This window comes from Anopheles funestus, unplaced genomic scaffold (assembly GCF_943734845.2).
Source record: "Anopheles funestus unplaced genomic scaffold, idAnoFuneDA-416_04 scaffold_13_ctg1, whole genome shotgun sequence".
NCBI classification, from domain to species: domain Eukaryota; kingdom Metazoa; phylum Arthropoda; class Insecta; order Diptera; family Culicidae; genus Anopheles; species Anopheles funestus.
Genome location: NW_026045353.1, coordinates 539052 through 605466, shown reverse-complemented (window position 1 = coordinate 605466; position 66415 = coordinate 539052). Strand labels below are relative to the sequence as shown.

General features: G+C 46.8%; 2 long non-coding RNA genes across 2 annotated transcripts; both read left to right on the top strand.

Annotated features, from left to right (window-relative positions):
• Window positions 1–18285: 18285 nt before the first annotated feature.
• LOC125774501 (uncharacterized) lies at window positions 18286–62081 on the top strand. The gene is made up of 3 exons (XR_007420979.1): window positions 18286–18533; window positions 19696–21823; window positions 60421–62081. It is a non-coding gene; the product is annotated as an uncharacterized LOC125774501 (long non-coding RNA).
• LOC125774508 (uncharacterized) lies at window positions 31797–49879 on the top strand. The gene is made up of 3 exons (XR_007420986.1): window positions 31797–32114; window positions 48467–48620; window positions 49769–49879. It is a non-coding gene; the product is annotated as an uncharacterized LOC125774508 (long non-coding RNA).
• Window positions 62082–66415: the final 4334 nt, after the last annotated feature.

Below are 66415 nucleotides of genomic sequence, written 5' to 3'. Positions count from 1 at the left end.
AATGTGTCTTGGCTAAGGTGTCTTGGCTAAGGTTTCTTGGCAAATGTGTCTTGGCTAATGTGTCTTGGCTAAGGTGTCTTGGCTAATGTGTCTTGGCTAAGGTGTCTTGGCTAAGGTGTCTTGGCTAAAGTGTCTTGGCTAAGGTGTCTTGGCTAATGTGTCTTGGCTAAGGTGTCTTGGCTAAGGTTTCTTGGCAAATGTGTCTTGGCTAAGGTGTCTTGGCTAAGGTGTCTTGGCTAATGTGTCTTGGCTAAGGTGTCTTGGCTAATGTGTCTTGGCTAAGGTGTCTTGGCTAATGTGTCTCGGCTAAAGTGTCTTGGCTAAGGTGTCTTGGCTAATGTGTCTTGGCTAAGGTGTCTTGGCTAAGGTGTCTTGGCTAATGTGTCTCGGCTAATGTGTCTTGGCTAATGTGTCTTGGCTAATGTGTCTTGGCTAAGGTGTCTTGGCTAATGTGTCTTGGCTAAGGTGTCTTGGCTAATGTGTCTTTTCTGATGTGTCTTGGCTAAGGTGTCTTGGCTAAGGTGTCTTGGCTAATGTGTCTTGGCTAATGTTTCTTTTCTAAGGTGTCTTGGCTAAGGTGTCGTGGCTAAAGTGTCTTGGCTAAGGTGTCTTGGCTAATGTGTCTTGGCTAAGGTGTCTTGGCTAAGGTGTCTTGGCTAAGGTGTCTTGGCTAAGGTGTCTTGGCTAATGTGTCTCGGCTAATGTGTTTTGGCTAAGGTGTTTTGGCTAAGGTGTCTTGGCTAATGTGTCTTGGCTAAGGTGTTTTGGCTAAGGTGTCTTGGCTATGTTGTGTACTCGTTAGTGGCATTTATTCAACTGGCTGTACGCACATTACGGGTGACCGTATGATGCGTGTGCAACGTTACCAATACTTACATACTAATTACAATCTTAACCTAGTTTATACTTATGAACTAATTTCTTAACTCTACATTCTCCCCGCTAAACTGTTGTTCTTATTTGGGATATTTTTTCCTAGGTTGTCCCTTTAGTCGCTCAGATCTTCGAATGAGCGGTGAGGAAGATTCGCTTCTGGCTCGTTTTCTACTCGGTTTTGGTTCTAGTTTTACTTTATCTAATATTTCCTTTTCTTCTTCATATTTTGTTGTTTGCGGTTGCGCCAAGGCTATTGGTTCGTAATTAGAATTCTTTTTCAATTGGTTGATGTGTACCATTCTAATATTTCCATTAATGTTTACCAAATATCGTAAAATACAAAGTTTTTTGTAAAAAGTAACCGGAATCCATATAAATAATTCCTTAAAATGAATTCTATATAGGGCTTTTTCTCCTTCTTTAAATTCTAGCGTCTTTGTCATATACGACGTATTAAATACGTTAGGTTTACTAAATTGCTTTTTCATTGGTGATTTTTTAAGAGGTGTCGCTCCCGTTTTAGGTTTCATTGAATTCATTATAGTGGTGGGTACATAACTATATATTCGTGAGGCTGGTGTGACTTTTGTTACAGTACACGGTGTGTTCCTATAATTTGTTAAAAGTTTATTGATTTTCCTAGTTAGGGATAGATGTTTTACTTTCTTATTAATCATAAATTTTTTGATGACTTCCTTTACTGTTCTAACAGCTCTTTCCGCTAACCCGTTTGATTGTGGGTGGTATGGGGGTGATTTCGATACCTTTATACCTCTCACGTTTAGAAAATTTTCAAAAGCAACCGAATTAAAGGGTGGACCATTATTGGTCACGATTTCCTGAGGCAATCAAAAACATGCAAAAAAGTTTTATAGGTTTTCGATGATATCGGACGCCCGCGAAAGATTTAATAGTCTAACGTCTATATTTTTTGAAAAAGCATCTACTATTATGAGTAAGGTACGGCTTTCTATATAAAAAAGATCCAAATGTACCCTTTGGAAAGGCCCTTCTACGCTTGGCCATTTAGTTACTACCACTTCTTTTGGCACTATTTGACGTAACTGGCATACTTTGCACGATTTTACAAATTCTGTTAAATCCTTGTCCATGGTTTTCCACCACACGTGCTGCCGTGCGTTCATTTTCATTTTTACTATACCCTCATGATTTTGGTGTAAGTTTTTTAGCGTCAGACTTTTAAGGCTTTCCGGTACTACTATCCTATCGTTAAAACATAAAATTCCGTCTTCTAATCCAAAATGCGTTTTGAGTTTAAAGAATGGTTTTAAACTATACTCCGGTTCATGCGTCCAGCCGCCTTTTAATCTTTCATGTAATGTTTTAATCAAAGGGTCTTCCTGCTGATTGCAACGTATTCTAACATCATTTAATGGCCCACTTTCTTGAACCGCCTTTATTCCTAACTGAATATTTTCAACACCTGGTGCTTTCACTAGCGGAAGCCTTGACATAGCATCTGCGTTGCTCATCATTGTACCTGGTCTTGTTCAATAACATAATCGTAATTTAAAAGGGTCAAGGCCCATCTTTGTAAACGAGCCATTGCGATCGAAGAAGTTCCTCTGGTTGGGTTGAAAATTTCTTTAACTCCGCTATTATCGGTTACTAACTTAAACTTGAACCCAAATATATATTTATGAAATTTGTTTACCCCGAACATTACGGCTAACGCTTCCTTATGTACGTGAGCATAATTTTTTTGCGCTTCGGTAAGTGTAGCTGAGGCAAAAGCGATAGGCTTTTCTATTTTGTTTATGACGTGAGACAACACCGCTCCCACTCCATATGGACTAGCGTCCACAGCTAACTTTATTGGTTTACTGGGGTCATAAGGTTCTAAGACTTTATGATTTATTAACATTTGTTTTGTTTCTTGAAAAACTTCCTCACATTTATTATCCCAATTAAATTTTGTATTCTTTTTTAGTAACGCATGTAACGGATAAAGTTGAGCTAAAAAGTTGGGTAGGATTCTACGGTAGAAATTTAATAATCCCAAAAATGCTTGTAGTTCATTTACGTTTCTCGGGCTTGCCACTTCCGCTATCGCCTTAACCTTATCTAGATTTGGTTTTATGCCGCTTGCCAAGATATTGTATCCGAGGTAATCAATACTAGATTTAAAAAATGTGTCTAATGTGTGCTAATGTGTCTTGGCTAATGTGTCTTGGCTAATGTGTCTTGGCCAATGTGTCTTGGCTAAGGTGTCTTGGCTAAGGTGTCTCGGCTAATGTGTCTTGGCTAATGTGTCTTGGTTAATGTGTCTTGGCTAAGGTGTCTTGGCTATGGTGTCTTGGCAAATGTGTCTTGGCTAATGTGTCTTGGCTAATGTGTCTCGGCTAATGTGTCTCGGCTAATGTGTCTCGGCTAAGGTGTCTTGGCTAAGGTGTCTTGGCTAAGGTGTCTTGGCTAAGGTGTCTTGGCTAAGGTGTCTTGGCTAATGTGTCTTGGCTAATGTGTCTCGGCTAAGGTGTCTTGGCTAAGGTGTCTTGGCTAAGGTGTCTTGGCTAATGTGTCTCGGCTAAGGTGTCTTGGCTAAGGTGTGTTGGCTATGGTATCTTGGCTAATGTGTCTCGGCTAATGTGTCTCGGCTAAGCTGTCTTGGCTAAGGTTTCTTGGCTAAGGTGTCTTGGCTAAGGTGTCTTGGCTAAGGTGTCTTGGCTAAGGTGTCTTGGCTAATGTGTCTCGGCTAATGTGTCTCGGCTAAGGTGTCTTGGCTAAGGTTTCTTGGCTAAGGTGTCTCGGCTAATGTGTCTTGGCTAATGTGTCTTGGCTAATGTGTCTTGGCTAAGGTGTCTTGGCTATGGTGTCTTGGCAAATGTGTCTTGGCTAATGTGTCTTGGCTAATGTGTCTCGGCTAATGTGTCTCGGCTAAGGTGTCTCGGCTAAGGTGTCTTGGCTAATGTGTCTTGGCTAAGGTGTCTTGGCTAAGGTGTCTTGGCTAATGTGTCTTGGCTAAGGTGTCTTGGCTAAGGTGTCTTGGCTAAGGTGTCTTGGCTAAGGTGTCTTGGCTAAGGTGTCTTGGCTAAGGTGTCTTGGCTAATGTGTCTCGGCTAATGTGTTTTGGCTAAGGTGTTTTGGCTAAGGTGTCTTGGCTAATGTGTCTTGGCTAAGGTGTCTTGGCTAAGGTGTCTTGGCTAAGGTGTCTTAGCTATGGTGTCTTGGCTGATGTGTCTTGGCTAATGTGTTTTGGCTAATGTGTCTTGGCTAATGTGTCTTGGCTAAGGTGTCTTGGCTAATGTGTCTCGGCTAATGTGTCTCGGCTAATGTGGCTCGGCTAATGTGTCTTGGCTAATGTGTCTTGGCTAAGGTGTCTTGGCTAAGGTGTCTTGGCCAATGTGTCTTGGCTAAGGTGTCTTGGCTAATGTGTCTTGGCTAATGTGTCTTGGCTAAGTTGTCTTGGCTAAGGTGTCTTGGCTAATATGTCTTGGCTAATGTGTCTTGGCTAATGTGTCTTGGATAAGGTTTCTTGGCTAATGTGTCTTGGCTAATGTGTCTCGGCTAATGTGTCTCGGCTAATGTGTCTCGGCTAATGTGTCTTGGATAAGGTGTCTTGGCTAATGTGTCTTGGCTAAGGTGTCTTGGCTAAGGTGTCTTGGCTAAGGTGACCTGGCTAAGGTGACCTGACTCAGGTGTCTTGGCTAAGGTGTCTTGGCTAATGTGTCTTGGCTAATGTGTCTTGGCTAACGTGTCTCGGCTAATGTGTCTCGGCTAATGTGGCTCGGCTAATGTGTCTTGGCTAATGTGTCTTGGCTAAGGCGTCTTGGCTAAGGTGTCTTGGCCAATGTGTCTTGGCTAAGGTGTCTTGGCTAATGTGTCTTGGCTAATGTATCTTGGCTAATGTGTCTTGGCTAAGTTGTCTTGGCTAAGGTGTCTTGGCTAATATGTCTTGGCTAATGTGTTTTGGCTAATGTGTCTTGGCTAAGGTTTCTTGGCTAATGTGTCTTGGCTAATGTGTCTCGGCTAATGTGTCTCGGCTAATGTGTCTCGGCTAATGTGTCTTGGATAAGGTGTCTTGGCTAATGTGTCTTGGCTAAGGTGTCTTGGCTAAGGTGTCTTGGCTAAGGTGACCTGGCTAAGGTGACCTGACTCAGGTGTCTTGGCTAAGGTGTCTTGGCTAATGTGTCTTGGCTAATGTGTCTTGGCTAACGTGTCTCGGCTAATGTGTCTCGGCTAATGTGGCTCGGCTAATGTGTCTTGGCTAATGTGTCTTGGCTAAGGCGTCTTGGCTAAGGTGTCTTGGCCAATGTGTCTTGGCTAAGGTGTCTTGGCTAATGTGTCTTGGCTAATGTGTCTTGGCTAAGTTGTCTTGGCTAAGGTGTCTTGGCTAATGTGTCTTGGCTAATGTGTCTTGGCTAATGTGTCTTGACTAATGTGTCTTGGCTAAGGTGTCTTGGCTAATGTGTCTTGGCTAATGTGTCTTGGCTAAGGTGTCTTGGCTAATGTGTCTTGGCTAAAGTGACTTGGCTAATGTGTCTTGGCTAAGGTGTCTTGGCTAAGGTGTCTTGGCTAATGTGTCTCGGCTAAGGTGTCTTGGCTAAGGTGCCTTAGCTAAGGTGTCTCGGCTAATGTGTCTTGGCTAAGGTGTCTTGGCTAAGGAGTCTTGGCTAATGTGTTTCGGCTAAGGTGTCTTTGCTAATGTGTCTTGGCTAAGGTGTCTCGGCTTATTTGTTTTGGCTAATGTGTCTTGGCTAATGTGTCTTGGCTAAGGTGTCTTGGCTAAGGTGTCTTATCTAAGGTGTCTTGGCTAAGGTGTCTTGGCTAAGGTGTCTTGGCTAAGGTGTCTTGGCTAAGGTGTCTCGGCCAATGTGTCTCGGCTAATGTGTCTTGGCTTATGTGTCTTGGCTAATGTGTTTTGGTTAAGGTGTCTTGGCTAAGGTGTCTTGGCTAAGGTGTCTTGGCTAAGGTGTCTTGGCTAACATGTCTTGGCTAATGTGTCTTGGCTAATGTGTTTTGGCTAAGGTGTCTTGGCTAAGATGTCTTGGCTAAGGTGTCTTGGCTAAGGTGTCTTGGCTAATGTGTCTTGGCTAATGTGTCTTGGCTAAGGTGTCTTGGCTAATGTGTCTTGGCTAAGGTGTCTTGGCTAATGTGTCTTGGCTAAGGTGTCTTGGCTAAGGTGTCTTGGCTAATGTGTCTTGGCTAAGGTGTCTTGGCTAAGGTGTCTTGGCTAAGGTGTCTTGGCTAACGTGTCTTGGCTAATGTGTCTTGGCTAATGTGTTTTGGCTAAGGTGTCTTGGCTAAGATGTCTTGGCTAAGGTGTCTTGGCTAAGGTGTCTTGGCTAATGTGTTTTGGCTAAGGTGTCTTGGCTAAGGTGTCTTGGCTAATGTGTCTTGGCTAAGGTGTCTTGGCTAATGTGTCTTGGCTAAGGTGTCTTGGCTAAGGTGTCTTGGCTAATGTGTCTTGGCTAATGTGTCTTGGCTAAGGTGTCTTGGCTAAGGTGTCTTGGCTAATGTGTCTTGGCTAAGGTGTCTTGGCTAAGGTGTCTTGGCTAATGTGTCTTGGCTAATGTGTCTTGGCTAAGGTGTCTTGGATAAGGTGTCTTGGCTAAGGTGTCTTGGGTAAGGTGTCTTGGCCAATGTGTCTCGGCTAATGTGTCTTGGCTTATGTGTCTTGGCTAATGTGTTTTGGCTAAGGTGTCTTGGCTAAGGTGTCTTGGCTAAGGTGTCTTGGCTAAGGTGTCTTGGCTAACATGTCTTGGCTAATGTGTCTTGGCTAATGTGTTTTGGCTAAGGTGTCTTGGCTAAGATGTCTTGGCTAAGGTGTCTTGGCTAAGGTGTCTTGGCTAATGTGTCTTGGCTAATGTGTCTTGGCTAAGGTGTCTTGGCTAATGTGTCTTGGCTAAGGTGTCTTGGCTAATGTGTCTTGGCTAAGGTGTCTTGGCTAAGGTGTCTTGGCTAATGTGTCTTGGCTAATGTGTCTTGGCTAATGTGTTTTGGCTAAGGTGTCTTGGCTAAGATGTCTTGGCTAAGGTGTCTTGGCTAAGGTGTCTTGGCTAATGTGTTTTGGCTAAGGTGTCTTGGCTAAGGTGTCTTGGCTAATGTGTCTTGGCTAAGGTGTCTTGGCTAATGTGTCTTGGCTAAGGTGTCTTGGCTAAGGTGTCTTGGCTAATGTGTCTTGGCTAATGTGTCTTGGCTAAGGTGTCTTGGCTAAGGTGTCTTGGCTAATGTGTTTTGGCTAAGGTGTCTTGGCTAAGATGTCTTGGCTAATGTGTCTTGGCTAATGTGTCTTGGCTAAGGTGTCTTGGCTAAGGTGTCTTGGCTAATGTGTCTTGGCTAATGTGTCTTGGCTAAGGTGTCTTGGATAAGGTGTCTTGGCTAAGGTGTCTTGGGTAAGGTGTCTTGGCTAATGTGTCTTGGCTAAGGTGTCTTGGCTAAGGTGTCTTGGCTAATGTGTCTTGGCTAATGTGTCTTGGCTAATGTGTCTTGGCTAATGTGTCTTGGCTAAGGTGTCTTGGCTAATGTGTCTTGGCTAATGTTTCTTGGCTAATGTGTCTTGGCTAAGGTGTCTTCGCTAATGTGTCTTGGCTAATGTGTCTTGGCTAATGTGTCTTGGCTAACATGTCTTGGCTAATGTGTCTTGGCTAATGTGTTTTGGCTAAGGTGTCTTGGCTAAGATGTCTTGGCTAAGGTGTCTTGGCTAAGGTGTCTTGGCTAATGTGTCTTGGCTAATGTGTCTTGGCTAAGGTGTCTTGGCTAATGTGTCTTGGCTAAGGTGTCTTGGCTAAGGTGTCTTGGCTAAGGTGTCTTGGCTAACATGTCTTGGCTAATGTGTCTTGGCTAATGTGTTTTGGCTAAGGTGTCTTGGCTAAGATGTCTTGGCTAAGGTGTCTTGGCTAAGGTGTCTTGGCTAATGTGTCTTGGCTAATGTGTCTTGGCTAAGGTGTCTTGGCTAATGTGTCTTGGCTAAGGTGTCTTGGCTAATGTGTCTTGGCTAAGGTGTCTTGGCTAAGGTGTCTTGGCTAATGTGTCTTGGCTAAGGTGTCTTGGCTAAGGTGTCTTGGCTAAGGTGTCTTGGCTAACGTGTCTTGGCTAATGTGTCTTGGCTAATGTGTTTTGGCTAAGGTGTCTTGGCTAAGATGTCTTGGCTAAGGTGTCTTGGCTAAGGTGTCTTGGCTAATGTGTTTTGGCTAAGGTGTCTTGGCTAAGGTGTCTTGGCTAATGTGTCTTGGCTAAGGTGTCTTGGCTAATGTGTCTTGGCTAAGGTGTCTTGGCTAAGGTGTCTTGGCTAATGTGTCTTGGCTAATGTGTCTTGGCTAAGGTGTCTTGGCTAAGGTGTCTTGGCTAATGTGTCTTGGCTAATGTGTCTTGGCTAAGGTGTCTTGGATAAGGTGTCTTGGCTAAGGTGTCTTGGGTAAGGTGTCTTGGCTAATGTGTCTTGGCTAAGGTGTCTTGGCTAAGGTGTCTTGGCTAATGTGTCTTGGCTAATGTGTCTTGGCTAATGTGTCTTGGCTAATGTGTCTTGGCTAAGGTGTCTTGGCTAATGTGTCTTGGCTAATGTTTCTTGGCTAATGTGTCTTGGCTAAGGTGTCTTCGCTAATGTGTCTTGGCTAATGTGTCTTGGCTAATGTGTCTTGGCTAACGTCTCTCGGCTAATGTGTCTTTTTCTAATGTGTCTTGGCTAAGGTGTCTTGGCTAAGGTGTCTTGGCTAATGTGTCTTGGCTAATGTGTCTCGGCTAATGTGTTTTGGCTAAGGTGTCTTGGCTTATGTGTCTTGGCTAATGTGTCTTGAATAATGTGTCGCTGCTAATGTGTCTCGGCTAATGTGTCTCGGCTAAGGTGTCTTGGCTAAGGTGTCTCGGCTAAGGTGTCTTAGCTAAGGTGTCTTGGCTAATGTGTCTTGGCTAATGTGTCTCTGCTAATGTGTCTCGGCTTATGTGTCTTGGCTAATGTGTCTCGGCTAAAGTGTCTTGGCTAAGGTGTCTTGGCTAATGTGTTTTGGCTAATGTGTCTTGGCTAAGGTGTCTTGGCTAATGTGTCTTGGCTAAGGTGTCTCGGCTAATGTGTCTTGGCTAAGGTGTCTTGGCTAAGGTGTCTTGGCTAATGTGTCTTGGCTAAGGTGTCTTGGCTAAGGTGTCTTGGCTAAGGTGTCTTGGCTAAAGTGTCTTGGCTAAGGTGTCTTGGCTAATGTGTCTTGGCTAAGGTGTCTTGGCTAAGGTGTCTTGGCTAAGGTGTCTTGGCTAATGTGTCTTGGCTAATGTGTCTCGGCTAATGTGTCTTGGCTAAGGTGTCTTGGCTAAGGTGTCTTGGCTAATGTGTCTCGGCTAATGTGTCTTGGCTAAGGTGTCTTGGCTAAGGTGTCTTGGCTAAGGTGTCTTGGCTAAGGTGTCTTGGCTAATGTGTCTTGGCTAAGGTGTCTTGGCTAATGTGTCTTGGCTAAGGTGTCTTGGCTAATGTGTCTCGGCTAAAGTGTCTTGGCTAAGGTGTCTTGGCTAATGTGTCTTGGCTAAGGTGTCTTGGCTAAGGTGTCTTGGCTAATGTGTCTCGGCTAATGTGTCTTGGCTAATGTGTCTTGGCTAAGGTGTCTTGGCTAAGGTGTCTTGGCTATTGTGTCTTGGCTAAGGTGTCTTGGCTTAGGTGTCTTGGCTAAGGTGTCTTGGCTAAGGTGTCTTGGCTAAGGTGTCTTGGCTAATGTGTCTTGGCTAATGTGTCTCGGCTAAGGTGTCTTGGCTAATGTGTCTTGGCTAAGGTGTCTTGGCTTAGGTGTCTTGGCTAAGGTGTCTTGGCTAAGGTGTCTTGGCTAAGGTGTCTTGGCTAAGGTGTCTTGGCTAATGTGTCTTGGCTAATGTGTCTTGGCTAAGGTGTCTTGGCTAAGGTGTCTTGGCTAAGGTGTCTCGGCTAATGTGTCTTGGCTAAGGTGTCTTGGCTAAGGTGTCTTGGCTAAGGTGTCTTGGCTAAGGTGTCTTGGCTAACGTGTCTCTGCTAATGTGTCTCGGCTTATGTGTCTTGGCTAATGTGTCTCGGCTAAAGTGTCTTGGCTTATGTGTCTCGGCTAATGTGTCTTGGCTAATGTGTCTTGGCTAAGGTGTCTTGGCTAATGTGTCTTGGCTAAGGTGTCTCGGCTAAGGTGTCTTGGCTAAGGTGTCTTGGCTAAGGTGTCTTGGCTAAGGTGTCTTGGCTAATGTGTCTTGGCTAAGGTGTCTTGGCTAAGGTGTCTTGGCTAAGGTGTCTTGGCTAATGTGTCTTTACTAAGGTGTCTTGGCTAAGGTGTCTTGGCTAAGGTGTCTTGGCTAAGGTGTCTTGGCTAATGTGTCTCGGCTAAAGTGTCTTGGCTTATGTGTCTCGGCTAAGGTGTCTTGGCTAAGGTGTCTTGGCTAATGTGTCTTGGCTAATGTGTCTCGGCTAAGGTGTCTTGGCTAATGTGTCTCGGCTAAGGTGTCTTGGCTAAGGTGTCTTGGCTAATGTGTCTTGGCTAAGGTGTCTTGGCTAAGGTGTCTTGGCTAAGGTGTCTTGGCTAACGTGTCTCTGCTAATGTGTCTCGGCTTATGTGTCTTGGCTAATGTGTCTCGGCTAAAGTGTCTTGGCTAAGGTGTCTTGGCTAATGTGTCTCGGTTAATGTGTCTTGGCTAATGTGTCTTGGCTAAGGTGTCTTGGCTAAGGTGTCTTGGCTAAGGTGTCTTGGCTAAGGTGTCTTGGCTAAGGTGTCTTGGCTAAGGTGTCTTGGCTAATGTGTCTTGGCTAATGTGTCTCGGCTAATGTGTCTTGGCTAAGGTGTCTTGGCTAATGTGTCTTGGCTAATGTGTCTTGGCTAAGGTGTCTTGGCTAATGTGTCTTGGCTAATGTGTCTTGGCTAAGGTGTCTTGGCTAAGGTGTCTTGGCTAACGTGTCTCTGCTAATGTGTCTCGGCTTATGTGTCTTGGCTAATGTGTCTCGGCTAAAGTGTCTTGGCTAAGGTGTCTTGGCTAATGTGTCTCGGTTAATGTGTCTTGGCTAAGGTGTCTTGGCTAAGGTGTCTTGGCTAATGTGTCTTGGCTAAGGTGTCTTGGCTAAGGTGTCTTGGCTAAGGTGTCTTGGCTAAGGTGTCTTGGCTAATGTGTCTTGGCTAATGTGTCTCGGCTAATGTGTCTTGGCTAATGTGTCTCGGCTAATGTGTCTCGGCTAAAGTGTCTTGGCTAAGGTGTCTTGGCTAATGTGTCTCGGTTAATGTGTCTTGGCTAATGTGTCTTGGCTAAGGTGTCTTGGCTAATGTGTCTTGGCTAATGTGTCTCGGCTAAAGTGTCTTGGCTAAGGTGTCTTGGCTAATGTGTCTCGGTTAATGTGTCTTGGCTAATGTGTCTTGGCTAAGGTGTCTTGGCTAAGGTGTCTTGGCTAAGGTGTCTTGGCTAAGGTGTCTTGGCTAAGGTGTCTTGGCTAAGGTGTCTTGGCTAATGTGTCTTGGCTAATGTGTCTCGGCTAATGTGTCTTGGCTAAGGTGTCTTGGCTAATGTGTCTTGGCTAATGTGTCTTGGCTAAGGTGTCTTGGCTAATGTGTCTTGGCTAAGGTGTCTTGGCTAAGGTGTCTTGGCTAAGGTGTCTTGGCTAACGTGTCTCTGCTAATGTGTCTCGGCTTATGTGTCTTGGCTAATGTGTCTCGGCTAAAGTGTCTTGGCTAAGGTGTCTTGGCTAATGTGTCTCGGTTAATGTGTCTTGGCTAAGGTGTCTTGGCTAAGGTGTCTTGGCTAAGGTGTCTTGGCTAATGTGTCTTGGCTAAGGTGTCTTGGCTAAGGTGTCTTGGCTAAGGTGTCTTGGCTAAGGTGTCTTGGCTAATGTGTCTTGGCTAATGTGTCTCGGCTAATGTGTCTTGGCTAATGTGTCTCGGCTAATGTGTCTCGGCTAAAGTGTCTTGGCTAATGTGTCTCGGTTAATGTGTCTTGGCTAATGTGTCTTGGCTAAGGTGTCTTGGCTAAGGTGTCTTGGCTAAGGTGTCTTGGCTAAGGTGTCTTGGCTAAGGTGTCTTGGCTAAGGTGTCTTGGCTAAGGTGTCTTGGCTAAGGTGTCTTGGCTAAGGTGTCTTGGCTAAGGTGTCTTGGCTAAGGTGTCTTGGCTAAGGTGTCTTGGCTAATGTGTCTTGGCTAAGGTGTCTTGGCTAATGTGTCTTGGCTAATGTGTCTCGGCTAATGTGTCTTGGCTAAGGTGTCTTGGCTAATGTGTCTTGGCTAATGTGTCTTGGCTAATGTGTCTCGGCTAAAGTGTCTTGGCTAAGGTGTCTTGGCTAATGTGTCTCGGTTAATGTGTCTTGGCTAAGGTGTCTTGGCTAAGGTGTCTTGGCTAAGGTGTCTTGGCTAATGTGTCTTGGCTAAGGTGTCTTGGCTAAGGTGTCTTGGCTAAGGTGTCTTGGCTAAGGTGTCTTGGCTAATGTGTCTTGGCTAATGTGTCTCGGCTAATGTGTCTTGGCTAATGTGTCTCGGCTAATGTGTCTCAGCTAAAGTGTCTTGGCTAATGTGTCTCGGTTAATGTGTCTTGGCTAATGTGTCTTGGCTAAGGTGTCTTGGCTAAGGTGTCTTGGCTAAGGTGTCTTGGCTAAGGTGTCTTGGCTAAGGTGTCTTGGCTAAGGTGTCTTGGCTAAGGTGTCTTGGCTAAGGTGTCTTGGCTAACGTGTCTCTGCTAATGTGTCTCGGCTTATGTGTCTTGGCTAATGTGTCTCGGCTAAAGTGTCTTGGCTAAGGTGTCTTGGCTAATGTGTCTCGGTTAATGTGTCTTGGCTAATGTGTCTTGGCTAAGGTGTCTTGGCTAAGGTGTCTTGGCTAAGGTGTCTTGGCTAAGGTGTCTTGGCTAAGGTGTCTTGGCTAAGGTGTCTTGGCTAATGTGTCTTGGCTAACGTGTCTCTGCTAATGTGTCTTGGCTAAGGTGTCTTGGCTAATGTGTCTCGGCTAAAGTGTCTTGGCTAAGGTGTCTTGGCTAATGTGTCTCGGTTAATGTGTCTTGGCTAAGGTGTCTTGGCTAAGGTGTCTTGGCTAATGTGTCTTGGCTAAGGTGTCTTGGCTAAGGTGTCTTGGCTAAGGTGTCTTGGCTAAGGTGTCTTGGCTAATGTGTCTTGGCTAAAGTGTCTTGGCTAAGGTGTCTTGGCTAATGTGTCTCGGCTAATGTGTCTCGGCTAAAGTGTCTTGGCTAAGGTGTCTTGGCTAATGTGTCTCGGTTAATGTGTCTTGGCTAATGTGTCTTGGCTAAGGTGTCTTGGCTAAGGTGTCTTGGCTAAGGTGTCTTGGCTAAGGTGTCTTGGCTAAGGTGTCTTGGCTAATGTGTTTTGGCTAATGTGTCTTGGCTAAGGTGTCTTGGCTAATGTGTCTTGGCTAAGGTGTCTTGGCTAATGTGTCTTCGCTAAGGTGTCTTGGCTAATGTGTCTTCGCTAAGGTGTCTTGGCTAATGTGTCTTGGCTAATGTGTCTTGGCTAAGGTGTCTTGGCTAATGTGTCTTGGCTAATGTGTCTTGGCTAAGGTGTCTTGGCTAAGGTGTCTTGGCTAAGGTGTCTTGGCTAAGGTGTCTTGGCTAAGGTGTCTTGGCTAATGTGTCTCGGCTAATGTGTCTTGGCTAATGTGTCTTGGCTAAGGTGTCTTGGCTAATGTGTCTTGGCTAAGGTGTCTCGGCTAATGTGTCTTGGCTAAAGTGTCTTGGTTAAGGTGTCTTGGCTTATGTGTCTTGGCTAAGGTGTCTTGGCTAAGGTGTCTTGGCTAAGGTGTCTTGGCTAAGGTGTCTTGGCTAAGGTGTCTTGGCTAAGGTGTCTTGGCTAAGGTGTCTTGGCTAACGTGTCTCTGCTAATGTGTCTCGGCTTATGTGTCTTGGCTAAGGTGTCTCGGCTAATGTGTCTTGGCTAAGGTGTCTTGGCTAAGGTGTCTTGGCTAATGTGTCTTGGCTAATGTGTCTTGGCTAAGGTGTCTTGGCTAAGGTGTCTTGGCTAAGGTGTCTTGGCTAATGTGTCTTGGCTAAGGTGTCTTGGCTAAGGTGTCTTGGCTAAGGTGTCTTGGCTAAGGTGTCTTGGCTAAGGTGTCTTGGCTAATGTGTCTCGGTTAATGTGTCTTGGCTAATGTGTCTTGGCTAAGGTGTCTTGGCTAAGGTGTCTTGGCTAAGGTGTCTTGGCTAAGGTGTCTTGGCTAATGTGTCTTGGCTAATGTGTCTTGGCTAATGTGTCTCGGCTAATGTGTCTTGGCTAAGGTGTCTTGGCTAATGTGTCTTGGCTAATGTGTCTTGGCTAAGGTGTCTTGGCTAAGGTGTCTTGGCTAATGTGTCTTGGCTAATGTGTCTTGGCTAAGGTGTCTTGGATAAGGTGTCTTGGCTAAGGTGTCTTGGGTAAGGTGTCTTGGCTAATGTGTCTTGGCTAAGGTGTCTTGGCTAAGGTGTCTTGGCTAATGTGTCTTGGCTAATGTGTCTTGGCTAATGTGTCTTGGCTAATGTGTCTTGGCTAAGGTGTCTTGGCTAATGTGTCTTGGCTAATGTGTCTTGGCTAATGTGTCTTGGCTAATGTGTCTTGGCTAAGGTGTCTTGGCTAAGGTGTCTCGGCTAATGTGTCTTGGCTAAGGTGTCTTGGCTAAGGTGTCTTAGCTAAGGTGTCTTGGCTAAGGTGTCTTGGCTAATGTGTCTTGGCTAAGGTGTCTTGGCTAAGGTGTCTTGGCTAATGTGTCTTGGCTAAGGTGTCTTGGCTAATGTGTCTTGGCTAATGTGTCTTGGCTAAGGTGTCTTGGCTAAGGTGTCTTGGCTAAGGTGTCTTGGCTAAGGTGTCTTGGCTAATGTGTCTTGGCTAATGTGTCTTGGCTAAGGTGTCTTGGCTAAGGTGTCTTGGCTAAGGTGTCTTGGCTAAGGTGTCTTGGCTAATGTGTCTTGGCTAATGTGTCTTGGCTAAGGTGTCTTGGCTTATGTGTCTTGGCTAATGTGTCACGGCTAAAGTGTCTTGGCTAAGGTGTCTTGGCTAAGGTGTCTTGGCTAAGGTGTCTTGGCTAAGGTGTCTTGGCTAAGGTGTCTTGGCTAAGGTGTCTTGGCTAATGTGTCTTGGCTAAGGTGTCTCTGCTAATGTGTCTCGGCTTATGTGTCTTGGCTAATGTGTCTCGGCTAAAGTGTCTTGGCTAAGGTGTCTTGGCTAATGTGTCTCGGTTAATGTGTCTTGGCTAATGTGTCTTGGCTAAGGTGTCTTGGCTAAGGTGTCTTGGCTAAGGTGTCTTGGCTAATGTGTCTTGGCTAATGTGTCTTGGCTAATGTGTCTCGGCTAATGTGTCTTGGCTAAGGTGTCTTGGCTAATGTGTCTTGGCTAATGTGTCTTGGCTAAGGTGTCTTGGCTAAGGTGTCTTGGCTAATGTGTCTTGGCTAATGTGTCTTGGCTAAGGTGTCTTGGCTAAGGTGTCTTGGCTAAGGTGTCTTGGCTAAGGTGTCTTGGCTAATGTGTCTTGGCTAATGTGTCTTGGCTAAGGTGTCTTGGATAAGGTGTCTTGGCTAAGGTGTCTTGGGTAAGGTGTCTTGGCTAATGTGTCTTGGCTAAGGTGTCTTGGCTAAGGTGTCTTGGCTAATGTGTCTTGGCTAATGTGTCTTGGCTAATGTGTCTTGGCTAATGTGTCTTGGCTAAGGTGTCTTGGCTAATGTGTCTTGGCTAATGTGTCTTGGCTAATGTGTCTTGGCTAATGTGTCTTGGCTAAGGTGTCTTGGCTAAGGTGTCTCGGCTAATGTGTCTTGGCTAAGGTGTCTTGGCTAAGGTGTCTTAGCTAAGGTGTCTTGGCTAATGTGTCTTGGCTAAGGTGTCTTGGCTAAGGTGTCTTGGCTAATGTGTCTTGGCTAAGGTGTCTTGGCTAAGGTGTCTTGGCTAATGTGTCTTGGCTAAGGTGTCTTGGCTAATGTGTCTTGGCTAATGTGTCTTGGCTAAGGTGTCTTGGCTAAGGTGTCTTGGCTAATGTGTCTTGGCTAATGTGTCTTGGCTAAGGTGTCTTGGCTAATGTGTCTTGGCTAAGGTGTCTTGGCTAAGGTGTCTTGGCTAAGGTGTCTTGGCTAAGGTGTCTTGGCTAAGGTGTCTTGGCTAAGGTGTCTTGGCTAATGTGTCTTGGCTAAGGTGTCTTGGCTAATGTGTCTTGGCTAATGTGTCTTGGCTAAGGTGTCTTGGCTAATGTGTCTTGGCTAATGTGTCTTGGCTAAGGTGTCTTGGCTAAGGTGTCTCGGCTAATGTGTCTTGGCTAATGTGTCTTGGCTAAGGTGTCTTGGCTAAGGTGTCTTGGCTAAGGTGTCTTGGCTAAGGTGTCTTGGCTAATGTGTCTTGGCTAAGGTGTCTTGGCTAAGGTGTCTTGGCTAAGGTGTCTTGGCTAAGGTGTCTTGGCTAAGGTGTCTTGGCTAAGGTGTCTTGGCTAAGGTGTCTTGGCTAAGGTGTCTTGGCTAATGTGTCTCGGCTAATGTGTCTTGGTTAATGTGTCTTGGCTAAGGTGTCTTGGCTAAGGTGTCTTGGCTAAGGTGTCTTGGCTAATGTGTCTTGGCTAAGGTGTCTTGGCTAATGTGTCTTGGCTAAGGTGTCTCGGCTAATGTGTCTTGGCTAAGGTGTCTTGGCTAAGGTGTCTTGGCTAAGGTGTCTTGGCTAAGGTGTCTTGGCTAAGGTGTCTTGGCTAAGGTGTCTTGGCTAATGTGTCTTGGCTAATGTGTCTTGGCTAAGGTGTCTTGGCTAAGGTGTCTTGGCTAAGGTGTCTTGGCTAAGGTGTCTTGGCTAATGTGTCTTGGCTAAGGTGTCTTGGCTAAGGTGTCTTGGCTAAGGTGTCTTGGCTAAGGTGTCTTGGCTAATGTGTCTCAGCTAATGTGTCTCGGCTAATGTGTCTTGGCTAATGTGCCTTGGCTAAGGTGTTTTGGCTAAGGTGTCTTGGCTAATGTTTCTTGGCTAATGTGTCTTGGCTAATGTGTCTTGGCTAATGTGTCTTGGCTAATGTGTCTTGGCTAAAGTGTCTTGGCTAATGTGTCTTGGCTAATGTGTCTCGGCTAATGTGTCTTGGCTAATGTGTCTTGGCTAAGGTGTCTTGGCTAAGGTGTCTTGGCTAATGTGTCTTGGCTAAGGTGTCTTGGCTAATGTGTCTTGGCTAAGGTGTCTTGGCTAAGGTATCTTGGCTAATGTGTCTTGGCTAAGGTGTCTTGGCTAAGGTGTCTTGGCTAAGGTGTCTCGGCTAATGTGTCTTGGCTAAGGTGTCTTGGCTAAGGTGTCTTGGCTAATGTGTCTTGGCTAAGGTGTCTTGGCTAAGGTGTCTTGGCTAAGGTGTCTCGGCTAATGTGTCTTGGCTAAGGTGTCTTGGCTAATGTGTCTTGGCTAAGGTGTCTCGGCTAATGTGTCTTGGCTAATGTGTCTCGGCTAATGTGTCTTGGCTAATGTGTCTTGGCTAAGGTGTCTTGGCTAAGGTGTCTTGGCTAAGGTGTCTTGGCTAATGTGTCTTGGCTAAGGTGTCTTGGCTAAGGTGTCTTGGCTTAGGTGTCTTGGCTAATGTGTCTTGGCTAATGTGTCTTGGCTAAGGTGTCTCGGCTAATGTGTCTTGGCTAACGTGTCTTGGCTAAGGTGTCTTGGCTAAGGTGTCTTGGCTAATGTGTCTTGGCTAATGTGTCTTGGCTAAGGTGTCTTGGCTAAGGTATCTTGGCTAAGGTGTCTTGGCTAATGTGTCTTGGCTAAAGTGTCTTGGCTAAGGTGGCTTGGCTAATGTGTCTCGGCTAAGGTGTCTTGGCTAAGGTGTCTTGGCTAAGGTGTCTTGGCTAAGGTGTCTTGGCTAATGTGTCTCGGCTAAGGTGTCTTGGCTAAAGTGTCTTGGCTAATGTGTCTTGGCTAAGGTGTCTTGACTAAGGTGTCTTGGCTAAGGTGTCTTGGCTAAGGTGTCTTGGCTAAGGTGTCTCGGCTAAGGTGTCTTGGCTAAGGTGTCTAAGCTAAGGTGTCTTGGCTAATGTGTTTTGGCTAAGGTGTCTTGGCTAATGTGTCTTGGCTAAGGTGTCTAAGCTAAGGTGTCTTGGCTAATGTGTTTTGGCTAAGGTGTCTTGGCTAATGTGTCTTGGCTAATGTGTCTTGGCTAATGTGTCTTGGCTAAGGTGTCTAAGCTAAGGTGTCTTGGCTAAGGTGTCTTGGCTAATGTGTCTCGGCTAATGTGTCTCGGCTAAGGTGTCTTGGCTAAGGTGTCTAAGCTAAGGTGTCTTGGCTAATGTGTTTTGGCTAAGGTGTCTTGGCTAATGTGTCTTGGCTAATGTGTCTTGGCTAATGTGTCTTGGCTAAGGTGTCTAAGCTAAGGTGTCTTGGCTAAGGTGTCTTGGCTAATGTGTCTTGGCTAAGGTGTCTAAGCTAAGGTGTCTTGGTTTATGTGTTTTTTCTACGGTGTCTTGGCTTATGTGTTTTGGCTAAGGTGTCTTGGCTAATGTGTCTTGGCTAAGGTGTCATTTCTAAGGTGTCTTGGCTAAGGTGTCTTGGCTAATGTGTCTTGGCTAAGGTGTCTTGGCTAAGGTATCTTGGCTAAGGTGTCTTGGCTAATGTGTCTCGGCTAATGTGTCTCGGCTAAGGTGTCTTGGCTAAGGTGTCTAAGCTAAGGTGTCTTGGCTAATGTGTTTTGGCTAAGGTGTCTTGGCTAATGTGTCTTGGCTAATGTGTCTTGGCTAATGTGTCTTGGCTAAGGTGTCTAAGCTAAGGTGTCTTGGCTAAGGTGTCTTGGCTAATGTGTCTTGGCTAAGGTGTCTAAGCTAAGGTGTCTTGGCTAATGTGTCTCGGCTAAGGTGTCTTGGCTAAGGTGTCTTGGCTAAGGTGTCTTGGCTAAGGTGTCTTGGCTAATGTGTCTCGGCTAAGGTGTCTTGGCTAAAGTGTCTTGGCTAATGTGTCTTGGCTAAGGTGTCTTGGCTAAGGTGTCTTGGCTAAGGTGTCTTGGCTAAGGTGTCTTGGCTAAGGTGTCTCGGCTAAGGTGTCTTGGCTAAGGTGTCTAAGCTAAGGTGTCTTGGCTAATGTGTTTTGGCTAAGGTGTCTTGGCTAATGTGTCTTGGCTAAGGAGTCTTGGCTAATGTGTCTTGGCTAAGGTGTCTAAGCTAAGGTGTCTTGGCTAAGGTGTCTTGGCTATGGTGTCTTGGCTAATGTGTCTCGGCTAATGTGTCTCGGCTAAGGTGTCTTGGCTAAGGTGTCTAAGCTAAGGTGTCTTGGCTAATGTGTTTTGGCTAAGGTGTCTTGGCTAATGTGTCTTGGCTAATGTGTCTTGGCTAATGTGTCTTGGCTAAGGTGTCTAAGCTAAGGTGTCTTGGCTAAGGTGTCTTGGCTAATGTGTCTCGGCTAATGTGTCTCGGCTAAGGTGTCTTGGCTAAGGTGTCTAAGCTAAGGTGTCTTGGCTAATGTGTTTTGGCTAAGGTGTCTTGGCTAATGTGTCTTGGCTAATGTGTCTTGGCTGATGTGTCTTGGCTAAGGTGTCTAAGCTAAGGTGTCTTGGCTAAGGTGTCTTGGCTAATGTGTCTTGGCTAAGGTGTCTAAGCTAAGGTGTCTTGGTTTATGTGTTTTTTCTACGGTGTCTTGGCTTATGTGTTTTGGCTAAGGTGTCTTGGCTAATGTGTCTTGGCTAAGGTGTCTTGGCTAAGGTGTCTTGGCTAAGGTGTCTTGGCTAATGTGTCTTGGCTAAGGTGTCTTGGCTAAGGTATCTTGGCTAAGGTGTCTTGGCTAATGTGTCTCGGCTAATGTGTCTCGGCTAAGGTGTCTTGGCTAAGGTGTCTAAGCTAAGGTGTCTTGGCTAATGTGTTTTGGCTAAGGTGTCTTGGCTAATGTGTCTTGGCTAATGTGTCTTGGCTAATGTGTCTTGGCTAAATTGTCTAAGCTAAGGTGTCTTGGCTAAGGTGTCTTGGCTAATGTGTCTTGGCTAAGGTGTCTAAGCTAAGGTGTCTTGGTTTATGTGTTTTTTCTACGGTGTCTTGGCTAAGGTGTCTTGGCTAAGGTGTCTTGGCTAATGTGTCTTGGCTAAGGTGTCTAAGCTAAGGTGTCTTGGTTAATGTGTTTTTTCTACGGTGTCTTGGCTTATGTGTTTTGGCTAAGGTGTCTTGGCTAATGTGTCTTGGCTAAGGTGTCTTGGCTAAGGTATCTTGGCTAAGCTGTCTTGGCTAATGTGTCTCGGCTAAGGTGTCTTGGCTAAGGTGTCTTGGCTAATGTGTCTTGGCTAAGGTGTCTTGGCTAAGGTGTCTTGGCTAAGGTGTCTTGGCTAAGGAGTCTTGGCTAATGTGTCTTGGCTAATGTGTCTTGGCTAAGGTGTCTTGGCAATGGTGTCTTGGCTAAGGTGTCTTGGCTAAGGTGTCTTGGCTAATGTGTCTTGGCTAAGGTGTCTTGGCTAAGGTGTCTTGGCTAAGGTGTCTTGGCTAAGGAGTCTTGGCTAAGGTGTCTTGGCTAAGGTGTCTTGGCTAAGGTGTCTTGGCTAAGGTGTCTTGGCTAAGGTGTCTTGGCTAAGGTGTCTCGGCTAAGGTGTCTTGGCTAATGTGTCTTGGCTAAGGTGTCTTGGCTAATGTGTCTCGGCTAAGGTGTCTTGGCTAATGTGTCTTGGCTAAGGTGTCTTGGCTAAGGTGTCTTGGCTAAGGTGTCTCGGCTAAAGTGTCTTGGCTAAGGTGTCTTGGCTAAGGTGTTTTGCCTTATGTGTCTTGGCTAAGGTGTCTTGGCTAAGGTGTCTTGGCTAATGTGTCTTGGCTAATGTGTCTTGGCTAATGTGTCTTGGCTAAGGTGTCTAAGCTAAGGTGTCTTGGCTAAGGTGTCTTGGCTAATGTGTCTTGGCTAATGTGTCTCGGCTAAGGTGTCTTGGCTAAGGTGTCTTGGCTAATGTGTCTCGGCTAAGGTGTCTTGGCTAAGGTGTCTTGGCTAATGTGTCTCGGCTAATGTGTCTTGGCTAAGGTGTTTTGCCTTATGTGTCTTGGCTAAGGTGTCTTGGCTAAGGTGTCTTGGCTAAGGTGTCTTGGCTAAGGTGTCTTGGCTAATGTGTCTCGGCTAAGGTGTCTTGGCTAATGTGTCTTGGCTAAGGTGTCTTGGCTAAGGTGTCTTGGCTAAGGTGTCTTGGCTAAGGTGTCTTGGCTAATGTGTCTCGGCTAAGGTGTCTTGGCTAAGGTGTCTTGGCTAAGGTGTCTTGGCTAATGTGTCTTGGCTAAGGTGTCTAAGCTAAGGTGTCTTGGTTTATGTGTTTTTTCTACGGTGTCTTGGCTTATGTGTCTTGGCTAAGGTGTCTTGGCTAAGGTGTCTTGGCTAATGTGTCTTGGCTAAAGTGTCTTGGCTAAGGTGTCTTGGCTAATGTGTCTCGGCTAAGGTGTCTTGGCTAAGGTGTCTTGGCTAATGTGTCTTGGCTAATGTGTCTCGGCTAATGCGTCTCGGCTATGGTGTCTTGGCTAATGTGTCTTGGCTAATGTGTCTTGGCTAAGGTGTCTAAGCTAAGGTGTCTCGGCTAATGTGTCTTGGCTAATGTGTCTTGGCTAAGGTGTCTTGGCTAATGTGTCTTGGCTAAGGTGTCTTGGCTAATGTTTCTTGGCTAAGGTGTCTTGGCTAATGTGTCTTGGCTAATGTGTCTTGGCTAATGTGTCTTGGCTAAGGTGTCTTGGCTAATGTGTCTTGGCTAAGGTGTCTTGGCTTATGTGTCTTGGCTAATGTGTCTTGGCTAAGGTGTCTTGGCTAAGGTGTCTTGGCTAATGTGTCTTGGCTAATATGTCTTGGCTAAGGTGTCTTGGCTAATGTGTCTTGGCTAAGGTGTCTTGGCTAAGGTGACCTGGCTAAGGTGACCTGACTCAGGTGTCTTGGCTAAGGTGTCTTGGCTAATGTGTCTTGGCTAATGTGTCTTGGCTAACGTGTCTCGGCTAATGTGTCTCGGCTAATGTGGCTCGGCTAATGTGTCTTGGCTAATGTGTCTTGGCTAAGGCGTCTTGGCTAAGGTGTCTTGGCCAATGTGTCTTGGCTAAGGTGTCTTGGCTAATGTGTCTTGGCTAATGTGTCTTGGCTAAGTTGTCTTGGCTAAGGTGTCTTGGCTAATGTGTCTTGGCTAATGTGTCTTGGCTAATGTGTCTTGACTAATGTGTCTTGGCTAAGGTGTCTTGGCTAATGTGTCTTGGCTAATGTGTCTTGGCTAAGGTGTCTTGGCTAATGTGTCTTGGCTAAAGTGACTTGGCTAATGTGTCTTGGCTAAGGTGTCTTGGCTAAGGTGTCTTGGCTAATGTGTCTCGGCTAAGGTGTCTTGGCTAAGGTGCCTTGGCTAAGGTGTCTCGGCTAATGTGTCTTGGCTAAGGTGTCTTGGCTAAGGAGTCTTGGCTAATGTGTTTCGGCTAAGGTGTCTTTGCTAATGTGTCTTGGCTAAGGTGTCTCGGCTTATTTGTCTTGGCTAATGTGTCTTGGCTAATGTGTCTTGGCTAAGGTGTCTTGGCTAAGGTGTCTTATCTAAGGTGTCTTGGCTAAGGTGTCTTGGCTAAGGTGTCTTGGCTAAGGTGTCTTGGCTAAGGTGTCTCGGCCAATGTGTCTCGGCTAATGTGTCTTGGCTTATGTGTCTTGGCTAATGTGTTTTGGCTAAGGTGTCTTGGCTAAGGTGTCTTGGCTAAGGTGTCTTGGCTAACATGTCTTGGCTAATGTGTCTTGGCTAATGTGTTTTGGCTAAGGTGTCTTGGCTAAGATGTCTTGGCTAAGGTGTCTTGGCTAAGGTGTCTTGGCTAATGTGTCTTGGCTAATGTGTCTTGGCTAAGGTGTCTTGGCTAATGTGTCTTGGCTAAGGTGTCTTGGCTAATGTGTCTTGGCTAAGGTGTCTTGGCTAAGGTGTCTTGGCTAATGTGTCTTGGCTAAGGTGTCTTGGCTAAGGTGTCTTGGCTAAGGTGTCTTGGCTAACGTGTCTTGGCTAATGTGTCTTGGCTAATGTGTTTTGGCTAAGGTGTCTTGGCTAAGATGTCTTGGCTAAGGTGTCTTGGCTAAGGTGTCTTGGCTAATGTGTTTTGGCTAAGGTGTCTTGGCTAAGGTGTCTTGGCTAATGTGTCTTGGCTAAGGTGTCTTGGCTAATGTGTCTTGGCTAAGGTGTCTTGGCTAAGGTGTCTTGGCTAATGTGTCTTGGCTAATGTGTCTTGGCTAAGGTGTCTTGGCTAAGGTGTCTTGGCTAATGTGTCTTGGCTAATGTGTCTTGGCTAAGGTGTCTTGGATAAGGTGTCTTGGCTAATGTGTCTTGGCTAATGTGTCTTGGCTAATGTGTCTTGGCTAATGTGTCTTGGCTAAGGTGTCTTGGCTAATGTGTCTTGGCTAATGTTTCTTGGCTAATGTGTCTTGGCTAATGTGTCTTGGCTAAGGTGTCTTGGCTAATGTGTCTTGGCTAATGTTTCTTGGCTAATGTGTCTTGGCTAAGGTGTCTTCGCTAATGTGTCTTGGCTAATGTGTCTTGGCTAATGTGTCTTGGCTAACATGTCTTGGCTAATGTGTCTTGGCTAATGTGTTTTGGCTAAGGTGTCTTGGCTAAGATGTCTTGGCTAAGGTGTCTTGGCTAAGGTGTCTTGGCTAAGGTGTCTTGGCTAACGTGTCTTGGCTAATGTGTCTTGGCTAATGTGTTTTGGCTAAGGTGTCTTGGCTAAGATGTCTTGGCTAAGGTGTCTTGGCTAAGGTGTCTTGGCTAAGGTGTCTCGGCTAAGGTGTCTTGGCTAAGGTGTCTTGGCTAATGTGTCTTGGCTAATGTTTCTTGGCTAATGTGTCTTGGCTAAGGTGTCTTCGCTAATGTGTCTTGGCTAATGTGTCTTGGCTAATGTGTCTTGGCTAAGGTGTCTTGGCTAAGGTGTCTTATCTAAGGTGTCTTGGCTAAGGTGTCTTGGCTAAGGTGTCTTGGGTAAGGTGTCTTGGCTAATGTGTCTTGGCTAAGGTGTCTTGGCTAAGGTGTCTTGGCTAATGTGTCTTGGCTAATGTGTCTTGGCTAATGTGTCTTGGCTAATGTGTCTTGGCTAAGGTGTCTTGGCTAATGTGTCTTGGCTAATGTTTCTTGGCTAATGTGTCTTGGCTAAGGTGTCTTCGCTAATGTGTCTTGGCTAATGTGTCTTGGCTAATGTGTCTTGGCTAACATGTCTTGGCTAATGTGTCTTGGCTAATGTGTTTTGGCTAAGGTGTCTTGGCTAAGATGTCTTGGCTAAGGTGTCTTGGCTAAGGTGTCTTGGCTAATGTGTCTTGGCTAATGTGTCTTGGCTAAGGTGTCTTGGCTAATGTGTCTTGGCTAAGGTGTCTTGGCTAAGGTGTCTTGGCTAAGGTGTCTTGGCTAACATGTCTTGGCTAATGTGTCTTGGCTAATGTGTTTTGGCTAAGGTGTCTTGGCTAAGGTGTCTTGGCTAAGGTGTCTTGGCTAAGGTGTCTTGGCTAATGTGTCTTGGCTAATGTGTCTTGGCTAAGGTGTCTTGGCTAATGTGTCTTGGCTAAGGTGTCTTGGCTAATGTGTCTTGGCTAAGGTGTCTTGGCTAAGGTGTCTTGGCTAATGTGTCTTGGCTAAGGTGTCTTGGCTAAGGTGTCTTGGCTAAGGTGTCTTGGCTAACGTGTCTTGGCTAATGTGTCTTGGCTAATGTGTTTTGGCTAAGGTGTCTTGGCTAAGATGTCTTGGCTAAGGTGTCTTGGCTAAGGTGTCTTGGCTAATGTGTTTTGGCTAAGGTGTCTTGGCTAAGGTGTCTTGGCTAATGTGTCTTGGCTAAGGTGTCTTGGCTAATGTGTCTTGGCTAAGGTGTCTTGGCTAAGGTGTCTTGGCTAATGTGTCTTGGCTAATGTGTCTTGGCTAAGGTGTCTTGGCTAAGGTGTCTTGGCTAATGTGTCTTGGCTAATGTGTCTTGGCTAAGGTGTCTTGGATAAGGTGTCTTGGCTAAGGTGTCTTGGGTAAGGTGTCTTGGCTAATGTGTCTTGGCTAAGGTGTCTTGGCTAAGGTGTCTTGGCTAATGTGTCTTGGCTAATGTGTCTTGGCTAATGTGTCTTGGCTAATGTGTCTTGGCTAAGGTGTCTTGGCTAATGTGTCTTGGCTAATGTTTCTTGGCTAATGTGTCTTGGCTAAGGTGTCTTCGCTAATGTGTCTTGGCTAATGTGTCTTGGCTAATGTGTCTTGGCTAACGTGTCTCGGCTAATGTGTCTTTTTCTAATGTGTCTTGGCTAAGGTGTCTTGGCTAAGGTGTCTTGGCTAATGTGTCTTGGCTAATGTGTCTCGGCTAATGTGTTTTGGCTAAGGTGTCTTGGCTTATGTGTCTTGGCTAATGTGTCTTGAATAATGTGTCGCTGCTAATGTGTCTCGGCTAATGTGTCTCGGCTAAGGTGTCTTGGCTAAGGTGTCTCGGCTAAGGTGTCTTGGCTAAGGTGTCTTGGCTAATGTGTCTTGGCTAATGTGTCTCTGCTAATGTGTCTCGGCTTATGTGTCTTGGCTAATGTGTCTCGGCTAAAGTGTCTTGGCTAAGGTGTCTTGGCTAATGTGTCTTGGCTAATGTGTCTTGGCTAAGGTGTCTTGGCTAATGTGTCTTGGCTAAGGTGTCTCGGCTAATGTGTCTTGGCTAAGGTGTCTTGGCTAAGGTGTCTTGGCTAATGTGTCTTGGCTAAGGTGTCTTGGCTAAGGTGTCTTGGCTAAGGTGTCTTGGCTAAGGTGTCTTGGCTAATGTGTCTTGGCTAAGGTGTCTTGGCTAAGGTGTCTTGGCTAAGGTGTCTTGGCTAACGTGTCTCTGCTAATGTGTCTCGGCTTATGTGTCTTGGCTAATGTGTCTCGGCTAAAGTGTCTTGGCTAAGGTGTCTTGGCTAATGTGTCTCGGTTAATGTGTCTTGGCTAATGTGTCTTGGCTAAGGTGTCTTGGCTAAGGTGTCTTGGCTAAGGTGTCTTGGCTAAGGTGTCTTGGCTAAGGTGTCTTGGCTAAGGTGTCTTGGCTAAGGTGTCTTGGCTAATGTGTCTTGGCTAATGTGTCTTGGCTAAGGTGTCTTGGCTAACGTGTCTCTGCTAATGTGTCTCGGCTTATGTGTCTTGGCTAATGTGTCTCGGCTAAAGTGTCTTGGCTAAGGTGTCTTGGCTAATGTGTCTCGGTTAATGTGTCTTGGCTAATGTGTCTTGGCTAAGGTGTCTTGGCTAAGGTGTCTTGGCTAAGGTGTCTTGGCTAATGTGTCTTGGCTAATGTGTCTCGGCTAATGTGTCTTGGCTAAGGTGTCTTGGCTAATGTGTCTTGGCTAATGTGTCTTGGCTAAGGTGTCTTGGCTAATGTGTCTTGGCTAAGGTGTCTTGGCTAAGGTGTCTTGGCTAAGGTGTCTTGGCTAACGTGTCTCTGCTAATGTGTCTCGGCTTATGTGTCTTGGCTAATGTGTCTCGGCTAAAGTGTCTTGGCTAAGGTGTCTTGGCTAATGTGTCTCGGTTAATGTGTCTTGGCTAAGGTGTCTTGGCTAAGGTGTCTTGGCTAATGTGTCTTGGCTAAGGTGTCTTGGCTAAGGTGTCTTGGCTAAGGTGTCTTGGCTAAGGTGTCTTGGCTAATGTGTCTTGGCTAATGTGTCTCGGCTAATGTGTCTTGGCTAATGTGTCTCGGCTAATGTGTCTCGGCTAAAGTGTCTTGGCTAAGGTGTCTTGGCTAATGTGTCTCGGTTAATGTGTCTTGGCTAATGTGTCTTGGCTAAGGTGTCTTGGCTAATGTGTCTTGGCTAATGTGTCTCGGCTAAAGTGTCTTGGCTAAGGTGTCTTGGCTAATGTGTCTCGGTTAATGTGTCTTGGCTAATGTGTCTTGGCTAAGGTGTCTTGGCTAAGGTGTCTTGGCTAAGGTGTCTTGGCTAAGGTGTCTTGGCTAAGGTGTCTTGGCTAAGGTGTCTTGGCTAATGTGTCTTGGCTAATGTGTCTCGGCTAATGTGTCTTGGCTAAGGTGTCTTGGCTAATGTGTCTTGGCTAATGTGTCTTGGCTAAGGTGTCTTGGCTAATGTGTCTCGGTTAATGTGTCTTGGCTAAGGTGTCTTGGCTAAGGTGTCTTGGCTAATGTGTCTTGGCTAAGGTGTCTTGGCTAAGGTGTCTTGGCTAAGGTGTCTTGGCTAAGGTGTCTTGGCTAACGTGTCTCTGCTAATGTGTCTCGGCTTATGTGTCTTGGCTAATGTGTCTCGGCTAAAGTGTCTTGGCTAAGGTGTCTTGGCTAATGTGTCTCGGTTAATGTGTCTTGGCTAAGGTGTCTTGGCTAAGGTGTCTTGGCTAAGGTGTCTTGGCTAATGTGTCTTGGCTAAGGTGTCTTGGCTAAGGTGTCTTGGCTAATGTGTCTCGGCTAATGTGTCTTGGCTAAGGTGTCTTGGCTAATGTGTCTTGGCTAATGTGTCTTGGCTAAGGTGTCTTGGCTAATGTGTCTTGGCTAAGGTGTCTTGGCTAAGGTGTCTTGGCTAAGGTGTCTTGGCTAACGTGTCTCTGCTAATGTGTCTCGGCTTATGTGTCTTGGCTAATGTGTCTCGGCTAAAGTGTCTTGGCTAAGGTGTCTTGGCTAATGTGTCTCGGTTAATGTGTCTTGGCTAAGGTGTCTTGGCTAAGGTGTCTTGGCTAAGGTGTCTTGGCTAATGTGTCTTGGCTAAGGTGTCTTGGCTAAGGTGTCTTGGCTAATGTGTCTCGGCTAATGTGTCTTGGCTAAGGTGTCTTGGCTAATGTGTCTTGGCTAATGTGTCTTGGCTAAGGTGTCTTGGCTAATGTGTCTTGGCTAAGGTGTCTTGGCTAATGTGTCTCGGTTAATGTGTCTTGGCTAAGGTGTCTTGGCTAAGGTGTCTTGGCTAATGTGTCTTGGCTAAGGTGTCTTGGCTAAGGTGTCTTGGCTAAGGTGTCTTGGCTAAGGTGTCTTGGCTAACGTGTCTCTGCTAATGTGTCTCGGCTTATGTGTCTTGGCTAATGTGTCTCGGCTAAAGTGTCTTGGCTAAGGTGTCTTGGCTAATGTGTCTCGGTTAATGTGTCTTGGCTAAGGTGTCTTGGCTAAGGTGTCTTGGCTAAGGTGTCTCGGCTAATGTGTTTTGGCTAAGGTGTCTTGGCTAAGGTGTCTTGGCTAATGTGTCTCGGCTAATGTGTCTTGGCTAAGGTGTCTTGGCTAATGTGTCTTGGCTAATGTGTCTTGGCTAAGGTGTCTTGGCTAATGTGTCTTGGCTAAGGTGTCTTGGCTAAGGTGTCTTGGCTAAGGTGTCTTGGCTAACGTGTCTCTGCTAATGTGTCTCGGCTTATGTGTCTTGGCTAATGTGTCTCGGCTAAAGTGTCTTGGCTAATGTGTCTCGGTTAATGTGTCTTGGCTAAGGTGTCTTGGCTAAGGTGTCTTGGCTAATGTGTCTTGGCTAAGGTGTCTTGGCTAAGGTGTCTTGGCTAAGGTGTCTTGGCTAAGGTGTCTTGGCTAAGGTGTCTTGGCTAAGGTGTCTTGGCTAAGGTGTCTTGGCTTAGGTGTCTTGGCTAAAGTGTCTTGGCTAAGGTGTCTTGGCTAATGTGTCTCGGCTAAGGTGTCTCGGCTAAAGTGTCTTGGCTAAGGTGTCTTGGCTAATGTGTCTCGGTTAATGTGTCTTGGCTAATGTGTCTTGGCTAAGGTGTCTTGGCTAAGGTGTCTTGGCTAAGGTGTCTTGGCTAAGGTGTCTTGGCTAAGGTGTCTTGGCTAATGTGTTTTGGCTAATGTGTCTTGGCTAAAGTGTCTTGGCTAATGTGTCTTGGCTAAGGTGTCTTGGCTAATGTGTCTTCGCTAAGGTGTCTTGGCTAATGTGTCTTCGCTAAGGTGTCTTGGCTAATGTGTCTTGGCTAATGTGTCTTGGCTAAGGTGTCTTGGCTAATGTGTCTTGGCTAATGTGTCTTGGCTAAGGTGTCTTGGCTAAGGTGTCTTGGCTAAGGTGTCTTGGCTAATGTGTCTTGGCTAAGGTGTCTTGGCTAAGGTGTCTTGGCTAAGGTGTCTTGGCTAACGTGTCTCTGCTAATGTGTCTCGGCTTATGTGTCTTGGCTAAGGTGTCTTGGCTAAGGTGTCTTGGCTAAGGTGTCTTGGCTAAGGTGTCTTGGCTAATGTGTTTTGGCTAATGTGTCTTGGCTAAGGTGTCTTGGCTAATGTGTCTTGGCTAATGTGTCTTGGCTAAGGTGTCTTGGCTAATGTGTCTTCGCTAAGGTGTCTTGGCTAATGTGTCTTCGCTAAGGTGTCTTGGCTAATGTGTCTTGGCTAATGTGTCTTGGCTAAGGTGTCTTGGCTAATGTGTCTTGGCTAATGTGTCTTGGCTAAGGTGTCTTGGCTAAGGTGTCTTGGCTAAGGTGTCTTGGCTAATGTGTCTTGGCTAAGGTGTCTTGGCTAAGGTGTCTTGGCTAAGGTGTCTTGGCTAAGGTGTCTTGGCTAAGGTGTCTTGGCTAAGGTGTCTTGGCTAAGGTGTCTTGGCTAAGGTGTCTTGGCTAATGTGTCTTGGCTAATGTGTCTTGGCTAAGGTGTCTTGGCTAAGGTGTCTTGGCTAAGGTGTCTTGGCTAAGGTGTCTTGGCTAAGGTGTCTTGGCTAATGTGTCTTGGCTAATGTGTTTTGGCTAAGGTGTCTTGGATAAGGTGTCTTGGCTAAGGTGTCTTGGGTAAGGTGTCTTGGCTAATGTGTCTTGGCTAAGGTGTCTTGGCTAATGTGTCTTGGCTAATGTGTCTTGACTAATGTGTCTTGGCTAAGGTGTCTTGGCTAATGTGTCTTGGCTAATGTGTCTTGGCTAAGGTGTCTCGGCTAATGTGTCTTGGCTAAGGTGTCTTGGCTAAGGTGTCTAAGCTAAGGTGTCTTGGCTAAGGTGTCTTGGCTAATGTGTCTCGGCTAATGTGTCTCGGCTAAGGTGTCTTGGCTAATGTGTCTTGGCTAATGTGTCTTGGCTAAGGTGTCTTGGCTAAGGTGTCTTGGCTAAGGTGTCTTGGCTAAGGTGTCTTGGCTAAGGTGTCTTGGCTAATGTGTCTTGGCTAATGTGTTTTGGCTAAGGTGTCTTGGATAAGGTGTCTTGGCTAATGTGTCTTGGCTAAGGTGTCTTGGCTAAGGTGTCTCGGTTAATGTGTCTTGGCTAATGTGTCTTGGCTAAGGTGTCTTGGCTAAGGTGTCTTGGCTAAGGTGTCTTGGCTAAGGTGTCTTGGCTAAGGTGTCTTGGCTAAGGTGTCTTGGCTAATGTGTTTTGGCTAATGTGTCTTGGCTAAAGTGTCTTGGCTAATGTGTCTTGGCTAAGGTGTCTTGGCTAATGTGTCTTCGCTAAGGTGTCTTGGCTAATGTGTCTTCGCTAAGGTGTCTTGGCTAATGTGTCTTGGCTAATGTGTCTTGGCTAAGGTGTCTTGGCTAATGTGTCTTGGCTAATGTGTCTTGGCTAAGGTGTCTTGGCTAAGGTGTCTTGGCTAAGGTGTCTTGGCTAATGTGTCTTGGCTAAGGTGTCTTGGCTAAGGTGTCTTGGCTAAGGTGTCTTGGCTAACGTGTCTCTGCTAATGTGTCTCGGCTTATGTGTCTTGGCTAAGGTGTCTTGGCTAAGGTGTCTTGGCTAAGGTGTCTTGGCTAAGGTGTCTTGGCTAATGTGTTTTGGCTAATGTGTCTTGGCTAAGGTGTCTTGGCTAATGTGTCTTGGCTAATGTGTCTTGGCTAAGGTGTCTTGGCTAATGTGTCTTCGCTAAGGTGTCTTGGCTAATGTGTCTTCGCTAAGGTGTCTTGGCTAATGTGTCTTGGCTAATGTGTCTTGGCTAAGGTGTCTTGGCTAATGTGTCTTGGCTAATGTGTCTTGGCTAAGGTGTCTTGGCTAAGGTGTCTTGGCTAAGGTGTCTTGGCTAATGTGTCTTGGCTAAGGTGTCTTGGCTAAGGTGTCTTGGCTAAGGTGTCTTGGCTAAGGTGTCTTGGCTAAGGTGTCTTGGCTAAGGTGTCTTGGCTAAGGTGTCTTGGCTAAGGTGTCTTGGCTAATGTGTCTTGGCTAATGTGTCTTGGCTAAGGTGTCTTGGCTAAGGTGTCTTGGCTAAGGTGTCTTGGCTAAGGTGTCTTGGCTAAGGTGTCTTGGCTAATGTGTCTTGGCTAATGTGTTTTGGCTAAGGTGTCTTGGATAAGGTGTCTTGGCTAAGGTGTCTTGGGTAAGGTGTCTTGGCTAATGTGTCTTGGCTAAGGTGTCTTGGCTAAGGTGTCTTGGCTAATGTGTCTTGGCTAATGTGTCTTGGCTAATGTGTCTTGGCTAATGTGTCTTGGCTAAGGTGTCTTGGCTAATGTGTCTTGGCTAATGTGTCTTGGCTAATGTGTCTTGGCTAATGTGTCTTGGCTAAGGTGTCTTGGCTAAGGTGTCTCGGCTAATGTGTCTTGGCTAAGGTGTCTTGGCTAAGGTGTCTTAGCTAAGGTGTCTTGGCTAATGTGTCTTGGCTAAGGTGTCTTGGCTAAGGTGTCTTGGCTAATGTGTCTTGGCTAAGGTGTCTTGGCTAAGGTGTCTTGGCTAATGTGTCTTGGCTAAGGTGTCTTGGCTAATGTGTCTTGGCTAATGTGTCTTGGCTAAGGTGTGTTGGCTAAGGTGTCTTGGCTAATGTGTCTTGGCTAATGTGTCTTGGCTAAGGTGTCTTGGCTAATGTGTCTTGGCTAAGGTGTCTTGGCTAAGGTGTCTTGGCTAAGGTGTCTTGGCTAAGGTGTCTTGGCTAAGGTGTCTTGGCTAATGTGTCTTGGCTAAGGTGTCTTGGCTAATGTGTCTTGGCTAATGTGTCTTGGCTAAGGTGTCTTGGCTAATGTGTCTTGGCTAATGTGTCTTGGCTAAGGTGTCTTGGCTAAGGTGTCTCGGCTAATGTGTCTTGGCTAATGTGTCTTGGCTAAGGTGTCTTGGCTAAGGTGTCTTGGCTAAGGTGTCTTGGCTAAGGTGTCTTGGCTAAGGTGTCTTGGCTAATGTGTCTTGGCTAAGGTGTCTTGGCTAAGGTGTCTTGGCTAAGGTGTCTTGGCTAAGGTGTCTTGGCTAAGGTGTCTTGGCTAAGGTGTCTTGGCTAATGTGTCTCGGCTAATGTGTCTTGGTTAATGTGTCTTGGCTAAGGTGTCTTGGCTAAGGTGTCTTGGCTAAGGTGTCTTGGCTAATGTGTCTTGGCTAAGGTGTCTTGGCTAATGTGTCTTGGCTAAGGTGCCTCGGCTAATGTGTCTTGGCTAAGGTGTCTTGGCTAAGGTGTCTTGGCTAAGGTGTCTTGGCTAAGGTGTCTTGGCTAAGGTGTCTTGGCTAAGGTGTCTTGGCTAAGGTGTCTTGGCTAATGTGTCTTGGCTAATGTGTCTTGGCTAAGGTGTCTTGGCTAAGGTGTCTTGGCTAAGGTGTCTTGGCTAATGTGTCTTGGCTAAGGTGTCTTGGCTAAGGTGTCTTGGCTAAGGTGTCTTGGCTAAGGTGTCTTGGCTAAGGTGTCTTGGCTAAGTTGTCTTGGCTAAGGTGTCTCGGCTAATGTGTCTTGGCTAATGTGTCTTGGCTAATGTGTCTTGGCTAAGGTGTCTTGGCTAATGTGTCTTGGCTAATGTGTCTTGGCTAAGGTGTCTTGGCTAATGTGTTTTGGGTAAGGTGTCTTGGCTAAGGTGTCTTGGCTAAGGTGTCTTGGCTAAGGTGTCTTGGCTAAGGTGTCTTGGCTAATGTGTCTTGGCTAATGTGTCTTGGCTAAGGTGTCTTGGCTAAGGTGTCTTGGCTAAGGTGTCTTGGCTAATGTGTCTTGGCTAATGTGTCTCGGCTAATGTGTCTTGGCTAATGTGTCTTGGCTAATGTGTCTCGGCTAATGTGTCTTGGCTAATGTGTCTTGGCTAAGGTGTCTTGGCTAATGTGTCTTGGCTAATGGGTCTCGGCTAATGTGTCTTGGCTAATGTGTCTTTGCTAAGGTGTCTTGGCTAATGTGTCTTGGCTAATGTGTCTCGGCTAATGTGTCTTGGCTAATGTGTCTTGGCTAATGTGTCTTGGCTAATGTGTCTTGGCTAAGGTGTCTTGTCTAAGGTGTCTTGGCTAATGTGTCTTGGCTAATGTGTCTTGGCTAAGGTGTCTTGGCTAATGTGTCTTGGCTAATGTGTCTTGGCTAAGGTGTCTTGGCTAAGGTGTCTTGGCTAAGGTGTCTTGGCTAATGTGTCTTGGCTAAGGTGTCTTGGCTAATGTGTCTTGGCTAATGTGTCTTGGCTAAGGTGTCTTGGATAAGGTGTCTTGGCTAAGGTGTCTTGGCTAATGTGTCTTGGCTAAGGTGTCTTGTCTAAGGTGTCTTGGCTAATGTGTCTTGGCTAATGTGTCTTGGCTAAGGTGTCTTGGCTAATGTGTCTTGGCTAATGTGTCTTGGCTAAGGTGTCTTGGCTAAGGTGTCTTGGCTAAGGTGTCTTGGCTAATGTGTCTTGGCTAAGGTGTCTTGGCTAATGTGTCTTGGCTAATGTGTCTTGGCTAAGGTGTCTTGGATAAGGTGTCTTGGCTAAGGTGTCTTGGGTAAGGTGTCTTGGCTAATGTGTCTTGGCTAATGTGTCTTGGCTAATGTGTCTTGGCTAAGGTGTCTTGGCTAATGTGTCTTGGCTAATGTGTTTAGGCTAATGTGTCTTGGCAAATGTGTCTTGGCTAAGGTGTCTTGGCTAAGGTGTCTTGGCTAATGTGTCTTGGCTAAGGTGTCTTGGCTAAGGTGTCTTGGCTAAGGTGTCTTGGCTAATGTGTCTCAGCTAATGTGTCTCGGCTAATGTGTCTTGGCTAATGTGCCTTGGCTAAGGTGTTTTGGCTAAGGTGTCTTGGCTAATGTTTCTTGGCTAATGTGTCTTGGCTAATGTGTCTTGGCTAATGTGTCTTGGCTAATGTGTCTTGGCTAAAGTGTCTTGGCTAATGTGTCTTGGCTAATGTGTCTCGGCTAATGTGTCTTGGCTAATGTGTCTTGGCTAAGGTGTCTTGGCTAAGGTGTCTTGGCTAATGTGTCTTGGCTAAGGTGTCTTGGCTAATGTGTCTTGGCTAATGTGTCTTGGCTAATGTGTCTTGGCTAAGGTGTCTTGGCTAATGTGTCTTGGCTAAGGTGTCTTGGCTTATGTGTCTTGGCTAATGTGTCTTGGCTAAGGTGTCTTGGCTAAGGTGTCTTGGCTAATGTGTCTTGGCTAATATGTCTTGGCTAAGGTGTCTTGGCTAATGTGTCTTGGCTAAGGTGTCTCGGCTAATGTGTCTTGGCTAAGGTGTCTTGGCTAAGGTGTCTTGGCTAATGTGTCTTGGCTAAGGTGTCTTGGCTAAGGTGTCTTGGCTAAGGTGTCTCGGCTAATGTGTCTTGGCTAAGGTGTCTTGGCTAATGTGTCTTGGCTAATGTGTCTTGGCTAAGGTGTCTTGGCTAAGGTGTCTTGGCTAAGGTGTCTCGGCTAAGGTGTCTTGGCTAATGTGTCTCGGCTAATGTGTCTTGGCTAATGTGTCTTGGCTAAGGTGTCTTGGCTAAGGTGTCTTGGCTAAGGTGTCTTGGCTAAGGTGTCTTGGCTAAGGTGTCTTGGCTAATGTGTCTTGGCTAAGGTGTCTTGGCTAAGGTGTCTTGGCTAATGTGTCTTGGCTAAGGTGTCTTGGCTAAGGTGTCTTGGCTAAGGTGTCTCGGCTAATGTGTCTAGGCTAAGGTGTCTTGGCTAAGGTGTCTTGGCTAATGTGTCTTGGCTAAGGTGTCTTGGCTAAGGTGTCTTGGCTAAGGTGTCTCGGCTAATGTGTCTTGGCTAAGGTGTCTTGGCTAAGGTGTCTTGGCTAAGGTGTCTTGGCTAATGTGTCTTGGCTAAGGTGTCTTGGCTAAGGTGTCTTGGCTAAGGTGTCTTGGCTAATGTGTCTTGGCTAAGGTGTCTCGGCTAATGTGTCTTGGCTAATGTGTCTCGGCTAATGTGTCTTGGCTAATGTGTCTTGGCTAAGGTGTCTTGGCTAAGGTGTCTTGGCTAAGGTGTCTTGGCTAATGTGTCTTGGCTAAGGTGTCTTGGCTAAGGTGTCTTGGCTTAGGTGTCTTGGCTAATGTGTCTTGGCTAATGTGTCTTGGCTAAGGTGTCTCGGCTAATGTGTCTTGGCTAACGTGTCTTGGCTAAGGTGTCTTGGCTAAGGTGTCTTGGCTAATGTGTCTTGGCTAAGGTGTCTTGGCTAAGGTATCTTGGCTAAGGTGTCTTGGCTAATGTGTCTTGGCTAAAGTGTCTTGGCTAAGGTGTCTTGGCTAATGTGTCTCGGCTAAGGTGTCTTGGCTAAGGTGTCTTGGCTAAGGTGTCTTGGCTAAGGTGTCTTGGCTAATGTGTCTCGGCTAAGGTGTCTTGGCTAAAGTGTCTTGGCTAATGTGTCTTGGCTAAGGTGTCTTGGCTAAGGTGTCTTGGCTAAGGTGTCTTGGCTAAGGTGTCTTGGCTAAGGTGTCTTGGCTAAGGTGTCTTGGCTAAGGTGTCTAAGCTAAGGTGTCTTGGCTAATGTGTTTTGGCTAAGGTGTCTTGGCTAATGTGTCTTGGCTAATGTGTCTTGGCTAATGTGTCTTGGCTAATGTGTCTTGGCTAATGTGTCTTGGCTAAGGTGTCTTGGCTAAAGTGTCTTGGCTAATGTGTCTTGGCTAAGCTGTCTTGGCTAAGGTGTCTTGGCTAATGTGTCTCGGCTAATGTGTCTTTGCTAATGTGTCTCGGCTAATGTGTCTTTGCTAATGTGTCTCGGCTAATGTGTCTCGGCTAAGGTGTCTTGGCTAAGGTGTCTTGGCTAATGTGTCTTGGCTAATGTGTCTTGGCTAAGGCGTCTTGGCTAAGGTGTCTTGGCTAATGTGTCTTGGCTAAGGTGTCTTGGCTAAGGTGTCTTGGCTAATGTGTTTTGGCTAAGGTGTCTTGGCTAATGTGTCTTGGCTAAGGTGTCTCGGCTAAGGTGTCTTGGCTAATGTGTCTTGGCTAAAGTGTCTTGGCTAAGGTGTCTTGGCTAATGTGTCTCGGCTAAGGTGTCTTGGCTAATGTGTCTCGGCTAAGGTGTCTTGGCTAAGGTGTCTTGGCTAATGTGTCTTGGCTAATGTGTCTCGGCTAATGCGTCTCGGCTAAGGTGTCTTGGCTAATGTGTCTTGGCTAATGTGTCTTGGCTAAGGTGTCTAAGCTAAGGTGTCTCGGCTAATGTGTCTTGGCTAATGTGTCTTGGCTAAGGTGTCTTGGCTTAGGTGTCTTGGCTAATGTGTTTTGGCTAAGGTGTCTTGGCTAATGTGTCTTGGCTAAGGTGTCTTGGCTAATGTGTCTTGGCTAATGTGTCTTGGCTAATGTGTCTTGGCTAAGGTGTCTTGGCTAATGTGTCTTGGCTAAGGTGTCTTGGCTTATGTGTCTTGGCTAATGTGTCTTGGCTAAGGTGTCTTGGCTAAGGTGTCTTGGCTAATGTGTCTTGGCTAATATGTCTTGGCTAAGGTGTCTTGGCTAATGTGTCTTGGCTAAGGTGTCTTGGCTAAGGTGACCTGGCTAAGGTGACCTGACTCAGGTGTCTTGGCTAAGGTGTCTTGGCTAATGTGTCTTGGCTAATGTGTCTTGGCTAACGTGTCTCGGCTAATGTGTCTCGGCTAATGTGTCTTGGCTAATGTGTCTTGGCTAATGTGTCTTGGCTAATGTGTCTTGGCTAAGGTGTCTTGGCTAAGGTGTCTTGGCTAAGGTGTCTTGGCTAATGTGTCTTGGCTAAGGTGTCTCGGCTAATGTGTCTTGGCTAATGTGTCTCGGCTAATGTGTCTTGGCTAATGTGTCTTGGCTAAGGTGTCTTGGCTAAGGTGTCTTGGCTAAGGTGTCTTGGCTAATGTGTCTTGGCTAAGGTGTCTTGGCTAAGGTGTCTTGGCTTAGGTGTCTTGGCTAATGTGTCTTGGCTAATGTGTCTTGGCTAAGGTGTCTCGGCTAATGTGTCTTGGCTAACGTGTCTTGGCTAAGGTGTCTTGGCTAAGGTGTCTTGGCTAATGTGTCTTGGCTAAGGTGTCTTGGCTAAGGTATCTTGGCTAAGGTGTCTTGGCTAATGTGTCTTGGCTAAAGTGTCTTGGCTAAGGTGTCTTGGCTAATGTGTCTCGGCTAAGGTGTCTTGGCTAAGGTGTCTTGGCTAAGGTGTCTTGGCTAAGGTGTCTTGGCTAATGTGTCTCGGCTAAGGTGTCTTGGCTAAAGTGTCTTGGCTAATGTGTCTTGGCTAAGGTGTCTTGGCTAAGGTGTCTTGGCTAAGGTGTCTTGGCTAAGGTGTCTTGGCTAAGGTGTCTCGGCTAAGGTGTCTTGGCTAAGGTGTCTAAGCTAAGGTGTCTTGGCTAATGTGTTTTGGCTAAGGTGTCTTGGCTAAGGTGTCTTGGCTAATGTGTCTTGGCTAATGTGTCTTGGCTAAGGTGTCTAAGCTAATGTGTCTTGGCTAAGGTGTCTTGGCTAATGTGTCTTGGCTAATGTGTCTTGGCTAAGGTGTCTTGGCTAAGGTGTCTCGGCTAATGTGTCTTGGCTAATGTGTCTTGGCTAAGGTGTCTTGGCTAAGGTGTCTTGGCTAAGGTGTCTTGGCTAAGGTGTCTTGGCTAATGTGTCTTGGCTAAGGTGTCTTGGCTAAGGTGTCTTGGCTAAGGTGTCTTGGCTAAGGTGTCTTGGCTAAGGTGTCTTGGCTAAGGTGTCTTGGCTAAGGTGTCTTGGCTAAGGTGTCTTGGCTAAGGTGTCTCGGCTAAGGTGTCTTGGCTAAGGTGTCTTGGCTAAGGTGTCTTGGCTAATGTGTCTTGGCTAATGTGTCTTGGCTAAGGTGTCTTGGATAAGGTGTCTTGGCTAAGGTGTCTTGGGTAAGGTGTCTTGGCTAATGTGTCTTGGCTAAGGTGTCTTGGCTAAGGTGTCTTGGCTAATGTGTCTTGGCTAATGTGTCTTGGCTAATGTGTCTTGACTAATGTGTCTTGGCTAAGGTGTCTTGGCTAATGTGTCTTGGCTAATGTGTTTAGGCTAATGTGTCTTGGCAAATGTGTCTTGGCTAAGGTGTCTTGGCTAAGGTGTCTTGGCTAATGTGTCTTGGCTAAGGTGTCTTGGCTAAGGTGTCTTGGCTAAGGTGTCTTGGCTAATGTGTCTCAGCTAATGTGTCTCGGCTAATGTGTCTTGGCTAATGTGCCTTGGCTAAGGTGTTTTGGCTAAGGTGTCTTGGCTAATGTTTCTTGGCTAATGTGTCTTGGCTAATGTGTCTTGGCTAATGTGTCTTGGCTAATGTGTCTTGGCTAAAGTGTCTTGGCTAATGTGTCTTGGCTAAGGTGTCTTGGCTAATGTGTCTTGGCTAATATGTCTTGGCTAAGGTGTCTTGTCTAATGTGTCTTGGCTAAGGTGTCTCGGCTAATGTGTCTTGGCTAAGGTGTCTTGGCTAAGGTGTATTGGCTAATGTGTCTTGGCTAAGGTGTCTTGGCTAAGGTGTCTTGGCTAAGGTGTCTCGGCTAATGTGTCTTGGCTAAGGTGTCTTGGCTAATGTGTCTTGGCTAATGTGTCTTGGCTAAGGTGTCTTGGCTAAGGTGTCTTGGCTAAGGTGTCTCGGCTAAGGTGTCTTGGCTAATGTGTCTCGGCTAATGTGTCTTGGCTAATGTGTCTTGGCTAAGGTGTCTTGGCTAAGGTGTCTTGGCTAAGGTGTCTTGGCTAAGGTGTCTTGGCTAATGTGTCTCGGCTAATGTGTCTTGGCTAATGTGTCTTGGCTAAAGTGTCTTGGCTAATGTGTCTTGGCTAAGGTGTCTTGGCTAATGTGTCTTGGCTAATATGTCTTGGCTAAGGTGTCTTGGCTAATGTGTCTTGGCTAAGGTGTCTCGGCTAATGTGTCTTGGCTAAGGTGTCTTGGCTAAGGTGTATTGGCTAATGTGTCTTGGCTAAGGTGTCTTGGCTAAGGTGTCTTGGCTAAGGTGTCTCGGCTAATGTGTCTTGGCTAAGGTGTCTTGGCTAATGTGTCTTGGCTAATGTGTCTTGGCTAAGGTGTCTTGGCTAAGGTGTCTTGGCTAAGGTGTCTTGGCTAAGGTGTCTTGGCTAAGGTGTCTCGGCTAAGGTGTCTTGGCTAATGTGTCTCGGCTAATGTGTCTTGGCTAATGTGTCTTGGCTAAAGTGTCTTGGCTAAGGTGTCTTGGCTAATGTTTCTTGGCTAATGTGTCTTGGCTAATGTGTCTTGGCTAATGTGTCTTGGCTAATGTGTCTTGGCTAAAGTGTCTTGGCTAATGTGTCTTGGCTAAGGTGTCTTGGCTAATGTGTCTTGGCTAATATGTCTTGGCTAAGGTGTCTTGGCTAATGTGTCTTGGCTAAGGTGTCTCGGCTAATGTGTCTTGGCTAAGGTGTCTTGGCTAAGGTGTATTGGCTAATGTGTCTTGGCTAAGGTGTCTTGGCTAAGGTGTCTTGGCTAAGGTGTCTCGGCTAATGTGTCTTGGCTAAGGTGTCTTGGCTAATGTGTCTTGGCTAATGTGTCTTGGCTAAGGTGTCTTGGCTAAGGTGTCTTGGCTAAGGTGTCTCGGCTAAGGTGTCTTGGCTAATGTGTCTCGGCTAATGTGTCTTGGCTAATGTGTCTTGGCTAAGGTGTCTTGGCTAAGGTGTCTTGGCTAAGGTGTCTTGGCTAAGGTGTCTTGGCTAAGGTGTCTTGGCTAATGTGTCTTGGCTAAGGTGTCTTGGCTAAGGTGTCTTGGCTAATGTGTCTTGGCTAAGGTGTCTTGGCTAAGGTGTCTTGGCTAAGGTGTCTCGGCTAATGTGTCTTGGCTAAGGTGTCTTGGCTAAGGTGTCTTGGCTAATGTGTCTTGGCTAAGGTGTCTTGGCTAAGGTGTCTTGGCTAAGGTGTCTCGGCTAATGTGTCTTGGCTAAGGTGTCTTGGCTAAGGTGTCTTGGCTAAGGTGTCTTGGCTAATGTGTCTTGGCTAAGGTGTCTTGGCTAAGGTGTCTTGGCTAAGGTGTCTTGGCTAATGTGTCTTGGCTAAGGTGTCTCGGCTAATGTGTCTTGGCTAATGTGTCTCGGCTAATGTGTCTTGGCTAATGTGTCTTGGCTAAGGTGTCTTGGCTAAGGTGTCTTGGCTAAGGTGTCTTGGCTAATGTGTCTTGGCTAAGGTGTCTTGGCTAAGGTGTCTTGGCTTAGGTGTCTTGGCTAATATGTCTTGGCTAATGTGTCTTGGCTAAGGTGTCTCGGCTAATGTGTCTTGGCTAACGTGTCTTGGCTAAGGTGTCTTGGCTAAGGTGTCTTGGCTAATGTGTCTTGGCTAATGTGTCTTGGCTAAGGTGTCTTGGCTAAGGTATCTTGGCTAAGGTGTCTTGGCTAATGTGTCTTGGCTAAAGTGTCTTGGCTAAGGTGTCTTGGCTAATGTGTCTCGGCTAAGGTGTCTTGGCTAAGGTGTCTTGGCTAAGGTGTCTTGGCTAAGGTGTCTTGGCTAATGTGTCTCGGCTAAGGTGTCTTGGCTAAAGTGTCTTGGCTAATGTGTCTTGGCTAAGGTGTCTTGGCTAAGGTGTCTTGGCTAAGGTGTCTTGGCTAAGGTGTCTTGGCTAAGGTGTCTCGGCTAAGGTGTCTTGGCTAAGGTGTCTAAGCTAAGGTGTCTTGGCTAATGTGTTTTGGCTAAGGTGTCTTGGCTAATGTGTCTTGGCTAATGTGTCTTGGCTAATGTGTCTTGGCTAATGTGTCTTGGCTAATGTGTCTTGGCTAAGGTGTCTTGGCTAAAGTGTCTTGGCTAATGTGTCTTGGCTAAGCTGTCTTGGCTAAGGTGTCTTGGCTAATGTGTCTCGGCTAATGTGTCTTTGCTAATGTGTCTCGGCTAATGTGTCTTTGCTAATGTGTCTCGGCTAATGTGTCTCGGCTAAGGTGTCTTGGCTAAGGTGTCTTGGCTAAGGTGTCTCGGCTAAGGTGTCTTGGCTAAGGTGTCTTGGCTAAGGTGTCTTGGCTAATGTGTCTTGGCTAAAGTGTCTTGGCTAAGGTGTCTTGGCTAATGTGTCTCGGCTAAGGTGTCTTGGCTAAGGTGTCTTGGCTAAGGCGTCTTGGCTAAGGTGTCTTGGCTAATGTGTCTTGGCTAAGGTGTCTTGGCTAAGGTGTCTTGGCTAATGTGTTTTGGCTAAGGTGTCTTGGCTAATGTGTCTTGGCTAAGGTGTCTCGGCTAAGGTGTCTTGGCTAATGTGTCTTGGCTAAGGTGTCTTGGCTAAGGTGTCTTGGCTAATGTGTCTCGGCTGAGGTGTCTTGGCTAATGTGTCTCGGCTAAGGTGTCTTGGCTAAGGTGTCTTGGCTAATGTGTCTTGGCTAATGTGTCTCGGCTAATGCGTCTCGGCTAAGGTGTCTTGGCTAATGTGTCTTGGCTAATGTGTCTTGGCTAAGGTGTCTAAGCTAAGGTGTCTCGGCTAATGTGTCTTGGCTAATGTGTCTTGGCTAAGGTGTCTTGGCTTAGGTGTCTTGGCTAATGTGTTTTGGCTAAGGTGTCTTGGCTAATGTGTCTTGGCTAAGGTGTCTTGGCTAATGTGTCTTGGCTAATGTGTCTTGGCTAATGTGTCTTGGCTAAGGTGTCTTGGCTAAGGTGTCTTGGCTAAGGTGTCTTGGCTTATGTGTCTTGGCTAATGTGTCTTGGCTAAGGTGTCTTGGCTAAGGTGTCTTGGCTAATGTGTCTTGGCTAATATGTCTTGGCTAAGGTGTCTTGGCTAATGTGTCTTGGCTAAGGTGTCTTGGCTAAGGTGACCTGGCTAAGGTGACCTGACTCAGGTGTCTTGGCTAAGGTGTCTTGGCTAATGTGTCTTGGCTAATGTGTCTTGGCTAACGTGTCTCGGCTAATGTGTCTCGGCTAATGTGTCTTGGCTAATGTGTCTTGGCTAATGTGTCTTGGCTAATGTGTCTTGGCTAAGGTGTCTTGGCTAAGGTGTCTTGGCTAAGGTGTCTCGGCTAATGTGTCTTGGCTAAGGTGTCTCGGCTAATGTGTCTTGGCTAATGTGTCTCGGCTAATGTGTCTTGGCTAATGTGTCTTGGCTAAGGTGTCTTGGCTAAGGTGTCTTGGCTAAGGTGTCTTGGCTAATGTGTCTTGGCTAAGGTGTCTTGGCTAAGGTGTCTTGGCTTAGGTGTCTTGGCTAATGTGTCTTGGCTAATGTGTCTTGGCTAAGGTGTCTCGGCTAATGTGTCTTGGCTAACGTGTCTTGGCTAAGGTGTCTTGGCTAAGGTGTCTTGGCTAATGTGTCTTGGCTAATGTGTCTTGGCTAAGGTGTCTTGGCTAAGGTATCTTGGCTAAGGTGTCTTGGCTAATGTGTCTTGGCTAAAGTGTCTTGGCTAAGGTGTCTTGGCTAATGTGTCTCGGCTAAGGTGTCTTGGCTAAGGTGTCTTGGCTAAGGTGTCTTGGCTAAGGTGTCTTGGCTAATGTGTCTCGGCTAAGGTGTCTTGGCTAAAGTGTCTTGGCTAATGTGTCTTGGCTAAGGTGTCTTGGCTAAGGTGTCTTGGCTAAGGTGTCTTGGCTAAGGTGTCTTGGCTAAGGTGTCTCGGCTAAGGTGTCTTGGCTAAGGTGTCTAAGCTAAGGTGTCTTGGCTAATGTGTTTTGGCTAAGGTGTCTTGGCTAAGGTGTCTTGGCTAATGTGTCTTGGCTAATGTGTCTTGGCTAAGGTGTCTAAGCTAAGGTGTCTTGGCTAAGGTGTCTTGGCTAAGGTGTCTTGGCTAATGTGTCTCGGCTAATGTGTCTCGGCTAAGGTGTCTTGGCTAAGGTGTCTAAGCTAAGGTGTCTTGGCTAATGTGTTTTGGCTAAGGTGTCTTGGCTAATGTGTCTTGGCTAATGTGTCTTGGCTAATGTGTCTTGGCTAAGGTGTCTAAGCTAAGGTGTCTTGGCTAAGGTGTCTTGGCTAATGTGTCTTGGCTAAGGTGTCTAAGCTAAGGTGTCTTGGTTTATGTGTTTTTTCTACGGTGTCTTGGCTAAGGTGTCTTGGCTAAGGTGTCTTGGCTAAGGTATCTTGGCTAAGGTGTCTTGGCTAAGGTGTCTTGGTTTATGTGTTTTTTCTACGGTGTCTTGGCTTATGTGTTTTGGCTAAGGTGTCTTGGCTAATGTGTCTTGGCTAAGGTGTCTTGGCTAAGGTGTCTTGGCTAAGGTGTCTTGGCTAATGTGTCTTGGCTAAGGTGTCTTGGCTAAGGTATCTTGGCTAAGGTGTCTTGGCTAATGTGTCTCGGCTAATGTGTCTCGGCTAAGGTGTCTTGGCTAAGGTGTCTAAGCTAAGGTGTCTTGGCTAATGTGTTTTGGCTAAGGTGTCTTGGCTAATGTGTCTTGGCTAATGTGTCTTGGCTAAGGTGTCTAAGCTAAGGTGTCTTGGCTAAGGTGTCTTGGCTAATGTGTCTTGGCTAAGGTGTCTAAGCTAAGGTGTCTTGGTTTATGTGTTTTTTCTACGTTGTCTTGGCTAAGGTGTCTTGGCTAAGGTGTCTTGGCTAATGTGTCTTGGCTAAGGTGTCTAAGCTAAGGTGTCTTGGTTTATGTGTTTTTTCTACGGTGTCTTGGCTTATGTGTTTTGGCTAAGGTGTCTTGGCTAATGTGTCTTGGCTAAGGTGTCTTGGCTAAGGTATCTTGGCTAAGCTGTCTTGGCTAATGTGTCTCGGCTAAGGTGTCTTGGCTAAGGTGTCTTGGCTAATGTGTCTTGGCTAAGGTGTCTTGGCTAAGGTGTCTTGGCTAAGGTGTCTTGGCTAAGGAGTCTTGGCTAATATGTCTTGGCTAAGGTGTCTTGGCTAAGGTGTCTTGGCTAAGGTGTCTTGGCTAAGGTGTCTTGGCTAAGGTGTCTTGGCTAAGGTGTCTTGGCTAAGGTGTCTTGGCTAAGGTGTCTTGGCTAATGTGTCTCGGCTAAGGTGTCTTGGCTAAGGTGTCTCGGCTAAGGTGTCTTGGCTAAGGTGTCTTGGCTAAGGTGTCTTGGCTAAGGTGTCTTGGCTAATGTGTCTTGGCTAAGGTGTCTTGGCTAAGGTGTCTTGGCTAATGTGTCTTGGCTAAAGTGTCTTGGCTAAAGTGTCTTGGCTTAGGTGTCTTGGCTAATGTGTTGCGGCTAAGGTGTCTTGGCTAAGGTGTCTTGGCTAATGTGTCTTGGCTAAAGTGTCTTGGCTAAGGTGTCTTGGCTAATGTGTCTCGGCTTATGTGTCTTGGCTAAGGTGTCTTGGCTAATGTGTCTCGGCTAAGGTGTCTTGGCTAAGGTGTCTTGGCTAAGGTGTCTTGGCTAATGTGTCTTGGCTAAGGTGTCTAAGCTAAGGTGTCTTGGTTTATGTGTTTTTTCTACGGTGTCTTGGCTAATGTGTCTTGGCTAAGGTGTCTTGGCTAAGGTATCTTGGCTAATGTGTCTTGGCTAAAGTGTCTTGGCTAAGGTGTCTTGGCTAATGTGTCTCGGCTAAGGTGTCTTGGCTAAGGTGTCTTGGCTAATGTGTCTTGGCTAATGTGTCTCGGCTAATGCGTCTCGGCTAAGGTGTCTTGGCTAATGTGTCTTGGCTAATGTGTCTTGGCTAAGGTGTCTAAGCTAAGGTGTCTTGGCTAATGTGTTTTGGCTAATGTGTCTCGGCTAATGTGTCTTGGCTAATGTGTCTCGGCTAATGTGTCTCGGCTAAAGTGTCTTGGCTAAGGTGTCTTGGCTAAGGTGTTTTGCCTTATGTGTCTTGGCTAAGGTGTCTTGGCTAAGGTGTCTTGGCTAATGTGTCTTGGCTAATGTGTCTTGGCTAATGTGTCTTGGCTAAGGTGTCTAAGCTAAGGTGTCTTGGCTAAGGTGTCTTGGCTAATGTGTCTTGGCTAATGTGTCTCGGCTAAGGTGTCTTGGCTAAGGTGTCTTGGCTAATGTGTCTCGGCTAAGGTGTCTTGGCTAAGGTGTCTTGGCTAATGTGTCTCGGCTAATGTGTCTTGGCTAAGGTGTTTTGCCTTATGTGTCTTGGCTAAGGTGTCTTGGCTAAGGTGTCTTGGCTAAGGTGTCTTGGCTAAGGTGTCTTGGCTAATGTGTCTCGGCTAAGGTGTCTTGGCTAATGTGTCTTGGCTAAGGTGTCTTGGCTAAGGTGTCTTGGCTAAGGTGTCTTGGCTAAGGTGTCTTGGCTAATGTGTCTCGGCTAAGGTGTCTTGGCTAAGGTGTCTTGGCTAAGGTGTCTTGGCTAATGTGTCTTGGCTAAGGTGTCTAAGCTAAGGTGTCTTGGTTTATGTGTTTTTTCTACGGTGTCTTGGCTAATGTGTCTTGGCTAAGGTGTCTTGGCTAAGGTGTCTTGGCTAATGTGTCTTGGCTAAAGTGTCTTGGCTAAGGTGTCTTGGCTAATGTGTCTCGGCTAAGGTGTCTTGGCTAAGGTGTCTTGGCTAATGTGTCTTGGCTAATGTGTCTCGGCTAATGCGTCTCGGCTAAGGTGTCTTGGCTAATGTGTCTTGGCTAATGTGTCTTGGCTAAGGTGTCTAAGCTAAGGTGTCTTGGCTAATGTGTTTTGGCTAAGGTGTCTTGGCTAATGTGTCTTGGCTAATGTGTCTTGGCTAATGTGTCTTGGCTAAGGTGTCTAAGCTAAGGTGTCTTGGCTAAGGTGTCTTGGCTAATGTGTCTTGGCTAATGTGTCTCGGCTAAGGTGTCTTGGCTAAGGTGTCTTGGCTAATGTGTCTCGGCTAAGGTGTCTTGGCTAAGGTGTCTTGGCTAATGTGTCTCGGCTAATGTGTCTTGGCTAAGGTGTTTTGCCTTATGTGTCTTGGCTAAGGTGTCTTGGCTAAGGTGTCTTGGCTAAGGTGTCTTGGCTAAGGTGTCTTGGCTAATGTGTCTCGGCTAAGGTGTCTTGGCTAATGTGTCTTGGCTAAGGTGTCTTGGCTAAGGTGTCTTGGCTAAGGTGTCTTGGCTAAGGTGTCTTGGCTAAGGTGTCTTGGCTAAGGTGTCTCGGCTAAGGTGTCTTGGCTAATGTGTCTCGGCTATGGTGTCTTGGCTAAGGTGTCTCGGCTAAGGTGTCTTGGCTAATGTGTCTTGGCTAAGGTGTCTTGGCTAAGGTGTCTTGGCTAAGGTGTCTTGGCTAAGGTGTCTCGGCTAAGGTGTCTTGGCTAATGTGTCTTGGCTAAGGTGTCTTGGCTAAGGTGTCTTGGCTAAGGTGTCTTGGCTAAGGTGTCTTGGCTAATGTGTCTTGGCTAAGGTGTCTAAGCTAAGGTGTCTTGGCTAAGGTGTCTTGGCTAATGTGTCTTGGCTAATGTGTCTCGGCTAAGGTGTCTTGGCTAAGGTGTCTTGGCTAATGTGTCTCGGCTAAGGTGTCTTGGCTAAGGTGTCTTGGCTAATGTGTCTCGGCTAAGGTGTCTTGGCTAAGGTGTTTTGCCTTATGTGTCTTGGCTAAGGTGTCTTGGCTAAGGTGTCTTGGCTAAGGTGTCTTGGCTAATGTGTCTCGGCTAAGGGGTCTTGGCTAATGTGTCTTGGCTAAGGTGTCTTGGCTAAGGTGTCTTGGCTAAGGTGTCTTGGCTAAGGTGTCTTGGCTAAGGTGTCTTGGCTAAGGTGTCTTGGCTAAGGTGTCTCGGCTAAGGTGTCTTGGCTAATGTGTCTCGGCTAAGGTGTCTTGGCTAAGGTGTCTCGGCTAAGGTGTCTTGGCTAATGTGTCTTGGCTAAGGTGTCTTGGCTAAGGTGTCTTGGCTAAGGTGTCTTGGCTAAGGTGTCTTGGCTAATGTGTCTCGGCTAAGGTGTCTTGGCTAATGTGTCTTGGCTAAGGTGTCTTGGCTAAGGTGTCTTGGCTAAGGTGTCTTGGCTAAGGTGTCTTGGCTAATGTGTCTTGGCTAAGGTGTCTAAGCTAAAGTGTCTTGGCTAAGGTGTCTTGGCTAATGTGTCTTGGCTAATGTGTCTCGGCTAAGGTGTCTTGGCTAAGGTGTCTTGGCTAATGTGTCTCGGCTAAGGTGTCTTGGCTAAGGTGTCTTGGCTAATGTGTCTCGGCTAAGGTGTCTTGGCTAAGGTGTTTTGCCTTATGTGTCTTGGCTAAGGTGTCTTGGCTAAGGTGTCTTGGCTAAGGTGTCTTGGCTAAGGTGTCTTGGCTAATGTGTCTCGGCTAAGGTGTCTTGGCTAATGTGTCTTGGCTAAGGTGTCTTGGCTAAGGTGTCTTGGCTAAGGTGTCTTGGCTAAGGTGTCTTGGCTAAGGTGTCTTGGCTAAGGTGTCTCGGCTAAGGTGTCTTGGCTAATGTGTCTTGGCTAAGGTGTCTTGGCTAATGTGTCTCGGCTAAGGTGTCTTGGCTAATGTGTCTTGGCTAAGGTGTCTTGGCTAAGGTGTCTTGGCTAAGGTGTCTTGGCTAAGGTGTCTTGGCTAAGGTGTCTTTTCTAATGTGTCTCGGCTAAGGTGTCTTGGCTAATGTGTCTTGGCTAAGGTGTCTTGGCTAAGGTGTCTTGGCTAAGGTGTCTTGGCTAAGGTGTCTTGGCTAAGGTGTTTTGGCTAATGTGTCTCGGCTAATGTGTCTTGGCTAAGGTGTCTTGGCTAATGTGTCTTGGCTAATGTGTCTTGGCTAAGGTGTCTAAGCTAAGGTGTCTTGGCTAAGGTGTCTTGGCTAAGGTGTCTTGGCTAATGTGTCTTGGCTAATGTGTCTCAGCTAAGGTGTCTTGGCTAAGGTGTCTTGGCTAATGTGTCTCGGCTAAGGTGTCTTGGCTAAGGTGTCTTGGCTAATGTGTCTTGGCTAAGGTGTCTTGGCTAAGGTGTCTTGGCTAATGTGTCTTGGCTAAAGTGTCTTGGCTAAAGTGTCTTGGCTTAGGTGTCTTGGCTAATGTGTCGCGGCTAAGGTGTTTTGGCTAAGGTGTCTTGGCTAATGTGTCTTGGCTAAAGTGTCTTGGCTAAAGGGTCTTGGCTAATGTGTCTCGGCTTATGTGTCTTGGCTAAGGTGTCTTGGCTAAGGTGTCTTGGCTAAGGTGTCTTGGCTAAGGTGTCTTGGCTAAGGTGTCTTGGCTAAGGTGTCTTGGCTAATGTGTCTCGGCTAATGTGTCTCGGCTAAGGTGTCTTGGCTAAGGTGTCTTGGCTAATGTGTCTTGGCTAAGGTGTCTTGGCTAAGGTGTCTTGGCTAATGTGTCTTGGCTAATGTGTCTCGGCTAAGGTGTCTTGGCTAAGGTGTCTTGGCTAATGTGTCTCGGCTAAGGTGTCTTGGCTAAGGTGTCTTGGCTAAGGTGTCTTGGCTAAGGTGTCTTGGCTATGGTGTCTTGGCTAATGTGTCTCGGCTAATGTGTCTTGGCTAAGGTGTCTTGGCTAAGGTGTCTTGGCTAATGTGTCTTGGCTAATGTGTCTTGGCTAAGGTGTCTTGGCTAAGGTGTCTTGGCTAATGTGTCTTGGCTAAAGTGTCTTGGCTTAGGTGCCTTGGCTAAGGTGTCTTGGCTAAGGTGTCTTGGCTATGGTGTCTTGGCTAATGTGTCTCGGCTAATGTGTCTTGGCTAAGGTGTCTTGGCTAAGGTGTCTTGGCTAAGGTGTCTTGGCTAATGTGTCTCGGCTAATGTGTCTCGGCTAAGGTGTCTTGGCTAAGGTGTCTTGGCTAATGTGTCTCGGCTAAGGTGTCTTGGCTAAGGTGTCTTGGCTATGGTGTCTTGGCTAATGTGTCTCGGCTAATGTGTCTTGGCTAATGTGTCTTGGCTAAGGTGTCTTGGCTTATGTGTCTTGGCTAATGTGTCTTGGCTAAGGTGTCTTGGCTAAGGTGTCTTGGCTAATGTGTCTTGGCTAAGGTGTCTTGGCTTAGGTGTCTTGGCTAATGTGTCTTGGCTAAGGTGTCTTGGCTAAGGTGTCTTGGCTAAGGTGTCTTGGCTAAGGTGTCTTGGCTATGGTGTCTTGGCTAATGTGTCTCGGCTATTGGGTCTTGGCTAAGGTGTCTTGGCTAAGGTGTCTTGGCTAAGGTGTCTTGGCTAATGTGTCTTGGCTAAGGTGTCTTGGCTAATGTGTCTTGGCTAATGTGTCTTGGCTAAGGTGTCTTGGCTAAGGTGTCTTGGCTAAGTTGTCTCTGCTAAGGTGTCTCGGCTAATGTGTCTTGGCTAAGGTGTCTTGGCTAAGGTGTCTTGGCTAATGTGTCTTGGCTAATGTGTCTTGGCTTAGGTGTCTTGGCTAAGGTGTCTTGGCTAATGTGTCTTGGCTAAAGTGTCTTGGCTAATGTGTCTCGGCTAAAGTGTCTTGGCTAATGTGTCTTGGCTTAGGTGTCTTGGCTAAGGTGTCTTGGCTAAGGTGTCTTTTCTAAGGTGTCTTGGCTAAGGTGTCTTGGCTAATGTGTCTCGGCTAATGTGTCTTGGCTAAGGTGTCTTGCCTAATGTGTCTCGGCTAAGGTGTCTCGGCTAAAGTGTCTTGGCTAAAGTGTGTTGGCTAAGGTGTCTTGGCTAATGTGTGTCGGCTAATGTGTCTTGGCTAAGGTGTCTTGGCTAAGGTGTCTTGGCTAAGGTGTCTTGGCTAATGTGTCTTGGCTAAGGTGTCTAAGCTAAGGTGTCTTGGCTAATGTGTTTTGGCTAAGGTGTCTTGGCTAATGTGTCTTGGCTAAGGTGTCTTGGCTAAGGTGTCTTGGCTAAGGTGTCTTGGCTAATGTGTCTTGGCTAAAGTGTCTTGGCTAAGGTGTCTTGACTAATGTGTCTCGGCTAATGTGTCTTGGCTAAGGTGTCTTGGCTACGGTGTCTAAGCTAAGGTGTCTCGGCTAATGTGTTTTGGCTAAGGTGTCTTGGCTAATGTGTCTTGGCTAATGTGTCTCGGCTAATGTGTCTTGGCTAAGGTGTCTTGGCTACGGAGTCTAAGCTAAGGTGTCTCGGCTAATGTGTTTTGGCTAAGGTGTCTTGGCTAATGTGTCTTGGCTAAGGTGTCTTGGCTAAGGTGTCTTGGCTAATGTGTCTTGGCTAATGTGTCTCGGCTAAGGTGTCTTGGCTAAGGTGTCTTGGCTAATGTGTCTCGGCTAAGGTGTCTTGGCTAAGGTGTCTTGGCTTATGTGTCTTGGCTAAGGTGTCTTGGCTAAGGTGTCTTGGCTAATGTGTCTTGGCTAAAGTGTCTTGGCTTAGGTGTCTTGGCTAATGTGTCGCGGCTAAGGTGTCTTGGCTAAGGTGTCTTGGCTAATGTGTCTTGGCTAAAGTGTCTTGGCTAAGGTGTCTTGGCTAATGTGTCTCGGCTTATGTGTCTTGGCTAAGGTGTCTTGGCTAAGGTGTCTTGGCTAAGGTGTCTTGGCTAAGGTGTCTTGGCTAAGGTGTCTTGGCTAAGGTGTCTTGGCTAATGTGTCTCGGCTAATGTGTCTCGGCTAAGGTGTCTTGGCTAAGGTGTCTTGGCTAATGTGTCTCGGCTAAGGTGTCTTGGCTAAGGTGTCTTGGCTAATGTGTCTTGGCTAATGTGTCTCGGCTAATGTGTCTTGGCTAAGGTGTCTTGGCTAATGTGTCTTGGTTAATGTGTCTTGGCTAAGGTGTCTAAGCTAAGGTGTCTTTGCTAATGTGTTTTGGCTAAGGTGTCTTGGCTAATGTGTCTTGGCTAAGGTGTCTTGGCTAAGGTGTCTTGGCTAAGGTGTCTTGGCTAATGTGTCTTGGCTAAAGTGTCTTGGCTAATGTGTCTTGGCTAATGTGTCTCGGCTAAAGTGTCTTGGCTAAGGTGTCTTGGCTAAAGTGTCTTGGCTAAGGTGTCTTGGCTAAGGTGTCTTGGCTAAGGTGTCTTGGCTTATGTGTCTTGCCTAAGGTGTCTTGGCTAAGGTGTCTCGGCTAATGTGTCTTGGCTAATGTGTCTTGGCTAATGTGTCTTGGCTAAAGTGTCTTGGCTAAGGTGTCTTGGCTAAGGTGTCTTGGCTAAGGTGTCTTGGCTAATGTGTCTTGGCTAATGTGTCTTGGCTAATGGGTCTCGGCTTATGTGTCTTGGCTAATGTGTCTTGGCTAAAGTGTCTTGGCTAAGGTGCCTTGGCTAATGTGTCTTGGCTAAGGTGTCTTGGCTAATGTGTCTTGGCTAAGGTGTCTTCGCTAAGGTGTCTTGGCTAATGTGTCTGGTTAATGTGTCTTGGCTAAAGTGTCTTGGCTAAGGTGTCTTGGCTAAGGTGTCTTGGCTTATGTGTCTTGGCTAAGGTGTCTTGGCTAAGGTGTCTTGGCTAAGGTGTCTTGGCTAAGGTGTCTTGGCTAAGGTGTCTTGGCTAAGGTGTCTTGGCTAATGTGTCTCGGCTAATGTGTCTCGGCTAAGGTGTCTTGGCTAAGGTGTCTTGGCTAATGTGTCTCGGCTAAGGTGTCTTGGCTAAGGTGTCTTGGCTAATGTGTCTTGGCTAATGTGTCTCGGCTAATGTGTCTTGGCTAAGGTGTCTTGGCTAAGGTGTCTTGGCTAATGTGTCTCGGCTAAGGTGTCTTGGCTAATGTGTCTGGTTAATGTGTCTTGGCTAAAGTGTCTTGGCTAAGGTGTCTTGGCTAAGGTGTTTTGGCTAATGTGTCTCGGCTAATGTGTCTCGGCTAAGGTGTCTTGGCTAAGGTGTCTTGGCTAATGTGTTTCGGCTAAGGTGTCTTGGCTAAGGTGTCTTGGCTAATGTGTCTTTGCTAAGGTGTCTCGGCTAAAGTGTCTTGGCTAAGGTGTCTTGGCTAAGGTGTCTTGGCTAATGTGTCTTGGCTAAGGTGTCTTGGCTAATGTGTCTTGGCTAAGGTGTCTTGGCTAATGTGTCTTGGCTAATGTGTCTCGGCTTATGTGTCTTGGCTAATGTGTCTTGGCTAAAGTGTCTTGGCTAATGTGTCTTGGCTAAGGTGTCTTAGCTAAGGTGTCTTGGCTAATGTGTTTTGGATAAGGTGTCTTGGCTAATGTGTCTTGGCTAAGGTGTCTTGGCTAAGGTGTCTTGGCTAAGGTGTCTTGGCTAATGTGTCTTGGCTAATGTGTCTTGGCTAAGGTGTCTTGGCTAAGGTGTCTTGGCTAAGGTGTCTTGGCTAAGGTGTCTTGGCTAATGTGTCTTGGCTAATGTGTCTCGGCTAAGGTGTCTTGGCTAAGGTGTCTTGGCTAAGGTGTCTTGGCTAATGTGTCTCGGCTAAGGTGTCTTGGCTAATGTGTCTTGGCTAAGGTGTCTTGGCTAAGGTGTCTTGGCTAAGGTGTCTTGGCTAATGTGTCTTGGCTAATGTGTCTTGGCTAATGTGTCTTGGCTAAGGTGTCTTGGCTAAGGTGTCTTAGCTAAGGTGTCTTGGCTAATGTGTCTCGGCTAAGGTGTCTTGGCTAAGGTGTCTTGGCTAATGTGTCTTGGCTAAGGTGTCTTGGCTAAGGTGTCTTGGCTAAGGTGTCTTGGCTAATGTGTCTCGGCTAAGGTGTCTTGGCTAATGTGTCTTGGCTAAGGTGTCTTGGCTAATGTGTCTCGGCTAAGGTGTCTTGGCTAAGGTGTCTTGGCTAAGGTGTCTTGGCTAATGTGTCTCGGCTAAGGTGTCTTGGCTAAGGTGTCTTGGCTAAGGTGTCTTGGCTAAGTTGTCTTGGCTAAGGTGTCTTGGCTAAGGTGTCTTGGCTAAGGTGTCTTGGCTAAGGTGTCTTGGCTAATGTGTCTTGGCTAAGGTGTCTTGGCTAAGGTGTCTTGGCTAAGGTGTCTTGGCTAATGTGACTTGGCTAAGGTGTCTTGGGTAAGGTGTCTTGGCTAAGGTGTCTTGGCTAATGTGTCTCGGCTAAGGTGTCTTGGCTAATGTGTCTTGGCTAATGTGTCTTGGCTAATGTGTCTCGGCTAAGGTGTCTTGGCTAAGGTGTCTTGGCTAAGGTGTCTCGGCTAATGTGTCTCGGCTAAGGTGTCTTGGCTAAGGTGTCTTGGCTAAGGTGTCTTGGCTAAGTTGTCTTGGCTAAGGTGTCTTGGCTAAGGTGTCTTGGCTAAGGTGTCTTGGCTAATGTGTCTCGGCTAAGGTGTCTTGACTAATGTGTCTTGGCTAAGGTGTCTTGGCTAAGGTGTCTTGGCTAAGGTGTCTTGGCTAAGGTGTCTTGGCTAAGGTGTCTTGGCTAAGGTGTCTTGGCTAAGGTGTCTTGGCTAACGTGTCTTGGCTAATGTGTCTTGGCTAAGGTGTCTTGGCTAAGGTGTCTTGGCTAAGGTGTCTTGGCTAAGGTGTCTTGGCTAATGTGTCTTGGCTAATGTGTCTCGGCTAAGGTGTCTTGGCTAAGGTGTCTTGGCTAAGGTGTCTTGGCTAATGTGTCTCGGCTAATGTGTCTTGGCTAATGTGTCTTGGCTAAGGTGTCTTGGCTAATGTGTCTTGGCTAATGTGTCTTGGCTAATGTGTCTTGGCTAAGGTGTCTTGGCTAAGGTGTCTTGGCTAAGGTGTCTTGGCTAATGTGTCTTGGCTAAGGTGTCTTGGCTAAGGTGTCTTGGCTAATGTGTCTTGGCTAAGGTGTCTTGGCTAAGGTGTCTTGGCTAATGTGTCTCGGCTAAGGTGTCTTGGCTAATGTGTCTTGGCTAAGGTGTCTTGGCTAATGTGTCTCGGCTAAGGTGTCTTGGCTAAGGTGTCTTGGCTAATGTGTCTCGGCTAAGGTGTCTTGGCTAAGGTGTCTTGGCTAAGGTGTCTTGGCTAAGTTGTCTTGGCTAAGGTGTCTTGGCTAAGGTGTCTTGGCTAAGGTGTCTTGGCTAATGTGTCTTGGCTAAGGTGTCTTGGCTAAGGTGTCTTGGCTAATGTGTCTCGGCTAAGGTGTCTTGGCTAAGGTGTCTTGGCTAAGGTGTCTTGGCTATGTTGTCTTGGCTAAGGTGTCTTGGCTAAGGTGTCTTGGCTAAGGTGTCTTGGCTAATGTGTCTCGGCTAAGGTGTCTTGGCTAATGTGTCTTGGCTAATGTGTCTTGGCTAATGTGTCTCGGCTAAGGTGTCTTGGCTAAGGTGTCTTGGCTAATGTGTCTCGGCTAAGGTGTCTTGGCTAAGGTGTCTTGGCTAAGGTGTCTTGGCTATGTTGTCTTGGCTAAGGTGTCTTGGCTAAGGTGTCTTGGCTAAGGTGTCTTGGCTAATGTGTCTCGGCTAAGGTGTCTTGGCTAATGTGTCTTGGCTAAGGTGTCTTGGCTAAGGTGTCTTGGCTAAGGTGTCTTGGCTAAGGTGTCTTGGCTAAGGTGTCTTGGCTAAGGTGTCTTGGCTAATGTGTCTTGGCTAAGGTGTCTTGGCTAAGGTGTCTTGGCTAAGGTGTCTTGGCTAAGGTGTCTTGGCTAAGGTGTCTTGGCTAATGTGTCTCGGCTAAAGTGTCTTGGCTAATGTGTTTTGGCTAAGGTGTCTTGGCTAAGGTGTCTTGGCTAATGTGTCTTGGCTAATGTGTCTTGGCTAAGGTGTCTTGGCTAATGTGTCTTGGCTAATGTGTCTTGGCTAAGGTGTCTTGGCTAAGGTGTCTTGGCTTATGTGTCTTGGCTAAAGTGTCTTGGCTTAGGTGTCTTGGCTAATGTGTCTCGGCTAAGGTGTCTTGGCTAAGGTGTCTTGGCTAAGGTGTCTTGGCTAAGGTGTCTTGGCTAAGGTGTCTTGGCTAAGGTGTCTTGGCTAATGTGTCTTGGCTAAGGTGTCTTGGCTAAGGTGTCTTGGCTAAGGTGTCTTGGCTAATGTGTCTTGGCTAAAGTGTCTTGGCTTAGGTGTCTTGGCTAATGTGTCTCGGCTAAGGTGTCTTGGCTAAGGTGTCTTGGCTAATGTGTCTTGGCTAAGGTGGCTTGGCTAATGTGTCTTGGCTAAGGTGTCTTGGCTAAGGTGTCTTGGCTAAGGTGTCTTGGCTAAGGTGTCTTGGCTAAGGTGTCTTGGCTAATGTGTCTTGGCTAAAGTGTCTCGGCTAAAGTGTCTTGGCTAAGGTGTCTTGGCTAATGTGTCTTGGCTAATGTGTCTTGGCTAAGGTGTCTTGGCTAAGGTGTCTTGGCTTATGTGTCTTGGCTAAAGTGTCTTGGCTTAGGTGTCTTGGCTAATGTGTCTCGGCTAAGGTGTCTTGGCTAATGTGTCTTGGCTAAGGTGTCTTGGCTAATGTGTCTTGGCTAAGGTGTCTTGGCTAAGGTGTCTTGGCTAATGTGTCTTGGCTAATGTGTCTCGGCTAAGGTGTCTTGGCTAATGTGTCTTGGCTAAGGTGTCTTGGCTAAGGTGTCTTGGCTAATGTGTCTTGGCTAAGGTGTCTTGGCTAAGGTGTCTTGGCTAAGGTGTCTTGGCTAAGGTGTCTTGGCTAAGGTGTCTTGGCTAATGTGTCTTGGCTAAAGTGTCTCGGCGAAAGTGTCTTGGCTAAGGTGTCTTGGCTAATGTGTCTTGGCTAATGTGTCTTGGCTAAGGTGTCTTGGCTAAGGTGTCTTGGCTTATGTGTCTTGGCTAAAGTGTCTTGGCTTAGGTGTCTTGGCTAATGTGTCTCGGCTAAGGTGTCTTGGCTAAGGTGTCTTGGCTAAGGTGTCTTGGCTAATGTGTCTTGGCTAAGGTGTCTTGGCTAAGGTGTCTTGGCTAAGGTGTCTTGGCTAATGTGTCTCGGCTAAGGTGTCTTGGCTAATGTGTCTCGGCTAAGATGTCTTGGCTAAAGTGTCTCGGCTAAAGTGTCTTGGCTAATGTGTCTTGGCTAAGGTGTCTTGGCTAAGGTGTCTTGGCTAATGTGTCTTGGCTAAGGTGTCTTGGCTAAGGTGTCTTGGCTAATGTGTCTCGGCTAATGTGTCTTGGCTAAGGTGTCTTGGCTGAGGAGTCTTGGCTAAGGTGTCTTGGCTAAGGTGTCTTGGCTAATGTGTCTTGGCTAAGGTGTCTTGGCTAAGGTGTCTTGGCTAATGTGTCTTGGCTAAGGTGTCTTGGCTAAGGTGTCTTGGCTAAGGTGTCTTGGCTAAGGTGTCTTGGCTAAGGTGTCTTGGCTAATGTGTCTTGGCTAAGGTGTCTTGGCTAAGGTGTCTTGGCTAATGTGTCTTGGCTAAGGTGTCTTGGCTAAGGTGTCTTGGCTAATGTGTCTTGGCTAATGTGTCTCGGCTAAGGTGTCTTGGCTAATGTGTCTTGGCTAAGGTGTCTTGGCTAAGGTGTCTTGGCTAATGTGTCTTGGCTAAGGTGTCTTGGCTAAGGTGTCTTGGCTAAGGTGTCTTGGCTAAGGTGTCTTGGCTAAGGTGTCTTGGCTTAGGTGTCTTGGCTAATGTGTCTCGGCTAAGGTGTCTTGGCTAAGGTGTCTTGGCTAAGGTGTCTTGGCTAATGTGTCTTGGCTAAGGTGTCTTGGCTAAGGTGTCTTGGCTAATGTGTCTTGGCTAATGTGTCTCGGCTAAGGTGTCTTGGCTAATGTGTCTTGGCTAAGGTGTCTTGGCTAAGGTGTCTTGGCTAATGTGTCTTGGCTAAGGTGTCTTGGCTAAGGTGTCTTGGCTAAGGTGTCTTGGCTAAGGTGTCTTGGCTAAGGTGTCTTGGCTAATGTGTCTTGGCTAAAGTGTCTCGGCTAAGGTGTCTTGGCTAAGGTGTCTTGGCTAAGGTGTCTTGGCTAATGTGTCTTGGCTAAGGTGTCTTGGCTAAGGTGTCTTGGCTTAGGTGTCTTGGCTAAGGTGTCTTGGCTAATGTGTCTTGGCTAAAGTGTCTTGGCTAAGGTGTCTTGGCTAATGTGTCTCGGCTAAGGTGTCTTGGCTAAGGTGTCTTGGCTAAGGTGTCTTGGCTAAGGTGTCTTGGCTAATGTGTCTTGGCTAAGGTGTCTTGGCTAAGGTGTCTTGGCTAAGGTGTCTTGGCTAAGGTGTCTTGGCTAAGGTGTCTTGGCTAATGTGTCTTGGCTAAGGTGTCTCGGCTAAAGTGTCTTGGCTAAGGTGTCTTGGCTAATGTGTCTTGGCTAATGTGTCTTGGCTAAGGTGTCTTGGCTAAGGTGTCTTGGCTTATGTGTCTTGGCTTAAGTGTCTTGGCTTAGGTGTCTTGGCTAATGTGTCTCGGCTAAGGTGTCTTGGCTAAGGTGTCTTGGCTAAGGTGTCTTGGCTAATGTGTCTTGGCTAAGGTGTCTTGGCTAAGGTGTCTTGGCTAATGTGTCTTGGCTAATGTGTCTCGGCTAAGGTGTCTTGGCTAATGTGTCTTGGCTAAGGTGTCTTGGCTAAGGTGTCTTGGCTAATGTGTCTTGGCTAAGGTGTCTTGGCTAAGGTGTCTTGGCTAAGGTGTCTTGGCTAAGGTGTCTTGGCTAAGGTGTCTTGGCTAATGTGTCTTGGCTTATGTGTCTCGGCTAAAGTGTCTTGGCTAAGGTGTCTTGGCTAAGGTGTCTTGGCTAAGGTGTCTTGGCTAATGTGTCTTGGCTAAAGTGTCTCGGCTAAAGTGTCTTGGCTAAGGTGTCTTGGCTAATGTGTCTTGGCTAATGTGTCTTGGCTAAGGTGTCTTGGCTAAGGTGTCTTGGCTTATGTGTCTTGGCTAAAGTGTCTTGGCTTAGGTGTCTTGGCTAATGTGTCTCGGCTAAGGTGTCTTGGCTAAGGTGTCTTGGCTAAGGTGTCTTGGCTAATGTGTCTTGGCTAAGGTGTCTTGGCTAAGGTGTCTTGGCTAATGTGTCTTGGCTAAGGTGTCTTGGCTAAGGTGTCTTGGCTAAGGTGTCTTGGCTAATGTGTCTTGGCTAAGGTGTCTTGGCTAAGGTGTCTTGGCTAAGGTGTCTTGGCTAATGTGTCTTGGCTAAAGTGTCTTGGCTTAGGTGTCTTGGCTAATGTGTCTCGGCTAAGGTGTCTTGGCTAAGGTGTCTTGGCTAATGTGTCTTGGCTAAGGTGTCTTGGCTAATGTGTCTTGGCTAAGGTGTCTTGGCTAAGGTGTCTTGGCTAAGGTGTCTTGGCTAAGGTGTCTTGGCTAAGGTGTCTTGGCTAATGTGTCTTGGCTAAAGTGTCTCGGCTAAAGTGTCTTGGCTAAGGTGTCTTGGCTAATGTGTCTTGGCTAATGTGTCTTGGCTAAGGTGTCTTGGCTAAAGTGTCTTGGCTTAGGTGTCTTGGCTAATGTGTCTCGGCTAAGGTGTCTTGGCTAAGGTGTCTTGGCTAAGGTGTCTTGGCTAATGTGTCTTGGCTAAGGTGTCTTGGCTAAGGTGTCTTGGCTAATGTGTCTTGGCTAAGGTGTCTTGGCTAAGGTGTCTTGGCTAAGGTGTCTTGGCTAATGTGTCTTGGCTAAGGTGTCTTGGCTAAGGTGTCTTGGCTAAGGTGTCTTGGCTAATGTGTCTTGGCTAAAGTGTCTTGGCTTAGGTGTCTTGGCTAATGTGTCTCGGCTAAGGTGTCTTGGCTAAGGTGTCTTGGCTAATGTGTCTTGGCTAAGGTGTCTTGGCTAATGTGTCTTGGCTAAGGTGTCTTGGCTAAGGTGTCTTGGCTAAGGTGTCTTGGCTAAGGTGTCTTGGCTAAGGTGTCTTGGCTAATGTGTCTTGGCTAAAGTGTCTCGGCTAAAGTGTCTTGGCTAAGGTGTCTTGGCTAATGTGTCTTGGCTAATGTGTCTTGGCTAAGGTGTCTTGGCTAAGGTGTCTTGGCTAATGTGTCTTGGCTAATGTGTCTCGGCTAAGGTGTCTTGGCTAAGGTGTCTTGGCTAAGGTGTCTTGGTTAATGTGTCTTGGCTAAGGTGTCTTGGCTAAGGTGTCTTGGCTAAGGTGTCTTGGCTAAGGTGTCTTGGCTAAGGTGTCTTGGCTAAGGTGTCTTGGCTAATGTGTCTTGGCTAAAGTGTCTCGGCTAAGGTGTCTTGGCTAAGGTGTCTTGGCTAATGTGTCTTGGCTAATGTGTCTTGGCTAAGGTGTCTTGGCTAAGGTGTCTTGGCTTATGTGTCTTGGCTAAAGTGTCTTGGCTTAGGTGTCTTGGCTAATGTGTCTCGGCTAAGGTGTCTTGGCTAAGGTGTCTTGGCTAAGGTGTCTTGGCTAATGTGTCTTGGCTAAAGTGTCTTGGCTAAGGTGTCTTGGCTAATGTGTCTTGGCTAATGTGTCTCGGCTAAGGTGTCTTGGCTAATGTGTCTTGGCTAAGGTGTCTTGGCTAAGGTGTCTTGGCTAATGTGTCTTGGCTAAGGTGTCTTGGCTAAGGTGTCTTGGCTAAGGTGTCTTGGCTAAGGTGTCTTGGCTAATGTGTCTTGGCTAAAGTGTCTCGGCTAAAGTGTCTTGGCTAAGGTGTCTTGGCTAATGTGTCTTGGCTAATGTGTCTTGGCTAAGGTGTCTTGGCTAAGGTGTCTTGGCTTATGTGTCTTGGCTAAAGTGTCTTGGCTTAGGTGTCTTGGCTAATGTGTCTCGGCTAAGGTGTCTTGGCTAAGGTGTCTTGGCTAAGGTGTCTTGGCTAATGTGTCTTGGCTAAGGTGTCTTGGCTAAGTTGTCTTGGCTAAGGTGTCTTGGCTAATGTGTCTCGGCTAAGGTGTCTTGGCTAATGTGTCTCGGCTAAGGTGTCTTGGCTAAAGTGTCTCGGCTAAAGTGTCTTGGCTAATGTGTCTTGGCTAAGGTGTCTTGGCTAAGGTGTCTTGGCTAATGTGTCTTGGCTAAGGTGTCTTGGCTAAGGTGTCTTGGCTAATGTGTCTTGGCTAAGGTGTCTTGGCTAAGGTGTCTTGGCTAATGTGTCTCGGCTAATGTGTCTTGGCTAAGGTGTCTTGGCTGAGGAGTCTTGGCTAATGTGTCTTGGCTAATGTGTCTTGGCTAAGGTGTCTTGGCTAATGTGTCTTGGCTAAGGTGTCTTGGCTAAGGTGTCTTGGCTAATGTGTCTTGGCTAAGGTGTCTTGGCTAAGGTGTCTTGGCTAAGGTGTCTTGGCTAAGGTGTCTTGGCTAATGTGTCTTGGCTAAAGTGTCTTGGCTTAGGTGTCTTGGCTAAGGTGTCTTGGCTAAGGTGTCTTGGCTAATGTGTCTTGGCTAAGGTGTCTTGGCTAATGTGTCTTGGCTAAGGTGTCTTGGCTAAGGTGTCTTGGCTAAGGTGTCTTGGCTAAGGTGTCTTGGCTAAGGTGTCTTGGCTAATGTGTCTTGGCTAAAGTGTCTCGGCTAAAGTGTCTTGGCTAAGGTGTCTTGGCTAATGTGTCTTGGCTAATGTGTCTTGGCTAAGGTGTCTTGGCTAAGGTGTCTTGGCTTATGTGTCTTGGCTAAAGTGTCTTGGCTTAGGTGTCTTGGCTAATGTGTCTCGGCTAAGGTGTCTTGGCTAAGGTGTCTTGGCTAAGGTGTCTTGGCTAATGTGTCTTGGCTAAGGTGTCTTGGCTAAGGTGTCTTGGCTAAAGTGTCTTGGCTAAAGTGTCTCGGCTAAAGTGTCTTGGCTAATGTGTCTTGGCTAAGGTGTCTTGGCTAAGGTGTCTTGGCTAATGTGTCTTGGCTAAGGTGTCTTGGCTAAGGTGTCTTGGCTAAGGTGTCTTGGCTAAGGTGTCTTGGCTAAGGTGTCTTGGCTAATGTGTCTTGGCTAAAGTGTCTCGGCTAAAGTGTCTTGGCTAAGGTGTCTTGGCTAATGTGTCTTGGCTAATGTGTCTTGGCTAAGGTGTCTTGGCTAAGGTGTCTTGGCTTATGTGTCTTGGCTAAAGTGTCTTGGCTTAGGTGTCTTGGCTAATGTGTCTCGGCTAAGGTGTCTTGGCTAAGGTGTCTTGGCTAAGGTGTCTTGGCTAATGAGTCTTGGCTAAGGTGTCTTGGCTAAGGTGTCTTGGCTAAGGTGTCTTGGCTAATGTGTCTCGGCTAAGGTGTCTTGGCTAATGTGTCTCGGCTAAGGTGTCTTGGCTAAAGTGTCTCGGCTAAAGTGTCTTGGCTAATGTGTCTTGGCTAAGGTGTCTTGGCTAAGGTGTCTTGGCTAATGTGTCTTGGCTAAGGTGTCTTGGCTAAGGTGTCTTGGCTAAGGTGTCTTGGCTAAGGTGTCTTGGCTAAGGTGTCTTGGCTAATGTGTCTCGGCTAATGCGTCTTGGCTAAGGTGTCTTGGCTGAGGAGTCTTGGCTAATGTGTCTTGGCTAATGTGTCTTGGCTAAGGTGTCTTGGCTAAGGTGTCTTGGCTAATGTGTCTTGGCTAAAGTGTCTTGGCTTAGGTGTCTTGGCTAATGTGTCTCGGCTAAGGTGTCTTGGCTAAGGTGTCTTGGCTAATGTGTCTTGGCTAAGGTGTCTTGGCTAATGTGTCTTGGCTAAGGTGTCTTGGCTAAGGTGTCTTGGCTAAGGTGTCTTGGCTAAGGTGTCTTGGCTAAGGTGTCTTGGCTAAGGTGTCTTGGTTAATGTGTCTCGGCTAATGTGTCTTGGCTAATGTGTCTTGGCTAAGGTGTCTTGGCTAATGTGTCTTGGCTAAGGTGTCTTGGCTAAGGTGTCTTGGCTAAGGTGTCTTGGCTAATGTGTCTTGGCTAATGTGTCTTGGCTAATGTGTCTCGGCTAAAGTGTCTTGGCTAATGTGTCTTGGCTAAGGTGTCTTGGCTAAGGTGTCTTGGCTAAGGTGTCTTGGCTAAGGTGTCTTGGCTAAGGTGTCTTGGCTAATGTGTCTCGGCTAATGTGTCTTGGCTAATGTGTCTTGGCTAAGGTGTCTTTACTAATGTGTCTTGGCTAAGTTGTCTTGGCTAAGGTGTCTTGGCTAATGTGTCTTGGCTAAAGTGTCTTTGCTAATGTGTCTTGGCTAATGTGTCTTGGCTAATGTGTCTTGGCTAAGGTGTCTTGGCTATTGTGTCTTGGCTAAGGTGTCTTGGCTAAGGTGTCTTGGCTAAGGTGTCTTGGCTAAGGTGTCTTGGCTAAGGTGTCTTGGCTAAGGTGTCTTGGCTAATGTGTCTCGGCTAATGTGTCTTGGCTAATGTGTCTTGGCTAAGGTGTCTTGGCTAATGTGTCTTGGCTAATGTGTCTTGGCTAAGGTGTCTTGGCTAATGTGTCTTGGCTAAGGTGTCTTGGCTAATGTGTCTTGGCTAAGGTGTCTTGGCTAAGGTGTCTTGGCTAAGGTGTCTTGGCTAAGGTGTCTTGGCTAATGTGTCTCGGCTAAGGTGTCTTGGCTAAGGTGTCTTGGCTAAGATGTCTTGGCTAAGGTGTCTTGGCTAATGTGTCTCGGCTAAGGTGTCTTGGCTAAGGTGTCTTGGCTAAGGTGTCTTGGCTAATGTGTCTCGGCTAAGGTGTCTTGGCTAAGGTGTCTTGGCTAAGGTGTCTTGGCTAAGGTGTCTTGGCTAATGTGTCTCGGCTAATGCGTCTTGGCTAAGGTGTCTTGGCTGAGGTGTCTTGGCTAATGTGTCTTGGCTAATGTGTCTTGGCTAAGGTGTCTTGGCTAATGTGTCTTGGCTAAGGTGTCTTGGCTAATGTGTCTTGGCTAAGGTGTCTTGGCTAAGGTGTCTTGGCTAAGGTGTCTTGGCTAAGGTGTCTTGGCTAATGTGTCTCGGCTAAGGTGTCTTGGCTAAGGTGTCTTGGCTAAGATGTCTTGGCTAAGGTGTCTTGGCTAATGTGTCTCGGCTAAGGTGTCTTGGCTAAGGTGTCTTGGCTAAGGTGTCTTGGCTAATGTGTCTCGGCTAAGGTGTCTTGGCTAAGGTGTCTTGGCTAATGTGTCTCGGCTAAAGTGTCTTGGCTAAGGTGTCTTGGCTAAGGTGTCTTGGCTAAGGTGTCTTGGCTAAGGTGTCTTGGCTAATGTGTCTTGGCTAAGGTGTCTTGGCTAATGTGTCTTGGCTAAGTTGTCTTGGCTAAGGTGTCTTGGCTAATGTGTCTTGGCTAAAGTGTCTTTGCTAAGGTGTCTTGGCTAATGTGTCTTGGCTAAGGTGTCTTGGCTAATGTGTCTTGGCTAAGGTGTCTTGGCTTATGTGTCTTGGCTAAGGTGTCTTGGCTAAGGTGTCTTGGCTAAGGTGTCTTGGCTAATGTGTCTCGGCTAAGATGTCTTGGCTAATGTGTCTCGGCTAAGGTGTCTTGGCTAAAGTGTCTTGGCTTAGGTGTCTTGGCTAATGTGTCTCGGCTAAGGTGTCTTGGCTAAGGTGTCTTGGCTAAAGTGTCTTGGCTAAGGTGTCTTGGCTAATGTGTCTTGGCTAAGGTGTCTTGGCTAAGGTGTCTTGGCTAAGGTGTCTTGGCTAATGTGTCTTGGCTAATGTGTCTTGGCTAATGTGTTTCGGCTAAAGTGTCTTGGCTAATGTGTCTTGGCTAAGGTGTCTTGGCTAAGGTGTCTTGGCTAAGGTGTCTTGGCTAAGGTGTCTTGGCTAAAGTGTCTTGGCTAAGGTGTCTTGGCTAATGTGTCTTGGCTAATGTGTCTTGGCTAATGTGTCTTGGCTAAGGTGTCTTGGCTAAGGTGTCTTGGCTAAGGTGTCTTGGCTAATGTGTCTCGGCTAAGGTGTCTTGGCTAAGGTGTCTTGGCTAAGGTGTCTTGGCTAATGTGTCTCGGCTAAGGTGTCTTGGCTAAGGTGTCTTGGCTAAGGTGTCTTGGCTAATGTGTCTCGGCTAAGGTGTCTTGGCTAAGGTGTCTTGGCTAATGTGTCTCGGCTAGAGTGTCTTGGCTAAGGTGTCTTGGCTAAGGTGTCTTGGCTAATGTGTCTCGGCTAAGGTGTCTTGGCTAAGGTGTCTTGGCTAAGGTGTCTTGGCTAAGGTGTCTTGGCTAAGGTGTCTTAGCTATTGTGTCTCGGCTAAAGTGTCTTGGCTAAGGTGTCTTGGCTAAGGTGTCTTGGCTAATGTGTCATGGCTAATGTGTCTTGGCTAAGGTGTCTTGGCTAATGTGTCTCGGCTAAAGTGTCTTGGCTAAGGTGTCTTGGCTAAGGTGTCTTGGCTAATGTGTCTCGGCAAAGGTGTCTTGGCTAAGGTGTCTTGGCTAATGTGTCTTGGGTAAGGTGTCTTGGCTAAGGTGTCTGTGCTAAGGTGTCTTGGCTAAGGTGTCTTGGCTAATGTGTCTCGGCTAAGGTGTCTTGGCTAAAGTGTCTTGGCTTAGGTGTCTTGGCTAATGTGTCTCGGCTAAGGTGTCTTGGCTAAGGTGTCTTGGCTAATGTGTCTTGGCTAAGGTGTCTTGGCTAATGTGTCTTGGCTAAGGTGTCTTGGCTAAGGTGTCTTGGCTAAGGTGTCTTGGCTAATGTGTCTTGGCTAATGTGTCTTGGCTAATGTGTCTCGGCTAAAGTGTCTTGGCTAATGTGTCTTGGCTAAGGTGTCTTGGCTAAGGTGTCTTGGCTAAGGTGTCTTGGCTAAAGTGTCTTGGCTAAGGTGTCTTGGCTAAGGTGTCTTGGCTAAAGTGTCTTGGCTAAGGTGTCTTGGCTAATGTGTCTCGGCAAAGGTGTCTTGGCTAAGGTGTCTTGGCTAATGTGTCTTGGGTAAGGTGTCTTGGCTAAGGTGTCTGTGCTAAGGTGTCTTGGCTAAGGTGTCTTGGCTAATGTGTCTCGGCTAAGGTGTCTTGGCTAAAGTGTCTTGGCTTAGGTGTCTTGGCTAATGTGTCTCGGCTAAGGTGTCTTGGCTAATGTGTTTCGGCTAAAGTGTCTTGGCTAATGTGTCTTGGCTAAGGTGTCTTGGCTAAGGTGTCTTGGCTAAGGTGTCTTGGCTAAGGTGTCTTGGCTAAGGTGTCTTGGCTAAGGTGTCTTGGCTAATGTGTCTTGGCTAAGGTGTCTTGGCTAAGGTGTCTTGGCTAATGTGTCTTGGCTAAGGTGTCTTGGCTAAGGTGTCTTGGCTAAGGTGTCTTGGCTAAGGTGTCTTGGCTAAGGTGTCTTGGCTAAGGTGTCTTGGCTAAGGTGTCTTGGCTAATGTGTCTTGGCTAAGGTGTCTTGGCTAATGTGTCTTGGCTAAGGTGTCTTGGCTAAGGTGTCTTGGCTAAGGTGTCTTGGCTAAGGTGTCTTGGCTAAGGTGTCTTGGCTAAGGTGTCTTGGCTAAGGTGTCTTGGCTAAGGTGTCTTGGCTAAGGTGTCTTGGCTAATGTGTCTCGGCTAAAGTGTCTTTGCTAATGTGTCTTGGCTAAGGTGTCTTGGCTAATGTGTCTTGGATAATGTGTTTCGACTAATGTGTCTCGGCTAAGGTGTCTTGGCTAAGGTGTCTTGGCTAAGGTGTCTTGGCTAATGTGTCTTGGCTAATGTGTCTTGGCTAAGGTGTCTTGGCTAAGGTGTCTTGGCTAAGGTGTCTTGGCTAAGGTGTCTTGGCTAAGGTGTCTTGGCTAATGTGTCTCGACTAATGTGTCTCGGCTAAGGTGTCTTGGCTAATGTGTCTTGGCTAAGGTGTCTCGGCTAAGGTGTCTTGGCTAAGGTGTCTTGGCTAATGTGTCTCGGCAAAGGTGTCTTGGCTAAGGTGTCTTGGCTAATGTGTCTTGGGTAAGGTGTCTTGGCTAAGGTGTCTTGGCTAAGGTGTCTTGGCTAAGGTGTCTTGGCTTATGTGTCTTGGCTTATGTGTCTTGGCTAAGGTGTCTTGGCTAAGGTGTCTTGGCTAAGGTGTCTTGGCTAATGTGTCTTGGCTAAGGTGTCTTGGCTTATGTGTCTTGGCTAATGTGTCTTGGCTAAGGTGTCTTGGCTAAGGTGTCTTGGCTAAGGTGTCTTGGCTAATGTGTCATGGCTAATGTGTCTTGGCTAAGGTGTCTTGGCTAAGGTGTCTTGGCTAAGGTGTCTTGGCTAATGTGTCTTGGCTAAGGTGTCTTTTCTAATGTGTCTTGGCTAAGGTGTCTTGGCTAAGGTGTCTTGGCTAAGGTGTCTTGGCTAAGGTGTCTTGGCTAAGGTGTCTTGGCTAAGGTGTCTTGGCTAATGTGTCTTGGCTAAGGTGTCTTGGCTTATGTGTCTTGGCTAATGTGTCTTGGCTAAGGTGTCTTGGCTAATGTGTCTTGGCTAAGGTGTCTTGGCTAAGGTGTCTTGGCTAATGTGTCTCGGCTAAAGTGTCTTGGCTAAGGTGTCTTGGCTAAGGTGTCTTGGCTATTGTGTCTCGGCTAAAGTGTCTTGGCTAAGGTGTCTTGGCTAAGGTGTCTTGGCTAATGTGTCTCGGCTAAAGTGTCTTGGCTAATGTGTCTTGGCTAAGGTGTCTTGGCTAATGTGTCTTGGCTAATGTGTCTCGGCTAAAGTGTCTTGGCTAAGGTGTCTTGGCTAAGGTGTCTTGGCTAAGGTGTCTTGGCTAATGTGTCTCGACTAATGTGTCTCGGCTAAGGTGTCTTGGCTAATGTGTCTTGGCTAAGGTGTCTCGGCTAAGGTGTCTTGGCTAAGGTGTCTTGGCTAATGTGTCTCGGCAAAGGTGTCTTGGCTAAGGTGTCTTGGCTAATGTGTCTTGGGTAAGGTGTCTTGGCTAAGGTGTCTTGGCTAAGGTGTCTTGGCTAAGGTGTCTTGGCTAAGTTGTCTTGGCTAAGGTGTCTTGGGTAAGGTGTCTTGGCTAATGTGTCTTGGCTAAGGTTTTTTTTTTCCAAGGAGAGATAAAATCTTCTTAGACACCACCAACGGTGACATGGGATTTTTACCCAGTAAAAAAACTCTCCTTGGCCACGTAGTGTTGCTGCCACCACCCACGGGATCACCTCGCGGTATAACTTCACGGGTGGGGCTCTACAATGGACTTAGTCCACACCTTTACTTAACACCATAGACTATTCAACGGGACGAGACGTACATTCAGGGTTCAGTTCAGACTTGCAATATCCACAAGTACTCACCGACACTCAAACACACACTGACACATAAAGCACATGAAGCAAAACACATCACACGTAACTCCCTTCACACTCGGCCAAGTCTTTGGTCCACCCTCCAGGCGTGCTGAAGTTTTGTGGCGATCAATCGCATAGCTAATGCCACGGCATCCCACTTTCTGCAGTCCTCGATCATTAGCTCGACCAGGTTGCCTTTGTTGATTGTTGAACCACACTTTTCACTGGCTTCATGCCGTTCGTCGACAAATCTGGGGCAGTGGAAGAGCACGTGTTCGGCTGTTTCATCTACGGTCACGCATACTGGGCACCTCGAGGAACTCGTGTGCTGGTACTTGTGAAGGTAACTCCTGAAGCACCCATGGCCAGTAAGGAATTGGGTCACAAAGAAATTCACTTCTCCATGCTTCCTATCAATCCATACCGCTAAGTTCGGGATTAGTGCATGTGTCCAACGTCCTTTGGTGGAGAGGTCCCATTCTGCCTGCCACTTCGCCCTGGATATAGTCCTAGCGGAGGACCTGGACATTCTCGCTCCGATAATGCCGCTACCTCCGGAACACTCACAGTCTTCTGCCAAGATGATGCAAATAGGCATCATATTAGCCACTACACATGCCGCCGAGTACGAAGTTGTCCTATAGGCGCAGATCACTCTCAG